Below are 72,089 nucleotides of genomic sequence, written 5' to 3'. Positions count from 1 at the left end.
AAAGGGGATGAGAGGAAGAGGTTGAGAGTGAAGTAAGGAAGAAGATGAGAGAGAGAGAGCAGATGAGAAAAACAGAGAGAAGGAGAGGATCAGGTGATGAGAGAGGGAGCAGAGGAGGGATTAAGAGAGAAGTGAAGATCAAAGGAGCCTCTCAGGTATGCGAGAGATGTGGCAGGTCATGTACTGTTTGACTACTTGCAGATTGAATGTGTGTTTGTGTGTGTGTGTGTGTGTGTGTGTGTGTGTGTGAGCGCATGTATGTGTGAGTGTATAATATGTAACACACTAACCTTTTGCTTGGTGCTGCAGATGTTCTCCAGGTCGGTGACGAGGGCGGTCTTGCGCTGATGCAGCGCCCGCTCCAGCTCCTCAAAGGTTCCTGTGATCTCTGCCACCGCCTCGTTCTTCCTTTCTGTCAGCTGGCGGGAGATCTCCGTCACCAGCTCAATGGCTGCTGTCAGCTGGGGCAGCCTGGGAAATGAAATAGCATGACATTGTTCAATTTGGAGAAAATAATCAAGTAATCAATATTTGAAATGCAACCATCATTCTGCGTGCTGGTAATCATTTTCCTTTGTCCAGAAAACAAATACATAACCAAGGTTATTATCAGAAAGTAAAACTAAGACAAAAAATATAGGTGCTAAAATTAAAATAAAAACAAGACTTTCTCAAAAAACTAAAATCTAACTAAAACTATTGTGTCTATTTATAAAACTTAATAAAAACTAAAATAAACTAACTAAAATAAAATAAAAAAATATGTTACGTTTTTGCTTTTTTGTTTATGTGCCGGGTAAAAAGAATATTAGAATATTATTGTTTGTATCACACAATGTATGTTGAAAAAAAAAAAAAAAAAAACATCTGTAAAAAACTGAAACCAAACTTAAAATAAGCATTAGTAAAAACTAAAAACTAAACAAAGCTACTAAACACACAATAAAAATGAAGTGAAACCAAACTGTAATTGACATAAAAATTGAAAACTACACACAAATATAAACAAATTAAAAATCCAAAAATATAATAACTCTGTGCATAACACTGGTATTCTTAAATAAAAGTGTGTGTGCTTCACTATGCTAAAGACTGTGCTTTTCACGACGTAAGTACAGCATGAGTAATCCACGCCACCCCAGAAACGGCGCCTGCCTTATCTGGGACAAACTTAAGCTTTCAAACACCCGATGTGAAGGAAATAATACTAAAAGCTCAACCCAGGTACGGAGCCCCCCACCTGCCGCGGATGGCGTCCAGCTGTGTCTTCAGGGCCGCTTTGTGCTGCTCCACGACGTCCCGCAGGGGAACGGTCACGTGCTCCCGGTGCTCGCCCTCCGTACAGTCCAGACACATGGCCGTCTCACACGACTCGCAGTAGAACTCCATCACCTGCAGAGGGAGACAAACGGCTCAAAGCTCATTCACTGTGTTTTCAGGTAGGTAAGCAGGTTTCAGTTATTTCTCTAACACTATGAATGCGCTTTAGAAGCCCCACATGTCAAACAAAAAGAAGAAAGTTTGTTTTTATTCCAGAAGCCATAAGACTTGTTAACAGTAAATGTAAAAGAAATGAGGAAGGAAGGTCTTCTCACGCAGCATATACTGTAGACTGATAAATGCACTCGCACATTCCTCTGGACAGAATTGGATAGTAGGCCTATTATGTAGCAGAGGTGGGGACTCGAGTCACATGACTTGGACTTGAGTCAGCCTCAAGTCACAGATTTAATTGCTTGAGACTTCACTTGATGCATGAAGAGAAGACTTGAGACTTGACTTGACTTTGGTTCTGGTGACTTGGGGACTTGACTTTGACTTGTACATGTACTTGGATGACTCCTGTGTTTCTGTAAATTACTTAGATTGAAAGTGATGAGATTTGTTCCACCAGACGACTGAATTTAAATTCTGCTTTCTGAATTTGTATGGAATGATTCAATTTATTGTATCTGATATCCTATTAAAACCATATTGCATTGAAAAGTCCCAGATATTTTTTTTTCTTTAAGATATTAAATTGATACTGGACTCTTGATTTGTTCTGACTTGACTTGGTGTTTTACATTTAGACTTGAGACTTGATATTAATGACATGGACTTGACTTGAGTGACCTAGACATTTTTTTTTTATTTTTTTTATCTTGTTTTCTTTTTGTTTATATGTGTATGAATGATTGTATATTGTGGTCTCATGTTGTTTATGAACTCGCTGCCTTGAATTGCACCTTGAGTGATGAATGAAGTATTTTGGTATTTTGATTGATTGATTGATTAACACTAATCGCTAAAACCAAAGAGTTCAGGCCAGCTTGAGTGAGGCAATAACTAGGTGGAAGCGTCACATAAACAGAAGCAGATAAAAACAAACTATAGTCATGAGGGATTCCCACCTTTCCCTCGTGGTTCGGGCAGCAGAGGGGTTTCCCTGCAGCAGCGGCGCTCACCGACTCCAACACACTGCAGGCTTCTGGCCGCGAGCACTCTGGGTCTCTCTGAAGGACCTGCTCAAACACATGTCATCATACTTTATTCAAAAAAGTATTTAAATGAGCAGGTTTCCAAAGACTTTTCAGATGATAACCTGTGATAACCTGTGTTCAGTGTGATTTGGGGTGTAGCTTCAGATCAGCAGATTAGCTTTTTGTCTACGTTCCTTTCTCTTTGCCCGCTCACACAAATGCGTGCAGATCTGCTCAGGTGCACATGGACGCACACACTATACACACACACACACACACACACACACACACACACACACACTCTGTCCCATTTCTTAGACTTTCAGATGCACTTGTTATTATTATCCCTTGTTTCATTGTCTCTTGTTTTCATCTGTGTTCCTGTCCTTTGTTTTCTGTAAAGCACTTGACGATCCTGTTTGCTAAAAGCCTGTGAATCTGACTTGACTGGAAAAGGTATTAAAGAGTCCAACCTCCATGAGGTTGGTGATGAAGAAGTTGTTCTGTAGAGCAGAAACGCCTTTCTCGGGCAGGATGGACGTCTGCCGACACACTGGACACGAAAGCGTCAGAGACTCTGGGGGAATGTAGTTCTGCAGACAGCTAGAGGGAAGGAGGGAGGGAGTCGGGAAGAGGAGGAGAGAGAGAGAAAGATGTAGAGAACGAAACTAAGTAGCTGTTTTGCATTGTACAGTATGTCATTATTAGTCATATTCTATTCACCGCAACACTCTAGAGAGAGAAGGAGAGTGAGATAGTTGTCACTGTCACGCTAATTGATAGAAAGTGCCTAAACTGTGTTTCTGTCACAACAAGTAGGGAATAAGTGTCGATCCGAGTCAATACACACACAACCCACGGCCCCAGGAGACCGAGCATGCACTTTCTCACTGAGCAAAAGAGTCTCTGGCAAGACGCTCTGTCTAACAGAGATGCAAGAGACACATAATTATGGGAAGGCAGATGTGTGTGTTTATATTTGTGTGAGTGTGTATGTGCATAAGCAGAGTTGGGTACTGGCCTCATCCTGGCAGCAGTCACACTCCTTTCCCACAAGCCCCTGTAGACTGAGGACGGTGTACAGGTTCAATTGCCCTTTGGAGGGAATCTATTTAACATCAGACACCTTCGAGCCAAAACCAAGGCCACAGTCAGCAAAATTTCAGCTGCAGTATGGAGATTACACTGCACTCCTGGCCCACAGCCCAGCTGCCACCCAGCACATGCTGTGTGTTTTTTTCTTCTGTGAACATTCAATGAGTCTTGTGGTTAACACTGCCAAAGGCTGTCCAGCAGTTGTGCTACTTCGGCAGCATGCTATAATGCTTTAATTGACGACACCATACAGTTTTGCCATCAACCTAGCCTCATCTGCTTTTGGTAAACTGCAGTCTTATGTTTTTAAGAACAACCAAGAGCATTAAAAAAAGTCTGAGTCTACCAGCCAGTCTGTCTGTCAACACTACTCTACAACTCTGAAGCCTGGATAATCTACTGTTGCTATATCAGACACATTGATGGCTGCAACATCAGTTAAGATAGTTAAGCATACTGAGGCAGTTCACCTCAGGCTGAAGTTTGTTTGGGCTTAAAAGGTCTGTGATATAGTTTAGTGTCAGAACCATCTGTGTTAAGTAAAATCTTAAAATCACTTCTAAGACTAACAAGTAACCACATGCCACAAACTGTAGCATAGTCTTCTACTGTGGAATCATCATTAGAAACAATAGTAAAACCCATGGCAGGCTCATCCCTAACCAATCAAAGGACACAACATCAGCCTTAAGATGGACGTCCATAAGCAGTAAGCACATAATTAAGTAATTAAGTAAGTTGGTGTGAGTGCCTGTGGTATGGGGTGGATAAATGTGTTGTAAAACACGGTTGATGTAGATAGAAAAAAAATGTTTGAAAGAAATTTTCATGAGAGAGAATCACAAAAATGAGGGAAAAGGGAGCAGAAGAAGAAGTGGAGCAGCGAGAGCGACAACACTACACCAGAGAGAGTGGGCTCAGTGGGGGTTTCCTAACTTCTGTCTGCCACCTCAACCCAACAACTACTACATCTACCCATCCGATATTAGTACATCTGTCTGGCAGCATGTATAGCCCCAAACAAAATCTGTTCACCTCAGCAGGGCTCCGGATAATGTGCCACGCAGTAAAACTGGGGATTAAACTTGCCCTCCGGTGGGCAAATGCCCCCCACACAGCATGGAAAAAGGAATTAATCCAAACCTCTGCGCATGAGTATTCTGAACTACAGCCTTGATGCAGTAAATATTTGTTTGATCATAGGACAAACCAGTTTGAAACACAATCCTGTTTATTCGCTGCACCTAGCAGCAACCCCCCCCCACTCCATTCTCCATCCTCCCACCCTGACCCAGAAGCTTTCCAAAAGCCTCTTCTGCCTGGCTCCTCACGAAAAAGGCCCAGTAAGTGTCGCCTGAGGGGGTGTCGTCTTTCTGACGAACTGTAGATTGAGGAATCGCAATCGCCTCTCTCAACAAAGGACCTCTTTTCAGACTGCGGTCGTTGACAGTCCCTGACGCTGAGGAATGCACTTATCCCAGCGGAGTCAGTGAGGAGGAGTAGTCTGGAGTCTGGACTGTTTAATTGCGGTTAGGGATTTGCAATAGAGGAGGTTCCTCTAATGGCCGGCATGTAAATATGACAAGACTTCTGTGGTTGTGTTTGGGGGTTAAAATGCAGTTTTGTTGCTGTAACACTCATAGAAAAGTTCAGGGAAGCACTGTGGAAACTGTTATTAATTAGGGGCAAAAGACAGAAGGGATATAGGTCAAAAACAATGCTGTACCTCTATAGCCTGTGCAGCCTTGGTTAGTTATAGCCATAGTTATAGAAAAAGTTACATTTGGAAAGTGTGTGAGCAGGCAGGGCAGAGCCTTGGGTTTGTGTCAGGAAAGGCTGGGTAATTAGGAGCTTGGTCAGTTGTAACAGGAGGAGCAAATGTTAGTTACCTCTCACAGAAGGTGTGCAGGCAGGGCAGGACCTTGGGGTTGTGGTAGTGATCCAGACAGATGCTGCAGACCAGAAACTGCTTGTCTATCTGACGCACCACTGGGCTGGTGCTCCCAGTCTCTCGCTTTGCCATGGCAGAAGACATTCAAAGCCACTGACCGCAACTCCAGTTAACCTGCAAAGAGAGAGAGGGAAATAGATAGGTACATCAACGTCTGCCAAATATTTACACCTGGACTCAGCTATGTCTTTAAAGTGTTGTTCATGAAAAAAACAAAAACAAAGCAAGGCCATACTCTCTTTTCTCCCATTGTTATTCCTTCTAACTGACACAACTGCTAATGCTCAGCTCACTATACCCACAGCAGGTACCAGGAACTGAAGTTACCAATGCTGTTTAATACCTTGATTAGCACAAAAACGTGCCTATTGTTACGGCATTATTTCTTGGATAATACCAGACGAACGGCAGCCGAAAGAGAACCGTGTGAAATAAAGGCACATAACCGTATTTTGAGACCCGCAGTAGATGCAGACAAACCAGTATGGCCATGTGCCTGGTTTTTGATTAACAGCTCAGCTAACACCAAAGCTTTCGTACAGGACACTAGAGGCTTTGTAATCAGACAGTAACTCTGGTCTTCTGTTATAGAGGAGCCTTTATGAAAAACCCACAATGATGCATTAAAACCAGCTCTCCTGGCCACACAGGTACACAAAAACTTACTTACTTACCTGCATACACACTAATTCAGTGTTACCTGTACTGACAACTACACCCACACATGCAGTTCAAAGACAGACATCTAAAGCATTTTTTCTCTCGCATGCCAACTGAATGCAGGATGAGCTGACTAGTGTCGATGTCTCCTTCTATTTCTGTCTATCTGTCTGTCTGTCTCTCTCTATATATATACCACAGTCACCAGTCAGGGCTCCCTACTCCCAAACTGTAGTTTGGTTCATACTTTAATCTAGTGCAGTCATAGCCTGCAGATGAAGACATCTGCCTTTGCGTAACCCGCAAAATAGAATAATAGAATAGCTGGCTGTTAAAACACAGCATTTTGTTGGTGTACAATACATTTTTAATTAGCATATGTTCAATTTACAAACATATTTCATGCTAGGGCCGGGCGATATGGTTGAAATCAATATCATGATAATCATAAGGATTTTTCTTGATATCAATATATATCACGATATGGTTCATGTATGCAAAATCACGTTAAATAATCAAATTAATGTTCATCTCATTGAACCGAATGGTAATGTTAGGTGAAACAAAACAGACAAACAAAACAGAAATATTCAAATAATATTCCTACCATACTTCATTTTATGAGAGTTTTTAAGTAAAATTTGCTTGTCATCATCAATTCAGACAGCAGAAATGTGTGTCACGATATCAAAATATCATCATATCATCACAATATGATTCCACTGAAAGACGATAAACGATAATATTGAATTTATCGCCCAGCCCTATGTCATGCTGGTACTAATTCAACCTGCAAATCTACAAATACAAATGCATACATTTTCAATGATACACTTCAAATGAAATGGCAATGCATATGTAACAGAGCCAGTCAGTAAGGAACAGCAAAGAAACACAAAGTGTTTCAAGTAGTCATCTCTCAGCTTCAGAGACTAGGCAGTGTGAGCTGACCGGAGCAGAGTGACAATCTCATCTATTATGAAAATGCAGCTGCAAGGTATGGATTTATTCTGCCTAGCAACACAAGGCAGTGCTGACTGAGTCTCCAGTGTACTACATTTTTGGATTCATCGGTGCTAGTGTACCACAGATGGTAAACTAATTGGTATGTTAAAAATGCTATTGCAGCATTTCCTCATTATTATGCTTGTGGAATGTAGATCATTTATAACAAGCTATGAAAAAAAAGCAAATTGAAATAAGAAAACTTGTGCAATATAGTTAGGTTAGAGGCAGGAACAAAAAACGTTGTAAGAATGAGGCACAGGGTCTGGAAAGGTTAGATTTGGTTAGACTTGAGTAAGACAACAATTGGCTACTGATTATTTGTTGGGCAAAAAAAGCAGCTTGGATTAAATTTAGGGTGAAGATTTAGGGCATAATTACACATTTGTTTGTTTGTTAGAAAATAATTTCTTTTTTTTGTTTGCTTTTGGTCATTGAGGTGTAAATTCTCCTCACATGGAGCTTAAACTTTGATAAATACTGGGTGGAAGCCAATGGTGCCTCTGTGTTGCTATCTGGCTCCAGCAATGCAGTCCTGCCACATATTCTCAGTAGGTCAACACATGTATTATTCATGTTTCAGACACAGACATGCACTCCAACACTCGTACGAATGCAGCGATAGGTGTATAGCATGTGCTCCAAACAAACACAAGCCTATACCCGCACACATTTCTGTTCGCCTGCATACACAGAGAACACACGCACACACACACACTCACACACACACACACACATACACACACCCTGATCCTCCCCACCAGATTCTCCGCTGTCTGCACATCTGTCACTGCTGGCTCTGATATAGCACTAAATCCTCTATGTCCCCTCTCTGCTGTTGTCCTATTGTCAGTTGCTGCCCACTGCCAGCAACAACACACACGCATGCATGCACATAGGTTCACACACACACACACACACACACACACACACACACACACACACACACACACACACACACACACACAAACGTCAGGGTAGACTGAATGAGAGCCAGGCAGTATCTTTCCAGTCTTGTAAAGCGGATCCTATGACAGAGTCTCTGGAGCGGGAGGGTAAAGGTCACTTCTCAAGCTGTCCACCAGGAGAAAGACATGTCACATCCATACTCTGGTAAGGGAGGAGCAGCATGTCTGATGGAATTGATTATGTGATGATACGTGGCTTATGTTTTGTGTAAATATACATTGTCCAATATGCTTAAAACTGGAGAACTTCAAGAATATCTAGTTGTCTTTGGGATTTTAATGAAGCTTGAGGATCAACCAGCAGATGTCCTGACATGGTGATACTGTATGAATGTTCAGTACAGTTCTCACACCTCTCTGCCTCTGTCTCTGTCTTTCTGTACTTGCACACGCTCATACTAATATCGTGATGATGTCTCTATCTAAATTTAGACAGATGTATTAGTGGGTAGGCAAGCAGTGATGAAGCGATGACAGTGAATCTAAAATAAGACCAAGAGGTCTTATAGGACCGCTGGAGAGTGAGGAGGCTGATGTGCATTTGTTTACTGTAAGTTATGTCTACAAGTTTTTGCATGGGGTGAACCATACTTGACTAAATTACTTTTTAAAACTAGGGAGGAATCGATTGATCTCTCTCTGATTGGTGTCAAATTACTGGTGATTTGCCTACAGTCAAATCCAATTTTGTTGAAGTAGAAAATGTGAACTGTTCCTATCATCTGTATCATCTGCCAGCAAGCAGATTGCTGCATTGCCTTCCAACTACTACTTAACTACCATTAGTGCAGAATCGTATTTCATTTATTTAACTTAAGCAGACTGTTAACTGTGTTACAAGTAAGTAAAATAGATCTTTTGATAAATGTAAAGGATTTTCTTTTGCAGAAACAGTTCTGTAACATACTGTATATTAATGAAAATGTATCAGCTCAGTATCTTGTTCAAAACATTGGCAATGCTGTCAGCTCAGTAAATCCCAATTGGAGTGTCCCTGCTCAAAACACTGGGGTGAGAGGAGAGTAGTAGAAATGTGATGAAAAAACCCCAAAACAAAATCATAAATCCAAAAATTAAAGGCAGTTGAACAAAAAACTTGAAAAAAAAAAAAAAAACCTCATCATACCTTCCTGTACAGTATAACCTCAGCTGACAGGCCTGGGACTTCTACAACTTTTTCACACAACAGGATTTGTTTTCCTTCATGACCAAAGCAGCGAGACACCGTACCTATTCAGATATTAGTGTTTTGCAATGTTTATTTATGAATACATAAAAATCAAATACAGTCCATGGTGAGACACGGACACATGCTGACAAGAGGAAGAACAAACTGCTTCAGCAACACTTCCATCCAGCCCACAGTGGCTGATTGAGAATATTAAGTTTTTGTTCATTCCAGTTTTACTATCAAATACGTGTGAACATAACATTCACAGTATATACGGCCTGACACACACACACAACAGCCATACACAAGTGGATACACTTTTAAGTTTACACATGTGCACACAAACACCTTCGAGCCCGGCTGTAACATTTCCTGATGGCTGTGCTTTGACAAGGTCCCAACTTCTCTCATGCCCACTTAAGTTGCTCAGGTTTGATGCTCTTAGCAACCATGACCAAGTAACTGACAGGTAACCAGCTTGGTCACAAATTGAAAAAGTGAGTGAAGAGGTGCAGAATCAGAATTTGGGCTCTGCAGTCATAAGTTAGTGGGGTGGGAAACCTGCCAAGCCCAGCAAGGACTGCAGAGTGCTTCAACAAATGATGTATGAGATGAGAGGACGTGTCCCGCAGTGAGATGTCGACTAATACCACAGAAATAAAACGTCATTACTCTGTTGGCTGCGCCATTATACAAACAGTAACATACAAATACCAGAGCAGTGCTGTTGCTGCTGACCTTAGTCTGACCCAGACCTGACTAATTCCCCAAACTCTCAGAACTACAGTAATCGTATATGTAACTCAGTAAGTGTGTGTGTGTGTGCTGTGTGTATGTGTGTGAGCCTGTGTGTGAGATCAAGATCACATCCATGGCCTTAAACACAATGCATTTATTTACTACAGCCGTTATTGAATAAAAATAACAGTTTTCCGATTGTATCATTCAGCAGCGGAAACTCTGCTCTCGTTGTACAGTATACGAGGATCCTATCTGTATCTCTCAATACACACACACACACACACACACACACACACACACACACACAGAAATACGCACACAAACACTGAAAAAAAAGTGAAGGAACAAAACGAGGTAGGCAAGACAGGAAATTAAACCTCCTCTTCCCAGTTCAACAGGAGGACAACTCGGCTCTCCTGACAGAGGGAGGGGGAAAAGTTAGGAGAGAAAGACAGACTGAGAGAAGAAATAAAGTTTAACAACAACAGGGAATTAAAGTAAAGGTATCCTCCTCTCTGCTTCTGTCACTGCCAAGCACCTGTCCAGCGCCAATGAATATGTGCTGACGGCTTGAACAAACACACAAACCCACATGCTCCTATCTGACGACTGCTGAGTGGTAGACACTGTATACAACACGCATGCATGTACATGAAGACATACACACACGCACACACAGATACTCACACACACAGTTGACAGAAAGACTACCTACTGTCAATAGGAGAGGCTGTAGCGTGTTGAGTAGATCAGTCAAGTAGGATCCATGGCAGATCTGTGGCTTAAGTCAGTCTGGCGTTACAGAGTCCTTTCTGACTATCAGCGCACACCCTGACTCACACGCACACACACACACATACACACACACTCAGCCCGTTCCTCCTCCCTTTTTTCCACTCTGTCCTGCCGAGCCCCTCTTCCTTCCTTCTTCCTTTTCCCTTTCTCGCTTTTCCTTTCCATGCGACGCACACACACAAACACACAACACACGCTGAGAACAGCTAAACAGGGATGACAACAGAGGGTGGGACTGCACTCTGCAAGTCCCTCCCACTGTCAGTATTGTTTACAAGCATGAACTGACCGTGCTCCCTCCTCCTGCCGCGCTCTGATTGGCTGGGGAGCTGAAACTAGCTTGGGAAGAGGGATTGCATCATAGGCCAACAATTCATGCTGGCTGGAGGGAATGAGAGGTAGAGATTCAAACGGACAAGAAGAGCAGAGAAAAGTCCAACTATCATGGCTGGAAAGATAAAAAAGCTTGACTCCAGGAACATACACTGCACTTTATCAGTTGCTAAATCATGTCATTTGTGAAATATGCATGCTTTAAACTAAATGAACATTGTGACACCAGCAGGTTTGGTTCTTGCATGCAGCAATGCTCCAAATAACCAACAGAAACAGCAGCTGAGGGCGAACCATGATCATCAAAACACTTGGATCGTCTGGCCTCCAGTTATAGTTATGAACAAAGACGTCAACACTTAGCCATCCAGTGACACACATGCATGCACACACACACACACACACGCAGATGCACACGCACACACACAGGGCAGCCAAACTAAACTCAGAGCATGCCTAGTTATATAATTCATGATGTCATCTTTTTAAAAAAAAAAAAAAACTTAATCACTTGAAGTGAGACTTTGGAACATATCCCTCATCTTCCAGCATTATAGTATCAAATTACACATATGCTAGGATTAAAAAAAAAAAATGGGTGGAAAATAAAACGGATTATCATTTTGAATTTCAAGTTAAATGTTTAAGAAGATTCTCTTTTTCGCAGGATAATTTTGAATCTTGTCCCTTAAAAAAATCCTGTCCTTCTGAAGTGGTCAGAGTTTAATCCGGATGGGGAGTGGACGATATCAGGTCAAAAAACGTCAGTCTACAGTTAATCTGTGTGGATTGACTCCGGTCATCCCTCCTCCCTCGCTTCCGGCTCTGCTTCCCCCACACCCACACACACCTTTCCAAAATCCCATCATCCTAAACTCCCAGGCCGGATTGCTGTTGGGGGGTGTGACAGGAATGACAGGATGAGCGGCTGAAAATACCACCCAGAAAATAACATATCATCAGCGACACTGTGGCACTGTTTCACATTTTTTTGTATTGCTGCAACCATAACATTCTTTAGGCATGTGTATTGATTAGGTTTTTAAGGTTTTTCTAGCTATGAAATGAAGTCAATAGCCTGTTGGACTTTTAGGAGATCAGTATGGTTCTCTAGGCAGAAAGTCCCCTTACTGCTTTAATAAGGGCAACTTCAGGACTAGTTTCATGGCACAAGGAGCCCATGTGTTCCTGCCTGGTTACCTCAGCACCTTATGCAACGTCTCCAACCAACAGAAACCATTCTGCCCCAGGGGCATCAAGAGGCGTTTCTACTTGGGGAACAATGACAATAATAATAATGATGATCCCCAGAAACTCACACCAAGAAAGGTAACACCCAGTTCAGGCAGTGAACTTGTGAAGAAATCTATAGTCTAGTCCAGTGGTTGTCAAACTTTTTGGCTTGTGACCCCTTAAAATGAAGCAATGCCAACTCACAACCCACAGGCTGCATATGCAGAGTGATGAAGTTCAACCAAATTCAACCAAAGAATGATTTTCCTTTATCAGGACATTTCATTTGATTATCAGAGGAGGCCTAGAGGCTGAAAACTATTAAATATTTCACAAGTAAAAAAGCGAAAAATTAGAAAAAAATACACGATTATAAATTTGTATGGTAGAAATATATTTTTTCCTATCCCATAAATTATCTTGTGACCCTCTCAAAATGATTTCATGACCCCTGGAGAGCCCCAAACCCCAGTTTGAGAACCACTGCTCTAGTCAATACATAACTGAATCACATAACCGCTCAAATTGTATTTGATTTTTTGAAGCCCCCGGTGCTAGGCTGCTCACTCCGTCAAACAAGGAAGTCACACATGGTGACAAATAGGAAAAGATGTTACATGTGACAAGAAAGCTTCTGTGAGACTGAGAATGAGTAAAGAGGATGACTGATGGGGTGGAGGGGGCTGCTGCGCTTGCTTGCGGGCAATAATGTGCCTATATTCAGCACTGCACACCTGATGCCTTGTTATTTTTGCTTATTCTCATGTTTTATCTGCTCTCCCTACAGGATCGAGTAGCCTCCTGCCTCCGCCTGCTGTGCTCTGAATCCTTGTGATTGGTAAGAAAGAACGAGGAAACTCAGAAGAATGAGGAGGAGGAGGGGGAGGAGAAGGAGGATGAGGAAGATGGAGAGGAGGAGGGGGTAAGGACTCGAGAGGAGGATGAGAACAGAAGAAAACGGAATTGAGCGTAATAGAACAGAAGTGATGAGGAGGAGGGAAGGAAGAATCTCAGTGTTTTTTTCCTGTAACACAAACACAACATATAAATACTGTACATACACACACACACATACAATGAGTGAGGAGAAGGTTCTTGTATAACGGAGCGTTGTCCTGAGATCCTGGGGCCACCATGATGTTGTCTTAGTCTGACAACCCCCTCACACACACACACAGTCAGCTGTTTCTATCTGAGTCATACTATAGCCCAGCCCCCCCTTTCCTCCTTAGCTGCTCAGCTAGTATAACACACACACACACACATACACGCCTCTTTTTCTCAGTGAAACAGCTAATAGTCGGTGGGTATGGACAAGCCTTGGCAGTTACGTTCTCCATTCTCTTGCACGGTCTCCTTCTTAAGCCTCCACATACATATTTCTATATATAGAGCCATCAGTTCTCATCCCCCTCACACCACTGGCAGGCACGTGCCCCGAGCAGCACACTCACTGAGAATGTGCCGGGATCCTCAAGTGACCAGCGCAGTAATGACTGGAGAACGCTGGGAGAAGGATCCACATGCTAAACATTTGTAAATATCAGCCTGTCCCTTGTTGACTCGGGAAAAACCTCCAGGACTCTCCAACTCCAACTTATGCAATGCGCTGCCGCTGCACATTTCACATCTTACATTCGCCCATGCACACTCTCGCTCATTCATGGAGACACTGCATACTATAGCGCTAACACTCAGGAGCATCACCGTCACACCCATAATCACAGTAAGGAACGGCCTCAGGGTCATTATGGTTTTGAATGGCTGCCAATGCGTGTGGGTTGTATGCAAAGTTTTTTCCAAAGTAGTACATAAGAATAAAACACTGGGAAAAGCAAGAAAGATTGTTAACTAGCTACTGTATAAAAAAACATATGTAGACACACCATATGTGTAGAGTGTACATATATACACTGGGACAGTGCACACACTATTTTAAGAAAGATGCTTGTTATTGGGAGGTCATATATGCGAATTGGAACTGAAAATTGTTCTTTGGAGTGATACCATAGAAGAACCATTTCTGGTTCCACAAAGAACCTTTCAAGAACCTTTTGATATTAAAGGGTTTTTAATTCTTAGTTATTGGATGGTGGGTGATGGCATGAATGCGGAAAATATCCAAACCACTCCATATTATATATTGTGCAATTGTAAATGAGGCTATACAAGAGCAGATAAATAAAAACACAATGCAGGTGTCTAAGCAAAGGAGTGCATAAATTAAAGAATCTTGGTCTGAACAGAAATGGTTCTTCTATGGCATCACTCTGAAGAACCGTTTTCGGCACCTTTATTTTTCTGTGTGTGCAGGTATACTGAATATGTAACTGACCGACTGATGGATGGATTGAAACAAATTACTGAGGCTTTCTTGCAGCTGCTGTGGCAGCGTTCCAGCTGTCTCCACGCCACAGTTGGCCTCGGGGAAAGCAGGTGTGTGAGTATAAATTGTGCGAAGGTTACGTAGGCCTCTGCCCCATACAAACGCCCTCAGCTTTTCTTGTCACATAAAACAAACCACAAACCACAAACCACAATATGGTCCTGTGATCGCCACAGTCAATCCGCCGTCCCTCCGTCCATTATCCCTCCTCACATTCACTCTATCCCAAACATCATTTAGAGACTCTAGACATTGAATGGCATCAGGAAAGATATCATTACAGCAGCTCAACCCCGCTGAGCCTTGAGAAAGAGACACACGTGGCGCAGCTCTGATAGAAAGACGCAGGCTCTGTCAGCGTCTCGCAGAGTTCATGATGCACAGTCGGTGTGTGTGCATACTCTAATATTGTCAAAGCCCCATCCGGCGGTCGTCCGAGTGCAGAATAAAAGATTATCTCTCTCCTTTCTTCTCTCATCTGAATTGAATGAATATGAAACGAACTCACTTGAAATTGACATTCATTATTCTTGCATGTATTTTACACTGAATATGAGCTGAATTTGCACTGCCACTTTAAAAAAAAAAAAAAAAAAAAAAAAAAAAAACGTAAAACATAAACATAAGAAATAAACACATTCTAATCCAAGTTTTGAAGTTAAAAATATTCAAAGGGAATATTGCATGATGCACAATTTCTTTATCCTCTCTCTTACTATCTCTCCCTCTCCCTCTCCCAGCAGAGGGAATTATTTCAGTGAAAGAGGAGCATGTGCCACAGGGTAGAGGAGCTGATCCAGAAATAATTTGTTTCTTTAAATAACTGAGGGAATAGATGCCCTGAGCTAAACATACATTAACATAAACAGTCAGTTTCGTGTCACGGGGCATAATATAACCAGACCACAACGCCTTTTCAGGTAGGTAAAGGTGGTGGCACATTAAGCCTTCAAAGTCTATGTGTGTGTTTATGTGTGTGTATGTCTGTCTGGGCACATGACGGTGAATATTTTCACCAGTTTTGATGTTAAATAATTGATATTTGTCCTCAATGTGGGTAAACATCATCTGGTTGCCTCTAGAAAAAGATAAGGTTCTTCTTGAAATTCTGTCCAACTGTACAAGTTTATGTAATGGCCAAATATCCAAGGACAGAAGTGCAAGGAAACACACACACACACACACACACACACAATGGAAGGATAGGACTACAGGGCATTTTGCTCACATGCTCCTCATATCAAAAAACACACAGACCAAATTCAAACAGGGTGGAAGATGTCAGAGACTCATCAATTATGCAATATGACCTGGAGATTTTATTTTCCTCTCTCTCCTCTTACACTGCTGTCTCTGGTCCTGTAAGCAGTGGATCAACCTGCCTCAGTGTGAGAACAGGTCAGTTTGCTTTCTCTATAATCACCATCTTCATTCTAAACAGAAACTTGAAATATCATGGAAAACCACCAAGAACTTTGGATGCTCGTTGCGGCTTGCGGATTCCTAACAGGGTGGAAAATCATTTACTTAAGGGGATTAGAAATTCCATCATTTGTTCGTCATGCTGATAGGTCAAAGGATTTAGCAGGACTAAACCAAACCTCTATTCATGGACCAAGAGTGTGGCCTAAACCAGAACATATCTCAGACAAGTCATACTAGGGAAGCCTGTCTGCTGACTAACACATACGAACACAAAAGATGCGTTCATCATGTATAGGAGCTATTCCTCGGGGAATGGATGATGTGGAGGATGACAAACGATGCAGAGCGGCCGGTCGGCTCTCTCCTCTGTCCTCAGCAGGACCGACTGACATATCATGCACAGCTAAAATTATCAGCCAGCCTCATCTGAGCCAAGCTGGGGAGGAATGTGTTATAGGAACCGTCTGTATCAACATATTAGCACATGGCTGACACTCGAGCACGCAAGCATATAACGAACACGCACACTAACACACACGCGTATACACACATTCTAGCTATGCAGGCAGGACATCATAACCAGAAAAGCATGTAAATGAAAAGATTAAAGACACAAACAACAAAAAAAGTAAAGCCCAGTACACATACTTGAAGTATTTATATACTGTAGAGGGTCTCACATACTGATTCTATTGATTTTCTCCCTTGCCCTACTGTGCATATTTTGAAAATACGATCTACCCCAGCATGGTTAGAGGAAGTGTTTTTATTGTTCATTTTTAGCACAATAAAAGCTGATTTCAATTGGTTATACAGCTTCAGTTTGTTTAAAAACGAAACCTTGAGGCCAGAGTGCCATTCGATTTATGAGTGCTGTAAAACATCACAGTTAATCTAAATGACTTTTGTAAACATATGTGGTTTTTTATCATAGCTGGCTTTATAAGTACCAGTTTTTTTTATGAAATTGCTATGCTAAAACTTAAAAATAGAAGCGAGCCACAGTAGTGCCAAGACCTCTTTTGAAGTTGCCTTCAAAATCACTCATACGTAGGAAGTTTCCAGCCTCCCACTCAGAAACGTACCGCTTCACCAGCCACTTATCCAGGAGCTCAAAGTAGGAGAGTTGTGAATTCTGAGCTGCAGTATCCTTGAATTTGACATTTTAAGTTACTTTAATGAAAGCCACAGTGGAATTTGCAGCTCTACTTCTAAAGCACTGTGTGATATTTGCCTTTGTCTGTGTGCAATATAGCTGCAGGGCGAAACGTTTACCACAGAGGTTCAAATTAGCTAGATAATTGCAATTACATATCATTGGCTAAACACTTTGCTAGCACTAGCCATCAGCCAGTCTATTTGTCTTACTGCTATAGATCAGAGCCTCACTCTCTGGTTTCTAGCTTTGGGAGAGAGTTGTTCATGTTCACAGTAATGATTGAATTTCCCAAGATCAATGGGATAACATAATGAATTCTGTTTTACGGTGGATTAACACAGAAACAGACACATTCAGTGCAAATGAACACATCCAAACACAACGAGTAGCCTATATATCCTGGACTACATGTGATGTGTGTGTGCTTCAGGGAGTAATGAACCAACACATGACTGGGCAGCGGTGAGATGAAAGATTACTGTGACCAAGAACATCAACACTGCATGGTTACAGCAGATCAGCCAGCGTAGCTAATCTATAGCCTACAGTTGTATGTATATAGAACAATACACTGACTCCACCGCTGCCACAGTAATATTTCCAGTGAGGACTTACATTAATATACAGATCTAATCTCTACATACACAGGCAGCTTTTACAGCTACAGCTGCTACCAAAAACATTTAAAATTTACAATTAAGAGATTCATACACCAAGATGGATGGATGGATGGATAGATAGATAGATAGATAGATAGATAGATAGATAGATGGAAAAAGCTTTTTACCAAGCATACATGGGTTCCTGAGTTAGTTAATCAGCTAATTAGCCAACCAAATCATACCAACATCATGGCAATAGACTAGTTTAAATTAGTATGTTTTCAGAACAAGTTTCCACTATGGCATTATTCTTGTGTCAACAAATTTAATTAATAATATGCATTCAGTAAATAGATTAGTTGTACTTGCTGACGCTAGCTTGCCGGCAACAAGAAAGCTCTTTTTAGAGTTCATGATGCAGAGTCAGCATGTCCATTCTCTAATATTGTCAAAGCCCCATCTGGACAGCAGGCCGAGTGCAGAATAAAAGATTATCTCTCTCCTTTCTTCGCTCGTCTGAATTGGCCTATGAATATGAAACAAGCTCACTTGACACAGACATTCATTCTTGCATGTATTTTACACTGAATGAGCAGAATTTGCATTGCCACTTAAATAAGATGTAAAACAGAAACATGAGCAATAAACAGATCATAATCCAAGTTTTGATGTATATATTCACCAGTTTTGATGTTATATGTATGTTCAAAGAGAATATTGCACAAAACACAGTTTCTTCATCCCCTCTCTTACTCACTCCATCTGTCTCCCTCTCCCAGCAGAGGGAATCATTTCAGTTTCTAGCTTGCAAGCAACAAGATAGCTGGTTTTACAGCGCACATACACGGGTTCCTGGATTATGAATCTATCTTAGCTTGCTAGCCTGCTAATTAGCCCATATGCCTCATAATAACCAAATCCTAACAAGCTGATAATTGCATTGCACAATTGTAATCTATCATGGCAGTAAACTTAGTATGTTTTCAATAATATTACACCAATTTTCAGCATTGTTTGCTGTTTTTCATGTGTGTGCAATTTATTTCATGGTAAAATAATTGTGATTTCAAACTTTTCATATTCACAACATTATCCATCAGACTGTGTTGACAATGAGATAATGGCATGTGTATTACAACAAAGGTGTGGCCTAAAGCTGAACACTAATTAAATGGGAAACAATATATATGTATAGTGGGTATCCATTATTGGCATAAGAATGGTAGATATGTGTCAACTATTTCTACCATTTAATGGGGGGAGAAAATTGTGAGAAAATTGGGGTTCCTGTCAGCAGTGACTTTTAAAAATGAGGGAACTATTCCCATTGCCCTGCAGGACTACACAATAAAAACTAGACAATACTGTGTCTTTTTGTGATTGGTTGGCTTTGTTAATTATATCATAAAACAATGACACTTTTTATGGTGAATATCTTCTTCTTTGGATCATAGTTTATAATGAAATACAGCTAGAATAAAAAAAAAAAGTCAACTTCAATAAAAAAAAAGGTCAGAATTGCAAACTGAGAGGGAAATGAAAGATAATTGTCTCCCTGGTGAATTTCCTGGTCATTACCTATGAAATGAGAATTGCTCTGAAATATGTGATATTAATTAATGGGAGAAATGAAGTGAAAGAGTACAGCAAGAAAGACAGCTAAAATAAAGGAGAAAATTATGTGTTTGCACATGAAATGATGTAATGTCTTATGTCTGTATAAGAAACTTGTATTTAGCATTTAAGAGTGACTTGCTGTATGTTCTTATCCACTAATGTTTGTCCTTATTGTATATTTTATTATGATTTGTTATGTTTTTAGGTCATGTTTTTATTGTGGTTTTTAATTGTAAACCCCAAATGAAACTTCTCTCATGAAGTTGTTTGTTGAGTTTTATGTCAATATTTCAAGTTTTATGCAGGTTTTTTTTTTTTTTTTGCAATACAGTTGATGATGTCACATAAAATACTCAAGAAACGGCACAATATGGTCCCAGCTATTACTGAACCCCCTGAGGGATCTGTCTAAATATATCCAACATGACATGACTGCATCTCTCAGCTCATCCACTAAGCTTTTACCACATGGCGCTCCCCCAGGAATAGAAAACAAATATGGTTGAATATGTTTTTGGAGAACCACATGCCCTCAGCCAAAGCAAACTCATGCACTCACATGTTTATGCAGCACGTACATACTGTATTTGCATGTACACATGAGCACATACAGACACATGCACACTTGTTTCGTTTCAGACTCATTTTCTCAGGGTCAAGGCCATGGTTTAGCCAGCATACACAGCCACCTGCCCCAATCAAATTAAAGGCAATCTGAGTTTACCAGCCAATAAAGCTATATTATATTATATTAGCCAGTAAAAGCTTTTCCAGCAGAGGGTTAGATTGAATAAACTGGGGGTGATGTAAACGCAACGTTCTGGGTTTGAATCTGGTCCAGAACCTTTGTCGCATGTCATTCCTCTCTCTCTCTTTCTCTCTCTCTCTCTCTCAATCTTGTCTCTCTCCACTTACAACTGTCTAATAAAGGCAAAATGCCCAAAAAGTGCTCTTTAAAAAAAACCCAAATGAATGAATATCCTGTCATTACAGCGTTCCCAGCTGAAGCTGTTACACATCTCTCACAGGAACTACACTAGTTTTTGACTTTACCCAAAGACTTTACGAAGACTAACTTGGAATCAATGGGTATTGTAACCGAACTGTACGGGTTTGTTACTGCGCAAAACTCCAAGTTTGGCATGAAGACCTGAACCTCTCTGATGGCTTATTATCAAAACGCTGATTTGCACAAACATCGCCTGACCATGTAGAGTGGAGGAGAGACATTCTGTTGCTGTTACCCATGGCAACACAATCACCTTTAGAGCTGATCAAGTCTGCATGGAGGATGGAGAGAGCACACCTTCACGCACACCTTCACACACACACACACACACACACACACACACACACACACACACACAGGTTGGGAACAGTCACAACTAACAGCGTTAGTGCTGGTGTCATGTCGTTGGTCACAGTGCTAAATGCCACTGTGAGGTCTGAAGGGCAGAGTAGATAAGCAGTTACATCACTCATTCATAAATGGAGAGATGCAGTGTGTGTGTGTGTGTGTGTGTGACAGAGAGATAGTGTGCATGTGTGTGTGTTCCCGTGCTATCTTTGTGAGAACCAATGTGAGTTTTAAACCTTCAGAGCGAGGACATTTTGGCCCGTCATCACTTCTTCAAGAGGCTATTTTACAATTAGGACTTGGTTTTAGGGTTAAGGTTAGAATTAGGATTAAGATTAGGGTTAGGGTAAGGGTTAAGGTTAGGCATGTAGTGGTGAGGTTTGTTAAGGTTAGAGAATAGGGAATGGGTGTAGTCAATGGATGGCCCTCATGAGGATAGAAGTACAAGGATGTGTGAGACTGTGTGTGAGAGAGATTGTATCAGGACAATTCAAGCATCCCAACAGCCTGCTAACAACGATAACATCCCCACATAAACAGAAACAAGTCAGAGAGTTCGCTGTGACAGATACGAGACGAAAAGTGGAAGGTCACCCAGTGCCAGTAATAAGTAGTGACAACACTGGAAACTAGTCAATCATTCTGTGTGTTTCCAAGGTTAAGTTTATATCACTCCTCCCTCCCCTCTCTCACCCCTCTCTCACCCCTCCCTCACTCCGGTGACATTCCACCCATGCCAACTGGACATTCCAGTCTTCACATACCACATCCCCCACCGCGACCAGAGGTTTCTCTCTCTCTCTCTCTCTCTCTCTCTCTCTCTCTCTCTCTCTCTCAACCTTTTTCAACTTCTCACACTTTCTGCTCTTTGACAAGCAACACACACACCTGGAAACACACACACATACAAGTAGAAGGAGACACACTTCATCTGTAGTCACCTGATCTACTGACAGTTCTCCCTCAAAGTCTTATCTGATTGGAGTTGTATTTAAAGCTTATGTCTGAGGATCTATTCTCAGTCATCCTTAATTGTCAAACTGTAAATTGTAGCATCAGACCAAAGAGTGGAACTGGTGAGGAGCTGAGATGTAGTGGAGGGTAAACCTACCTAAACTAAATTTACCCACCTTTTATTTGGTGGAATAGAGTTGAAACATGTTTTTAGGGGCCGACATAAATCTTTAAGACATAAATTCATAGTATACGCTGTAGTGAGTAGTATCAAATTGATGCTATATGTTATATGAGGATAGGATAGGAGTCTTTCAAGCGGGGAAAAAAAAACATATTGATTTTTTGATTTATTTATATCATGGATGGTTGCCTTACGATGAGCTCATAGTTTGCCCACCTTTTTATTTACCACTACATCAGTGCTGCGGAAAAATAGGGTTTACTTCAGAAATGTACAGCGTGAAGAAGCCAAAATATAAAAAAAAGAGTTTATTTCATTTCTCTGAAATGACACATTGCTTTCTTGAGAGACAGAGCAAGAACACACTGTGTCATGGCATATATTCTTATTATAATGAGAGTGCCCACCAGTCTCCAGTCCTGTCTGAATATTAAACCACACCACCTATCCATCACAGATAACTACACCCCATCTCTCCATCATCCATTTGTCAAACACAGGCATGTTCGCCTCAGACAAGCAGGTGTCTGACATACGCCCAGGAGATGGAGAACAATTTTCAGGTTACATTGCACAGCAAACCAATCACAGGCCAGCAAATGGCCTGCAGCAACATTATGCATACAGACAACATAGGCTGTGTGCGTTCACCAGTGGGAAGGGAGGGGAAACAGGAGAGAGGAGAGGAGAGGAAAGGAAAGGCTTGTGTGAGGGGTGTGGGACGGATATGGGGGAGGATGAAGGAATGATGCACAGTGGGGATAGCGTGAAAGAGCAAAGGATGAGAGGAAGTGTCGGAGAAAGAGAGATTTACTTACGTGAGGTTTGTGACAGACGAAACAGAGGTACAGGGAAGTTTTCAGCGAGTTCTCCTCCAGAGGGAGAGATATCCATCCTCAAAACCCGGCATTGCAAAAGCGAGAGAGCAAACACCCCACACAGGGAGGCAGAGGGAGGCAGGCAGCAATAGGGCGTGTGTGTGTGTGTGTGTGTGCTTGTGTGTGTGTGTGATCGTGATCTGGATTGAACGCATGTATGTGTGTGAGAGCGGGAGAGAGAGAGAGAGGCTCTTAGCGAGCAAGAGACACAGAGAGATTGTACAAGCTCACTGGCTGTGCGGAAAATGGGAGGGGGCTGGACTGTCCAATAGCGTAAGAGATGAGCAGTGTGAAGGGGAGATGGCAACAAAGAGGCTGAGAGTTTTTTTTTTATTATTATTCCATTATTCCTGCCCTCACTCTCCCTTACCACCTCTCTCTCTCTCTCTCTCTCTCTCTCTCGCTCTCTCTCTCTCTCTCTCTCCCTCCCTCTCTCTCTCTCTCTCTCTCTCTCTCTCTCTCGCTCTCTCTCTCTAGTTGGGTGTGTAAGGAGAAAGAGAAAAGCCCAAACTATCAGACGAAGAATTAGTGATGCTTCTTATGAGACAATCAATTACTACTGTGTGATAAAAAGAAAAGGCAACCAGTCTCTCTCTCTCTCTCTCTGTCTCTCTCTCTCTCTCTCTCTCTCTCTCTCTCTCTCACTCACACACATACACACACACACAGGTGCAGGGTGACTGATGGGAGGAACCAGAGAGATAAATGAAGGAATCCTGCAGGGAATTCTAATATTTGATGGCGGGAGTGACAAATATGGAGCTCATTTGAAAGGGAGGTGCGAGAGCTGATGGAGTGGTATGAAAAGAGAGAGAGAGAGAGGGAGAGACAGAGAGAAAGAGAGAAAGAGAGAGAGAATGACAGAGTGAGAGACTGGCAAAGAATGATGACAGATGATACAACATCTGATGATACAACAGTAAATAGGGAGGGAAGGACATTAAAAGATGCAGTGAACTAGGCAGCGGTATGGTCATGAGGTGTGTGTGTGTGTGTATGTGTGTGTGTGTGTGTGTGTGCGTGTGGACAAGGATGAGTACTCTTCTCTTTGCCTCCTCCTTGCAGGCTTGATAAGCTCTTAGGTGATTGTGTTGTCTGTGTTTTAGGTGTGTGTGTGTGTGTGTGAGTGTGTGTGTGTGTGTGTGTGTTATAGGCAAGTGTGTGTCGAGTGCCTGTGTGCATGCGCATGGGGGTGGGGACCAGACCGTCTTCCCAGGATTTTGCTGCGGGAGCACCATGTTGCCATGGAGACTGCATCCAGTGCAGCAGAACACACAGATGGCTGCTCGCTCTCTCTCTCTCTCTCTCTCTCTCTCTCTCTCTCTCTCTCTCTCTCTCTCTCTCTCTCTCTCTCAAACAGTCCAGTTAGCTTCTCAGCAGCAGCAACACTCATCCCTGACCTGCGGATCATGCTAGCTGGTTTCTGTGTAGGTTTACAACACCCTGCAGGTATATAGACAAGCTTGTGACTCAGCATTCTCACAAACTATTTTTTGACAGAATATTCCTGTTCCATATTTTCAAGAAACAGTAAGAGAAACACTGTAAGAGGATAAATCAGCAAAAAGCATCAGCTAATGCATTTATTATGAGGAGTTTCAGTAGATTTGGGAAAAAGTAATTCTCTCTGAAATCTCTAAAAAATAATAAAGAGGATCCAGTCTGTAAAAGTGTTATCATTTCAATGACTTAATTTACCTTCTGTCCTTTAAAAAATGAGTGAGTAAGTATGTTTTGATGTTGTGCCATCTATCATTTTGTCAGAGTAGGCGTCACTCTTTTCAAATGGTCGATGTGTCATTTTGGAATGAAACTCTTCATGTCTCTTTCATGTCTACCATTCTGTTCAACTATAGTAGAGGTAACAGTATGCTCCCTGTGACTTACTCATGAAAGCTGCATTTCAACTTAGTGGTAGATCATGTCTTAGATGGGTTTCCAAATCAAGCTAAACTCCTGTGAATGCGGTCAAATGGGTATTAGTTGGGTGAGAGAAGCCTGAGTATTATGCAGTAGGGGAGTTTTGCCTGCTGCAGCAGAAAGGTGTATGCAGGGGCGAAAGGCTCTCTAAGCTGGATATATTAGACTTCTTATTCTGTTTCAAGAGAGCAAGAACAGGAATTATGACTCATTTAAAACTTGAGCCTTTCTTGCGTTGTAGGACAAAGTCCAATAACACTCAAATGACACACACACTCACACAGGCACACACACACATCTTGTCTAGTGAGAACCTGACAGACCAGCTTCTATAAACTTAACCAAACGACTAAACCGAGCCAAGCACAGACAATCGACATCACATCCTCCTCTCTCTCTCTCTCACTCCTTTCTCTTTCTGTTCCTTTCACACTCCTGTACTGCTCCGTAATCCAAACAAATTGTTAGATTGTTCCTCATTGGTCAGAGATTGTCTCCATAGCCAGAAGGTCACAAGTTTCATTCCCTGTGACACAAACAGTATCCATCTCTGTCAACATGTCCTTGAGCAAAAAACTGAACTATTTCAGGGAGTGCGACCTCTCTGAACCCACTGAGGTGAGTTCATGCATGTGTGTCTAAGGGAGACAATAAAATTAAATCAAATTTTCTAATCAGTTGCTACAAAATCCAAACAGAACTCCTGGCTTCTCTCTCTCTGTCTCTGTCCACATACCCAGATTATTTGTCAAACATTTTGATTGAGAAAAAGGAAATCCGGCTTTGGTGAAATGAAAGCTCTGAAATGAAAACAATTGGATGAGAAAGACAGCAATATTGACAGCATCGCTATCATACATCCACCGTGTCGGGGTTATCCAACTAATCAATGTGTTCGGTGCTCCTCTCTGAGGTTTATCCCGTCTCAAAAACAGCAGACAGACAACAGTGTGCATCCTGATCAGAGGTGCTGCTGAACCCTTGTCAACTTGTTGTCCCTTGTCATTTTTGTCTTTAACATAGCTGAAATAGATATCATGATTGAAATGACTGTGTTTTATATTTCACTGAAAACAAAGCAGGTTAAATTATCAGCTGAAAGTGTAAATGGGGGCGAGTTTTTACTGAAGAAAGTTATTACAATAATGGAATTTTTCCTATATGACCATATGGTGATATAACATTTTTTTAAACGGTTAAACAAAATATTTTCTTATATTTTTACTCATGAAGGCCTCAGGAAGTATTACGTTCACACAAAGAACATGTGCATATACCTCTCTCTCTCTCATACACACACACACACACACTTACCCATCCATTTTGCGTGGAGAGCGGGGTGGTCACTAATGAAGGTAAGTGTCCTAGATTCTCCAGATGCCCCTCTGGTCTCCTAACCAGAAAACAGCTGGGATTAACATGCTAGACCTGCCGAATCTGGAGCAATCATTTGAATAACAAACACTAACAACACAGGTAAGGACACACAAGGATACTGGCTATGATGGTGTATTTGTTTTGGCAGTTTCTCTTCCAGCATATTACCACATATTAAGTTCAATACCTCACAAATAGTGTAGGCTATTGGCAGAAAAAAAATCCAGTCTGTTTAGATCAAAGGAGGCAAAGGATAAAGATGTAACAAGGGAGAGCTGTATCCCAAAATAGGTGATTAAGTGATAGGTGATAGCTAGTTATGTCAAACTCATTTGTCTATAAGTTGCATTACTTTAGACCAAATAGACTATCTTTTCACTTATCAGCCTTTGGACAGCCATATATAATTTTGTGGAGGGCCTTGGTGGCTCTGGTGTGGACGTAAAAGCAGGAAGTGAGTTAAATAGGATGGCAGTGGTGAATCAGAAAGCAACCAACCACTGCTCTATTGCACCATCTTGTGACTGACGGAGGACAATAACACCTAATGAACCTTAATAGATACAAAAAGTGATTAATATAGAGGAATTCATGTAGACTTTTGTTATACAGTATAATGCAGGCAAGATCTTATAGGAGCACTGTGATCTCAGGTTCATTCTTGTGTCGAACAAAATAAGAACTAGGTTATTATACTTTATCAGTGATAGGCCCACAACTTAAAATCCAAAAACAGAGGACTGCTGCTATCTTTCCAAACCTTTTCGCGCACATTGAAAACAAAGTGCGCACTTCGTCGCCGGGGTGAAAGCAGTAACGTCTCTAGGCATTTATGATGTCTTTACATTGTATCTGAGCGGTGCAGCAGCGCAGTCTTTTGTCGTATTTGTTTGATAAAGAAAGGCTTAATGGTGTGTAAATGTTAACGAGGGAGCACACAAAGTTTCCCACAAAAATCCAAATTGAGGGCAGGGATCAGGGGCGCTGTTATTATGGGGTTATAATGAATGAGGTAACCTAGGTAATAGCGTCAAGACTGAGAAAGAGTGAGAGTGAACACAGTGAAGACCCACTAAATATCCCATGAAATAAACAGTAGCATGTGTCCCTAGTATGATGTTTTATTTATGTCTTCTTACGGGACAGACGACCTCGTGGCGCAACGGTAGCGCGTCTGACTCCAGATCAGAAGGTTGCGTGTTCAAATCACGTCGGGGTCAATCCTTTCTTTATGTGTGTCGTGGTCAAGTTAGGTCATCACTAAGTTCATGTGTAGGCTAGTCAGAAATCCTCATGGCTGGAGTCCCAGTTGTAGTGTAAGTAATTAGAAACAATTAAAATGCACACAGGCTATAATTACATCGGTCACATTAATAGGTAGTTTATAAGAGAGAATGCTGACTCTGAAGTGGTGGGTTTCGACAGCAGTCGGGCTGCAGACCTGTGGATTTAAGTACATTTTTTTTTTTTTTGTTTTTAAGTTTTGAAATACATGAGGACCACATTGGAAATAAGTGTTCTGTGCCATCCTCTGGGTTCAATGTAACATGCCAAGTCATTTAACATGTTTGATTATTTTTTTACCCATAATAAATTAAATCACTGAATCATTCAATAGTTCTCATGCTCATCCACCACACGTTCACCAATATGTTACATCATCCTATCAGTAGTTGTTTTGTAAGATCAACTTTCACAGCCTATATGTAGGCCTATTGTTAACCAACCAGGTGATCAGGTACAAATTTTTCATATGTAGCCTGTGGCTAAGGTGATTGAGTCCCAAATTAAAGGTCAAGTCCTCAGTGTGCAAGTCTGAGTCCATCAATATTGAATCACGAGTCATCAAAACTGGGACTCAAGTCAGACTACTATAACACTGGTGTGTAGTAATCTGTTAAAGGGAGGGCTTGATTTGTGAAGTCCTGCAGTCCCTCTACCATTTGTGTCAGTATGTGCACATACTATGTTAAAATATAAGCTGTTTCTGCATGAAGACCATCAGAACCAGTTGTTATGCATTAGGGTGGAAGAGCGGCTGAGATTGCCAAATAACCGATTGGGCACAGGTTTGATCCCTGCAACAGCCAATGTGCCCCTTGTCGAAGTGTGGGTACTTGAGAAAACCGGCTCACTCTTTTTAAGCCGTTCTGGATAAATGTGTCGGCTAAACACCTAAAATGTGATTTGAAATGCAAAAAAATGCATCTCACTGCATCACAAGAGTGGATTCTTCACGGTGTTCCCTTTTAACCTCAAATCTAATTACAACACTTGTAAACAGACTAATGCCTATTGCTGTTACGGTGGATTAAGTTAACAGCACAAACATCCACCATAGTTGCCAAACAGTGTGATCTTCTGTCTGTCTGCTAAAGAGCAGGGAATTGAATTTCAGAGTGGCTTTGTCCAATTTGCTCCCATGCTTAAGCTTTATGCTTCCGATGCCAAATATAGTAAATCATAGTAAACATGGAAATATTTTCTACTTAGTGATGTTTTTATTTGTGATTGACAAATAACATTTTATAGGTGATTTATATTCATGCACTCATGAAATTATGTTTAATATTAGTACCTTTTCGATCCTGTTGCCAGTTCCCACGTTAATATCCAGGATTATCACCATCCAGTCTTAAATGTGTTGCTTCTCTGCTCCTTTTCAGTCCTCTTGTCCTCAGTCCTTCTTCTTCATATACACTCGCCTTTGTATTTTCTCAGTATCATTGATAAGATATTGGCTTCCCCTCCCTCTCTCCCTCTCTCTCTCTCTCACAGGCTCTTCTCTGGTTAAATGCTTGCTCACAATACAACTTTACTTCTCCCTTTCTCTCACTCAGTCCAAGTTTCCCCCACCCTCTCTACCTCCTTCCTTTTCTCTATTCAAGCTTGTTTCTCATCTTTCACTGGGACAGACACACACACACACACTCTGAACATGGTTGATTAGCATAGCCTTGGTGAGAGTAAGACTCAGTGGGGACTGCAGGTCACCTCCAGTCCTCAGGAGTTGACTCACATGAGATGGCACTCAGCAGCACTCAACATACCGTCACAATGGCCTGATTGTACTGCGCCGCTCTCATTTTACATCAAACGGGTCAGTCGCCGCTGACATAACACTCTGTTCCAAGCACCAGACTATTATCTCTCTGCTTGTGTACAAGGCCTTGCTTTGGGCTTTTGTATCGGCAACATAAATCTCAAAGTATGAAGGAAATGGTCACAGCTAGACGAGAGAATCAGCACTGGCCATATTGCCATTTCATGATCTGCTTCTGCCACTGCAGGAAAGCTCAGTTCCTTCATGAAAACTCTCCATTCCCAAATTCCTCCTTTCACTCTATTCATTTTGCCCCATCATTTGAAATGCAGACGTCAGCCAAAGTCCCCATTGAGCGGCTGCCAGCGGGAGGGATGGATGGGGGAGCAGGACAGAGCAGCAAGAAAGGAGTCTGTGTGGAGCAGTTTCTTCCAGAGAGTATTATTACACTGTGAGAGCGGCCAAATGGAATGGTTGTAAACAAACATTGTTGCCCTGGTAACGCAGCTCGGTCCCAAATCTCATCCTACTGCTGAATATAGACACAGCAGGGGGTCATAGCGGTTAGAGAGATCATCCTGAAAGCAAAAGGTGAAAGGCAGCCAGTGTGTGTCCGTCAACAGCCATGTGTCCGGTTGAAATGTTCTTAAGCAAGAAACTGAACCCCTACCTGCTTACTCATCAAGTGTCTTTCTGGATTAGAGCATCAGCTAACAGTTTTAAATGTAAATTGGTAGATATGTGGTCTAAAACAAATTCCTTGTCTCCGTTTTGACAGGACAGTACAAAAGGTGCTTGCCAGGTGCTTCCTTCTCTGCGCATATATTTAAAACATTTTAGAAATACCTCCTAAGGTAAAGCCTAACCTCTCTGTTACCTGTGCGATGGCCTTCCAGCCAGACTGACAGGAGAAGAAATAATAGATGAAGTGGAAAGCAAGCAGGGGAAACTGAGCAGCGTCACTAAGGAGACATCAATACCAGTCAGACTTCAGAGGATTTCATAAAGGGTAAAAACAGGGGACCCTTGCTGAGGCTCAGCTACAGAGCTAAATATTTCAAGTTGAAAATTAGTGGATAATATTTAAAAATTAAATACACAGTCCATATAAAAGAAAAATGATAAAAGTAGAAAGATATCCTTTATTGTTCACACAAAACAAGAAACATGCTTTAAGATTTAAGATTTTTGAATGTGGTTTGACCCCCAAAAATCAAAACCTTCACAGTTCAAAGCAAGTCCTCATTTGCCTTGGTTCCACTGAACGGTAAAACATGAGAAAAGCACAATAAATTTTCACAATCTAAAACAAAAAAAAAAAAAAAAAAAAAAGACAAAAAATTGTCTTTTATTAAGTGTTGGATCCTCTGAAGTTCTGTTCTTCCACATCAGCAGCTCTACTCCTGCCTCCGATGCGTTTGAAGAAGGACATGAACCCAGAGGAGCTTACCTGCCTCTCAAAGTGCTTCCCCGCCTTTATTCGCGCACCTGAACAAACTCCACCTCCTCCTTCTGTCACCGTTTCTGTCCTAGACCCCGAGGAGTACGACCTCGTCCTCTGAGATATGCTTCTCTGGAACAAGTCCCCCAGCCAGAAGCCAGATGCTGGAGATCGTCCGGTTTCATCTAAGGAGACCGACCTGAGGAGCGGCCCCTGGGACGGAGCTCTCTGACTGGGGCAATCAGGAAGGGACGCGGACCCCCCAGATGTCGACGCCGGACTGTCTGGGCAAGGGGTATGAGGTAGATGATCGCCTCCTCCTCCATCGTTCTCTTGCAGGACCATGCGGGGACATGCGGTGGCAGGGTAAGATGTAGTGGCAGTGGTGGGACTGGAGTGGGACGGTGTGGAGGACAGCTGCCAGACTTCATCATCAGGGTCATCTCCACTGGATATGGAGGAGAGTCTGCGATTGGAGGGGTGTCTGTTTCGTGGGGGGCAGTTCCCACGGGGGCAGGTGAGAGGGCTGAGGATAGTCCATGGGGAGCCCAGATTCCCATTGCTGCCAAAGAAGATGAAGTCCCTGGTTCTAGGGCGAGGGGTGCTTGGGGTAGTAGGCGTGGCCTCAGCTCTCTCTGGCCGCCGAGGGGTTCCTGAGACTTTGTCCCCACCGAGGCTGCCTTGGCTGCTCTGGTAGCGAAGCACCTTCCGAGTCACCTCACGCATCTTCTCAGCTTCCTCCTTCTTTTCCAGCGCCGCCATCTGCTCTTCCCCTTTCTGCAGCTTGGGTTGCTTCTTCTCTGGGCTTCTCCCCTGTCTGCTCCCTGAGCCAACATCTGGTTCTTCTACCGATCGGTCCGTCCGGGGACTGCGCTCAGTGGGGGATCCTTCGATTGGGGGCAGCACACTCCGCCTGCACCTGGCAACACCCTCTGGAACTGTGGACAGAAAGCTGTGTAGGGCTGACTCCAAGCTAGAGGTCTCCTTATCAGGCTTAGGGTCCAGGCTGGACCATGTGGAGTGGCGTTTGGCCGAAAGACGTAAGCTCTCCTTCCGCTTGCGCCTCAGCTCTGCTGCCTCTCGCTCTCGGTTTTCCTGTAGCAGGAGAAAGAGAGGAAGTAAGATACAATATAGTGGAGGTAAGTGACTCAAAAAAGTTGAGGACAGGGCTTTTTAAGATGCAGGACGAATTTCTTCAAATTGGAGAGGATCATCTCCCTGATCCTCTATGGACCAGCCTCCCCACCAACAGATTCTCTCTGATGTAGTTTCTTCTGTACACTATACTATTTATGCCTTTGGAAATATACTGTCTCTAATCTCACCTTTATTGCTATGTCAAACTTCTTGCAAAAAGAATGGAAGATGGAGCAGCACTCATCCAGTTTGAAGGAAGCTGGATCTTCACAGAAATACTCGGCCACAGCATGGCTCAGAGAGCGTAGCTCCTGGACAGACGACTCTACATCAGCCAGCTTGGCGTCAGCCCTCTGGGAGATCAAAACATACAGCGTATGACATTTCAGCAAAGTAGAGGGACATAAAAATGCAAAAAAGTGCACAAAGTAATCTCAAGTTCAGTTGGTGCTTTTGCTATGCAGTGGAATAACATACTTTAACAACCTACAGAAAATCATTAAAAACAGAAAAGTTGCTCGAACGCTCAACCTAAACTCATAAGATCGGTCCAATCTCTTTCAGACCCAACTTGAGAAATCCTCACCATGAGAAAGGTCTCCATCTGTTGCAGTAAGCCAGGTTGTCTGCTGGCATACAATTTCACTTCCTTGATCTTCTTGACTTCTCTTTCAAACTCTGTCATGACCTCCTCTTTGCAAATTCTAAGAGGTAACCAACAACATTCATATATTGACACAACATAGTCCAAAACAACACAAAATTGTTCATTGTATTAATCCGATTCAATTTCAAATAGATGGCAACATTTGAAGCTAGTGTGAATTAATATAAAATAGCCACCTAGATGCCATCCCAATGTGTTTGAGCTGGCTGGGAAACGTCAGCAGCTCAGTACCAATGTCCTCAGCTTGCTGTGGGTGGAAGACAAAGGAGGGAGAGCAATGGTGAGTTAATGAGATGGAGAGAGGGAATAAAATCAATTACGTCATTGTCAAGAGACATAGCGGGATAGTTAGCAGGGCTTTCTGTGATTTCACAAATCTTTTCTGTCCTTCCCATGGCTCCTCCTCACCTTGGCGACATAGTGCATGAGGTTCATGCCAGGCTTGTTGGCCTTGGTGTCTGCCAACTTGAGCAGAGAGGTCATCCTGAAGCCAATGGCATTGCCACTGTACCCTCCCTGAATAATAAATATTTCAACAATCGATTTATCAGTATAAGAAACGCAGAGTCAAAAGGCTCTTGGAGCATAGCGGGCAGCTTCAAAGCATAAGAAATAATGCATTAGCATAGTTAATAAAACCATATAGTTCTGAGGGAAAAATACCAACAGCGTTCATGTAGTTCCCGGCTTTCAATACCAGCAGAATGATTGAGTGCAGGTCGTCACAGTCCAGCAGCTCTGAGGGAGAGAAGAAAGAGAGAAAGAAACAAGACAAAATGAGAAGTGAGGGGAAAAAGGCAGATCAAAGGAGGGGTTGTGAGCAGTTCTGTGTGGTGTGTGTGTGTGTGTGTGTGTGTGTTACCATTAGCTGCTTTGGTCATCACAGCAACAGAGTTCTTCACCTCCTCCATAAGAGGAAAGAATTCCTCCCTCAGCACCATAGTCTTCAGGCATTCCTCGTAGCTAAAGTCAAGACACATTGACACACCTGCCGATTACTACATTAGCTGTCGTCAATCGTTTCAACTCTTTTACTATCCATTATAAAAGGACTTATTGGGCACTTTGTAATAGTTTCCCACCAGGACTATTTTAGCCCACAGAAATCAATTTTAGCATTCCTTTCGCTGACAACACTGTAGCAACTAAAGGTTTTTTATTGCAAATACTTGCTTGCTCAATATATGTAAAATTCAGATGATTCAGTCCTCAAAATTATTACTCTTTTGCCAGTAAATGTCTTGAGATTTCAAAGAACTTTAATAATAGTCCTTGAGTTTTACTTACATGTGGGCAATCATTTCATAACATTATGAGTCATAAACGACAACTAAAACAGTGTACATTTTGTTTTGGAAAACCTCTTCAGACTCACCCTGGCACTTTGACCAGCTGCACCATGAACCGATCAGCCTCAGGTAACAGGGAGAGGTTCCCACTGAATGACAGCAGCTGCTTCACCTGTACAGTGGCAACAGTTTGATTCAACAAACATGAGGTTTTTCTGTAATCAGTCCCTCTCATAGATATTGCAAGATTAGATTGGATAAAAAAGGGTCCAGAGAATAGGAGTACTCTAGGATCACTGGTCAGGGAGCATGAACATGTTTTCCTCTAAAATGAGATATGAAACATTCAAAAAATACTCTTCCTGAATGAATGCAAACAACAAGAATGATTGTGTAACATATTATGGAAATATAGATTAAATTTTGAATCTAAACCATCTTAAAGACCTTTACCTGTAAAATACAATCTATGATGCATTTTTGAATGCTTTCTTTGAAATAGATGCATAGTATTTTTGAATTAAATCCCTTAATATAAATTCAGGAGGGAAACTGGCCTTAAAGTAGAGCTCTTATTCCAAGACATTCAATACTCATGATGCACATTTTCTGCACATGGGGCCCACTCTCCCATGAAGAGGACAGATGAGAACAAAAGAGTTGTCGTTACCTCACTGTCTTCTGGCAGCAGTTTACACAGCTCTTTGAGTTTGCCCGTTCCAAATCGGAGCCAATTCCCCTGACGAACGTCCTCCACCATTTCTGCCACTGGCCTGCAGAGGGAGACAAAAGACAACACTAACCAAGAGGCACGTCAGCTGCCTTATGTCCCGCCATCATCACCATGATATATTAAACATCAACAGTTATGTCAATGAGGTCATTAATTAAGCTAATTAATACATTACTTAGCAAATATTTCTATGTCAACATACTTGTCTTCACATAACACATGGGTGGTATTAATATGAACTGGTTAATATGAACTGGAAAATCTGTTTTTCCTCGTTAATATGTAAATTTATGCAGCAAGGTGCTCCAAAAACCTGTGGAGTAAGTATGAGGTTTCTATCATGTATTGTTCTTGAGTTATTGTGTTCACAAAACAGACAGCTAGACACAGACAGATGTCACCATGACAACATAATGTTGTACATACCATGTACCATGGTGGCAAGACAGCAATCAATATTCTAAATGTCTGTTGAGATATTCAGTCCACACACAGTACTTTATAAGACAAGTTTAACCTCAAAATATTTTCCCTTGTTTTGTCTTTTGATGTTCTGCTCCTGACAAAATGCCTTCAATCAGTATTCTTACAGCATCCCACCAATAACAAACTGGCTTCATATGGCATTATAAAGCTCACTTTAATCAACTGACACACAGATGCTCACTCTATTTGAATTTGACTGAAAGGCATTTATGCTGACAACCAGACGTCATTAAAGCGCTTAGCTGTTGACGCACACTGACAAGTGCATTTGATATTCAAAGTACGAGGTGAATGAACCTTGAACTGAAAGTGACATCATCTAGATAAGGTTCAGGAGCAGAAACTGGCTCCGGTGCCGAGGAGGCTACCTACCTACCTACCTGCATACTATAAAACACTTACAAGTACACAGGATCTAATGTAACTATCCGTTGTGGCTCTATTATGGCTTGGATGTTAGAGGAAAAGGGGAAGAGTAAGAGCACAGATGTTTTACTCAATTAGGCCCAGGACAGTACTGAATTATAGCATCTGAAATCAGCCCCTTATATACAGTACCCACTCTGAGCATTAATCACACCTAAACTCCCCTATTCAACTCAGCTACATTTACCTTTAAGTATTTTCCACACACTATTTTCTTCTCAACAACAATAGGCAAATGGGACAGCTGACCCTTGTGGCTTGAAACAGTTTGGACAGCAGTTCAGAAACCAAATAGTATAAAAAAAAAAAAAACGTGGAGGAAAGAGAAGTTTTAGCCCCGATCTGAAATTCTGAAAGTAGAAGTAAAAGTACTGGTGTAAAAATCTACTTATGTAGCTCATTTAAAATGGACTCAGAGTAAAAGTAACTTTTTAGAAAAGAGAACATTGATAGATGTGATCTTACCCATGTGATTCTAAAAGGATGAGAGGACAGAGTGCAAAAGTGGAAAATTTGGAAACTACAAAATAAAGTGCACAAACAAAGTAAAGCCAGATTACTCTTCTCTTCTTTGCTGACTGACCGTTCACTGTGAACGGCTCCACAATTTGTCAATTTATGATTATCCAGTTTCTGCTGCTAATGGAGAGCCACAAAATGAGTAATCTGTAATGGATGTAATTTAAAATGTACCATTAAAAAAGTACAATACTTCAGTAAAAAACAACTTAAGCACAAGTAAAATTACTGAGTAAATGTAATTAGTTACTTCCACCCTTGACAAAAAAAATCACAGGCTCAAAGGACCTCTGAACCTTCTGGTTTTGGCACCAAACATGCTGCACCCAACTTCCACAGGGTGTTTCCTTTCTTTCCATCCTCACTGTTCAGCCTCACTGACTAGTTCAGCATGGCTATAATGTCTTCCTATCGTTTAAGTATTAATGAAGTGACTCAGGATTATTTCTTTTTTTTAAACAAAAGGTGTTGTTTCCCATCTTGTGACTAAACACTCTTGAGTGCCATTTTAAAGAAAGGCATTTTCATTTATTTGAATATGGTCCCTTGAGATAAAGGGCATGTTGGATTAGTGATGAATGACACAGTGGAAGTAGATAGAGCTTTGACATCCGGATTTCTGACTGACTCAGTGTTTGACATGGAAGTACGCTGCTCTCACTGCCACACACTGCAATTTTTCCACTCACAGTGCCTTTAGTTTTTAGCACTGTGATGCTCCTTCATGGTCCAACAATCTTATTTATCTCTTACCATGTTTTTCTCCCCTCATCTCCTGTTATGCATTTTTCTTTCACTCGATCATACACTCCTTTTCTCTTTAAACATTCTCACCAACACCTCTCTCTTTTTTTTGCAGATTTTACCTCAGCTGTTTCCTCACCTCTTGAATTGTTTCAGGAAGATCCCAATATTCATGCTCTTTTTGGAGTCGAGGATTGAGACCTAAAGAGAAAGGAACTACTGATCATGGATACCGATCAAAAACAATGCAATTCCACCCATGTTCAGCCCTGTTCAAATAAGAACAACGAAACAAGTCCACCCACTGAGCACTAGATGTCATTTCAACGTTACATCTACGCTTTAGCTCTCATATACTGTAGCCCAGGATCTTTTTGGCTATGTATAGCCCAGTTTTAGACCAAGCAGTAAATATATTATTACATATTAAAACAATGCATAAACAGCTGTAAATATAAAAAACTATGCACCAGATAAATACAAGATAATGCTTTAGTTTTGTCATATAGAAGATGTAGTCTAAGATGCAGACCTCTACTAAACTTTCACATATAAAGTCTATGTAGCCTCATTTTAGCCTTGACGTCTACAACCATTTAGACATCTTTTAAAATGGCTAATCAGCATAAAATTGCTCAGTGGCCATGCTGAACGTAATATTTTCCACCACCTTTGAGGAAGCAAACATGATACCAACTATTGTTTTCATGATACACTTCCTCAGTGATGCACAAAATTCTATGGGAACCATAGACCAATCAGTTCCCGTTTGTGGGCCATTTGTGAGGCGATTAGGCTACTTCCCTGGCCGTTTGAGGTTACATGCCCATAAAAGTTCAGTAAGGTCTCTTACTGCATGTCACCCATTGCTGTCTAACCAAAGTTTAAAACATGGCACACATGGAAGCCAAGCTTGTTACCTGCGGCTCCTGGGGAAAGGGGGCCGTGCCTTCGAACCCCTTCGAACCCACAGCCCAACTCCTGCGTTGAGAGGCTCGCGTGTCGACGTGGCTGAACAGCTCCTCCATGCTCCGGATGTCCAGCACCAGGTCCTTCTGCTGCCGCTGAGCCGTCCAGACGTTCCACTTCCCCAGGACGCACTGGCTGGGGATGGCGTCCCAGTTCACCTTTTTCATGGAGCGCCGCTGGACGTTGCGAGAGGCAAAAGGAGGCGGCGGGGGAGGAGGGGGAGCGGGAGGAGGAGGAGGCGGCGGTGGAGGAGCGGGGGGTTGAGGAGGTGCACCGATGGTGGGAGGCGCAGGAGAAGAAGCTTGGTGGTCTGAAACCTCAGCCTGGGCATTTGGAGGAGGAGAAGGGTCCCGAGGAGGAGTGGGAGGGAGAGCAGGCGTTAAAACCAACGTGCCCTCCATTGGCATCTCTATAATCCAATGTCTATAGGAGGAACTAGCCTGCTGTTGGCCACTCAGATCTGAGGAGACATCAGAAACAAAGTGTTATTAACTTATATCATCTGTCAGATTAAACACAAATCAATCATTTGTCAGATATACGTTGATTCTGCACATTCAAATACAGAGATCACATTCTCAACTTGAAAGTACCTCAGAGAGACCCCAAGAAACAAACCACTGAATTTTCATTCAAAACAGACACTGACACTCCTGTCTGTCTGCTTATGGCTGTCATAAGAAGTTGGCCTGCATCACTCATTAACATACAAGCTCAAGGAAGTAAAAAAACAAAACAAAACAATGGAATGCAGCCAATAAATTGCTTCTAAACAGCAGAAATCTAATGAGATACTCATTAAGTCTGATTCACCTTTTATTTGTTGTCATTTTGCCAGATCCAGAATGTATGTCCAACATCCTGCTGTTAGTAAAGTGGGACCAATGTTTTAGCTGCACAATGTCTCATTTGTCATTTTAATGCAAGTCTACTCCTGTATAAAATATAATGCTTTCTCAATATCTTATATTTCCAGATTAAAGTATATCCAATTAAGCATATGTCATCAAGGAAAAACAGACTAATCAATTTCTAAATGCCAACATCCCATGCAAATACCAGCATACACACCACACAAGGAACAGCCTGGTATCAGCAAAATGGCACATTTACATGAGGGCTGATCTGCTTCACAGTGCTCTCACACAGGCTTTATGCTGTAGCACAGGTAAGAGCAGCCTACAGCTGTATTGCCTGCAGTTGAAGTCTAACTCATGGAGAGTACAATTAGTAATATTAATAAGTAGGATTTGAGCAAAGCAGGCCTATCAATTTTGCAAAAAGAAAACCCCTTAAGGTTCCCATTCAACATCTTTAAAATATATAAACTAAAAGTTTTAAAGTATCCCAATCTGTTTTGTTTTGTACTTTATTTTTTCAGAGTAGGTAACACTTTTCACGTTTTTGAACGACCTATGGAATGGCATTAAACTGCTTTTGAATTGTCGCAGATATTGAGGTAGCCTATGCAGTTATACATTGTGCAATCAAACATCACTCAGCTGCACAGAAAGTGATTTGGACATGCTAGCCTATACACTGTCAATGGCTGTCACTGTTTAAATTCTGCTAACCTCACACACAAACATGATGTTCTCTCCTATGGATAAACTAATACACGAAACTCCGTTCAATTATCTGCCTACTTGATACTCTCTTGTTTATCAGCTAAGCTTAATACCTCAAACAACATAACTAAAGACCTTCACTGAATTATTAGGAGGCACTGGTATATTCGGCATACAAACAATGCACCAAGCAGCACTTTAATTCAATAGACGCTCAACTTTTACACTTTGTTCACACTGCTCTGCCGCCGTACACTGCATATTTTCGTGGAAGAAGCCTGTGGGATTAACAGGCGAACCAATTGCACAAAATTGAGATTATATTGTAATAAGTGCTGCTTGCTGGACCACCTGCATGCCGAATTAAAGGGTGGACCTACCAATACAGAAGATGTATTCAATCATGTTCCAGTAGGTAAATTCGCTTACCGATAAGCAATATAGCATACATTGATAGATTTCTCAATACGGTTTGGCGTCCAGAAAGAACAGCGCAGATCGGGGATAAAGATGCTCTAAACGAAGCGAACCACTCAACATGCACATCAAAGTGTACAGCGGAGTTTTAATTTACACCAAAGCTCCGCTAGAGATTAATTTTACTCACCGTATGCTTTTTAAAGTTCACTTGTCAAATCAACTTGTCTCTCCGGTCAAACCTCGTGTTCGTGTCGTTGTCTGTGGAGCGGAGAGCAGTCACCGGTGCAGGTCGCGCCCCCTCCAATCAAATACAGGTCAACTTCCAGGTATGGGAACGCCCTCTGGTAAATAAAAAGGTAAATAAAAAGATGGGTAAACTATGACCTCCAGGGTGATATTCCAGAAAGCAGTTGGTGATCAACAAACAACCACCAATATAAACAAAACACAATTACATTTTCAGAAACTTACATACTATTTAGCCTACTATAATGTACCATAACTTTACCTTACAAAGGTTGAAGTCATTTTAAAAAGGTAAGCTCTAGGCTATTCCAGAAATCCCCCCCCCTAAATCCCTGCTCCCTAACACGAGACTACTAGACATGACTATTGAAAAGAGGCTGTGATACTTTTGTGGATATACACATCTCATTCACAACCTGTCTCTGTATTCTGGAAAAACCCTAAACGTGTACAAAAGTAACTTACAGACACATTACCGGTAGGTGTTTCCCTTCAGGGTTGGTGAAAAATCTTGTCTACAAGAGAAACAGTAGTTCCTGATTGGTGTGTGAAATTGTTCGAACAAGTAGTACTTAACATCAATGGAGCCTCATTAATAATGGAGGGGCAATTCAGACAGCGCATGTGAAATGTCAACTGGAGTCCTTTTATGAGGGTCACAGTTACCGTGATAATGGAACTAGAGACTTTTATGATTATATGACAGAAATCTTATCAGTGATAACGGCCGATTAAGCTGACTTCATCCACTGTTGACAATTTCAAATGACTTTACAGTTTGATGTAGGTGAATCTATGCTGGATGGTTGCCTGTCCGTCTACGTGACATGGAAGCACATGAAGCTAGTGTGCAGGAGAGGAAGAAGAAAAAAAAAGACAATAAAGCCACAGCATTTGAAAACGTGTTCTTTTTAATTTTGTTCCCTTGGGGTTGGGTGGGAGGGTTCAGGTCTGAGTGAGGAATGAAGGCAAAATATCACATCAATCCATGACACACGACTTTCATCTTTTATCATCTTAAATACCATTATGTACAATCATCCATACAGTACAATACACCAGCTCAGCCTAGAAAATATTGATTGTACACAAATAAAATCTCATTTTATAAATCTCTGTTCTGTCAGGAACAATCTAAAAAGAGTGACATTAAATTCTTGCCACACTTTTTTCCCCCCACTAGGCTAATCAATGTTGTAGGTTTCACAAATTAATTACAGAAGTAATTCCCATAGCCGTTCATTTGGGGCAGTTTGTTGTGGTGTTGGGGGTTGGGATTTTAGAGAGGGGCAGGTTTGGAAGAGCAGGGTCACATTTTGTTAATATTGCTGTGTGGAGGTCAAACGGACCTGGAGCTGGGTGAGGAAATTGCAATTTTAGCTTCTGAACAGGCCAAACAAATGCCAGAATATAATATGCCTATTTGACACATTGGGATTCAGAAAATTGCATACAACAGAAGTGGAACAAATCTTAGAATCCATTTTTGATATTGGCTTTCTTTCAAAAAACTTCAACAACTCCACCTCCCCAAACAACTGCTATTAAGAGTGCGGTGTTAACAGTAAAGCCCAAGTTGTGGATTCTGCTCCAGCCAGGCTCAAGTTTAAATCAGTAACTGAAAGCATGGCGTTATGCCAGTCCATGCGAGCTGGCGAAAACAGAAGGCCAAGAAGAGTACAGTACAGCATCTCTGCATTCACAATATACCGACACCCATACTTTGGATCACTGCCCGCCATGCAAATACACAGGAGACAAGCCGCTGGAGGACGAACCCACTAAGTGATCTCATGGAGCGCTCCCTCGTATTACTGGAGGCTCTCATGAGTTAAATGCAGCATGGTAGAGGATGACATTCCTTACACTGGATATCAGCATACTCTTCATTTGACTTCACAGAGCTTTGTCGCCGGGCAAAAAAACAAAACCTCTGCTTCGTAAAGTGTACAGAAACAACTCAAGGATCCGCCTCGAGTCGGAAGCAGGTATTAATTTATTGAACTCATACTCGTTAAAGAATATCCTTCTGTCTGTTTGTTTACAAATTAAACATTTTTTGATAATATATCGACCACAGATATGGTTTACCCAAAGCATTTTTTTTCCCAGGAGATGATTTCATATCAAATGTCTTTATAATTGTACCCATGTTATTGTGTTATTATAGCCATGAATCCTGTAATATTGCGCAAACCAGAATTTGAAGTGTACTGCACAACATGTTGATTCCAACAGATTAACATGACAAACCTAATAAATATATAGTGATGTATTAAAAAAAATACAATTTTACATACATTGTACCATGCCGTTATCTTGTGGTAATACCTCATCTTCATTGTCAACCATAGGTGATTGTAGGCTATACTGTGGTTATACTGGGACAATGTTTCTGTTTAAGTAGATAAACAAGTGATAAATCATTAGTGTTATCCCAATCTCCAACTCCTGTGAGTTACAAGCTTATGTTAAGAAGATATTGGGATTAGTCATATTAGATAGCTAATCTTCAGTGTGAAGAAAGGTAACCATAGGCATATATATTTTGCTTAAGAACTGACTGAAATGATGAGATCCTAGATGTCAATTAAAGGGACCTGGAGTTGTGAACTTAGAGCAGACACAGACAGATTGAAAACAAAGACATGTATCTCACTGTGAAAAAACAAGTTTCCTTCTAAAACAAAACAAATCAAATGTAATGTATTCCTTCTCAATAGGTAGATAGTCCTTTAAACAGTTTAAAATTTGGAGTGAATCCATTCAAGTTTGTTGCAGCATGACAGACCGACTCATTCAACTTTCTCAGGTGAACTGTCTCTTCCTCAAAGCCTCGTCAGTCGTCTACAGACAGACCGACCACTGATGTTGCTTGGTCACCTTAAAAAACAGCCCATGCAAACTTATAGCAAGGGCCATCATCAATTAAACACATATTTATCAAGTCTCTTTGGGTGAATAAAATAAAATAAAATAAAAATAAAAAAGACCCAAACCAGTATAGCTTTGGGAAGCTGTGGCAGTGTTTTGTAAATGGTCATTGCATATACCAGTCAAACTCAAAAACTTCGGTTACAATTTCAAATCTGCGGCATTTCTTATAACAGACAAAGTACTACAGTACTTACATCCCAAAACACCAGCGCGCATCGCCCATTCATTTTCCTCTGCTCTATAGCAGAAGATACAGCTGTCTAGAATTGATTTGATTAACTTAGCAAATATAAAGATGACATTCAAATTAAACAAAAACTAGGCTAAACACAACGTTTTGTGTTCCAGACTACAAACAATCATATGATATTTATTTCAAGGTGAAACAGTACTGAATTTGAAATGTACATTGATTTGAAATGTCTGGACATTCCGTTTCCAGTGTACTGTACGAACCGCCTTCTTCATGTCTAGAGTTGGAAATCATAGCGCTTTTTTTTTTTTTTTTTTTAACTAATCTTTCTTCCTCCAGGCCACGAGTTCATTCAATACATTAGCACATATAAGGAGGCACACTAGGAGAATGATAAGGTTTGGAAGAGTTTTGATGTGGTGGTTGGTCATGTTTGAGAGTCTTTTATAGTCGTAAAGGTTTTTACCGTTTTGCCCGTTCTCATCTTTCTCTCTGTTGAGATGCTGCGGGGTAGAAATTAATCTCAGAGCACTTGGGAGCACTTGAGGAGTACAGTAATGGCTGTTAAAGTGACTAACACAAACTCACAGAGCAAAGTAGTGTTGAGGAAAGAAAGGGGAGAAGTCAAACAGTTTAGTATGGGAGGGAGAGAGATGAGCAGTTACTCGAGGAACAAAGGACAAGGAGAGGACTCGAGTGAAAAGAGGGGGGGCAGAGGGGGGAAGAGAGGCACTAGAAGCCCCCTGACTGTTCATGATCCTGGCCACTTGGTCTCCTGCTGCCTTTAGCCCACTCATCAATATATCCTGCCACCCATCCCGTCCAAACCATACGCTCATCTCATATCTTCATCCACCCAGTTATCTGTATGCTTTTCCCTCTGTAGTGGTCCTCTGTAAGGTGGGGGGTTTTCGACAGGTAACAGGTGGAGGTGGAGGAGGAGGAGACTGGGGTCCGGCAGGCCCTCCCTCACTGCTCCTCTAACCAGGAGGGCTTGTCGGCCCCCGGAGGCCTCAGCTTTATGTTGAACTGCTTCAGCGTCTGCTCCAGCTGCTGCTGGTTGCCAGCGAAGTACGCCGAGATGGCGTTGTGGAAGAGGAGGAGCTGCTTATGCATCACCTTCACCTGAGGGAGAGAGACGGGGGAGCTTAGGAAGTTGGTTTGTGTGTATTAAGAGTGAGGAAGAAAGCAAGGTCTTTCTACGAGTGTCATTTAACGGTGCGTTCACACCCAGCATGTTCGGAGCAGTTGCTTTGTTCTCTGAAACCACCTGAAAATGTATTTATTTATTTTTTGTTACTCATGCTTGCAGAGCCTAGCATAACAAAATGAACCAAGGGCAAACTGCAATCTTGCCTGGTCATACTCAGCTGTTTCTTACCTGGTATGAAGAGCAGAGAAGGTAAATTACAGCAAAGAATGCAGACAAGTCCACCATACTTAGATAAAGTTGCATGGACTGGAATCAGATTTGTTTTGACTCCCCCTCGCCATCAAAATCTCTAACCTCACGGGATTACAGGCTACCAAACCACTGCCAAATAAACAAGCTACTTTGAGTCCATGTGACTTTTGTTTACAAGCCCTGGTTCGCTTGCAATTGAGCAGTGTGAACCTAAATGAACCAAATACAAAAAGGCAACATTGTAAACTTTTCAACTATGGACTGTAGGTGTGATCACAGCCTTAGACATCAACTGGATCTGGATAGTAGAAATGTATTATTAACAAGCAAATAGTAACATGTTGTCCCCCACCAGTGATGTAGTTCCACCCTTGGGTCAGTCAGTGATTGCTGAGTGTACTTGAAATATGAGTGAAATTGTATAAGCATTTTCGTATGGGACAATGAAAGGACAGATTGACCATATATTTCTGTTGCCTACTCTCCTCAGAATTAGGCTTACAAGTTATATCTTGAAATGTAGTCACTGTAATTTCCTGTTTTTACTCAATACAGTACAAAATATAAGAACTACAGTACGCAATAAATACAATCCGTACATTACACAATGTACACTACAATACAATTTATAATACAATATACAATATAACATACAACCCCAGGAGCGTGAGTGTTATGAATAATATAAATGCTAAATGATAAGTGATCTATGGTATTGCACAGCAGGTAAGTGGTAATATGATATAAGTAGTCAACACTGACGGCACAGTGGCAGTGCAGTGATGAGTGCAATAACAGTATAACAGCCCAACAACTGTACAATAACTACAGTGTCTTGTGGTTAGAGGTTTGCCCAAAAAATTCTCTATTGACTCTCACTTCAACACAACAACCCAGTCTGATGTCTCCAAGTGTGTAGCGTGTGTAGACTGTTATGTTACCTATGATAACTTTAACTGTATTGCTTTACCTCCCCCATTCATTGTTCCCCACATTGTAGGATAACTTAAACTGTATGACCTGCTTTACCACTGAGTCTCCATTCATTGTCAATGCTGCCCCCTAGCGGCACAAAGTCATCGTTACAGTGTGACTAACAAACTAACGAACGAACGAACGAACAAACTAACAGACGGAGACCGATCCATAGTCCTCCCTTTGGTGGGGGACAAAAAACACAGCAGGATGAAGGTGCAGGTCTACTCCTCCTACTAACCTTATTCTCCTCCAGGAACTTGAGTTTAATGATGACGTCTGAGCGGAGGCGTTCATACTTCTCCTTATGGACCTGGTACTGTTGCTGGGCGGCGTCTATACGGGCCATGGCTACTGCGTCCCTCGGACCCAGACTCAACTCCTCCAGGTCTGACCGGTAGGCATCAAACTCCAGTCTGTTGAGAACAGGAGGGATGGAAAAAAAAAGATGAATTTCAAAGACCCAGAGAGATCCATTAATATATGCAGCATCGAAGGATTCAATGTTAACACCAATTGCCCATTGTCGCATTGTAGAGATGGATTCAAACCTTTTGTTCATGTTTTACAGTAATGAACTATGAAGTCTGAATATAAAATTCCCCTTAACTAGCCAAGAGCAACAAACACAATTTTATCTATATCCTAGGCCAAAGTAATGCCTATTGTCTTTACATCTTTACATCTGCTTTATGGATTAGGATTTTTGTGACGTCATTTAATTTGATGGTGTTTTGTGCACGGTGACAGCAGTATTTCTGTGTAAAAGTTTTGTCTGTATCCCTTTGTTAATCCTCCTGTAAACAGGTATCCAGCCAATGTGTTGGATGAAAAGAGAGAATAACCAATGTCCACACCTTGCGTTCTCATACATCTTGATCGTCATCAGGGTGTCCTCCATGGTCTTGTTGACCAGTGTGTTGATGCTGGACACAAAGAAGTTAATGGCACCAAGGAGAGTCTCCCCGTTCTTACACAGCAACTTCTGAGTCTCTGCATTGTAGCCAAACTCATCCTGTAAATGCAAGCGAGGCATTCATGCACATTGTAATGAGAGGGTTTTGGGTTACAGTCAATGCAACAGAGCTGGCATTTCAAATTCTTCTATATATAGTGTATATAAAATGAATCCACCCTAATCACCTTTCGATACTCTGATGTCGGGCTTTAGATCGATGATTAAGGGTTAACACAAAGGTAAAGCTAAGGAAACAGATTTTGAGGCCTTACCCGCAACTCTGGAGACTTCTGACTGAGGTCAGCGAAGGTGTCGCCCAGCGCGTGCTGTGTCTGCACCATGCTGTAGAAGTGGTTGGTCAGCGCTCTGGCCAATCGCAGCACGTTCTCATACTTCCTCTTCGTGTCCCTCAGCACCTCGATCTGGGCCTCCAGCTCCAGGTCCACCGTCCGAGAGCCACGACCGAAACGCTCTGAGATCATCTGCTTCGTACACTGGCAGCAGAGAGGAGAGATCCGAAGTCACAGGAGGAAAGCACACCGAGAAAATCAGTCGCACAGTGCAAGTCCTGTCTGCGACTTGATCATACACCATATGAGCACATGATTATATTTTAAGGAGTGTGGGCAGAATATTTTTTTTTCAGCTTTTAGTAGGAAGGCAGAGGGGGAGATGCAAGAGAGGAGGTTTTGTGTGGGAAGCATGATGATTCCAGAGGCAGAGACATAAACCACCGTAACATCTCTAGGCGCTGGTGGCACTTACCAAAACAGAATTGCCAAATAACTCTTTAACTCATCTAATCCCTCCTTTGCAGCTTATCCAAGGTACACAAGATAACCTCAGGTACCTTGTAGGTGTTGAGACCCCATTTCTTCATGAATTCGAGTTTTTCCACGGCCACGCCTCGGTTGGCTTCGTCTGCCGTCATTGACGAGCTGCTGCTGCTGTGGTGCATGTTGGAACCTGAGAGGGAGGACATGGATGTAGCAACACATGAGCATGGTAACCAAGAAACACAAGACAAGCAAACAAATACTTCTACAGACATACAACAGAAATAAGACCAGCAAAGATGTCTAAACTACTTTGAAATGTATTCAAAATGAGTCAGATTTCATAAAGACAAAACTAAGGATGGTTTCTGAAACTTATCTTCCATCTTCTAACCCATCTCCATCACCACTAGCCTTGAAACCACTGTGATAACATGCAGAGGAGTGAGTGTGAGATAATGAGTGAGTAAATGACAGAAAAATGCAGAGAATGAAATGAAAGAAATATGGGAAATACCCAGAAAAACATCCCTAGTGTCGCAGATAGCAGGGTCTTTTTAAGGTGGCCTTAGGATCAGTCCCAAATACCAATCCTGTGAGTCTTGGACTAATCTACAACCCACTGATCTTGGGATGATTTTGGATCAGTGTTTCAGCGTTCAACTTCAGCCTCTTTCCCTCCCCAGTACCTTGGTATTCATGTGATTGGCTTGCTATGTGGCGGGTGGCAGAGCTGCTGGGGGGAACACTACCTCGCCTGGCCTTCATACGCAGGTCTGTGGCAGAGGCCGGGCGGGCGGGAGGGCGGGTGTGGGTAAGGATTTAGGGTGGGTATGAGTTAGGGCAGGGTGCGGGAGCGGCATTCACATTGGGGTTTGGTCAAATAGTGGCATACATTTGTTAGGATCAGGATTTAAAATGATGGTTGTTTATTTAGGGTGCAAAATATCGGCCATTGAGGCAAAACACAGTCATGTATTAATGAAGAAATCAGAGGTGTATTTGCCAAAATGTACGCCAAAAATGGAATGATAATATAGGAGGGGGGAGTAGGAGGAAGATTGGGGAGAAGAGCAGGGAGATGCAAGAAAGATGGAAAAGGGAGATGACAAAATGAGAGAGAGGAGGATGGAGGACAAAAGGAAGCCTTCAAGAATGGGTAGGAGGGAGTGATGAAAGGGAGGTGGAGGACAAAGATAGACATGTAAAAAGATGAAAAGACAATGTTTAGCGCATGACAATCAGTGAACAATGCAGACAAATGGGTAAAGACAAACAAGGGCGCAGTCTGAATTGCTGCACTCCATACTAAATGCTGTGATTTTTAATCAAAACCTATCAGCCTTTTGTTGAATCAATGGAATGAATAAAAATGAGAAATGAAAATGATTAACAGACAGAAATGTCCTCTGAAGAATCTAAAGTCTGCAGAGATCCTCCCAGTAAGCTCTCTACGTAGTCAATAAACAACGTCTTGATTTGAATACACACATTGCGACAAACATGAAGACAACGTTTTCTGTTTGCACCAGTTCACAGATTATTTTAGCAAGTCATTCTGGCAGAAAACAAGAAAGGTGGAGACCAATTAAAAGGAGCAGCTCCAAATCCCAAGAGAAGCCAACCTGTGAGCAGAGGAATAATATTGAAAACAAACGCAAAGATAGACAAAGAAAAAAAAAGTACGTCCAAAGAAAAAGACCAAGCAGGCAAAAATAAGCGTACTGCCCTTCTCTCCCCTCAAAAAAAGAAAGTTTGATGAGGAAAAAAGGGACAGAGAAGCTGGCAAGCTAAATCTCTAAAGACAGGGAGGGAAAAGAGGATAAAGACTGACAGAATATATGAAGAGCGTCTTTCCAAAATGAGATATCCACCACTTGAGAGACATACATTGTTTTTTTAAGATTAAATAAATAAATACTAATGGTACTTTTTAAAGGATTGCAGGTAACATAAAAAGGTCCTTGATTAACCAAATGATAACAATATTTACAGACTGGATCCACTAGATTTTAACAAAACTTTGGGTAATGATCCTCCATTCCTCCTCCCCACCACAGCACCCCCAAAATGGCTATATCACATTTTGGAAATCAACTCTCCATATTGAGCTGTAACAATCATGAGAAAGGTCGAAGGAGCCACCTATTCCTGTAACTGGGATCCTTTTGTTAAACTCAGAGTTGTAGCGCACAGCCGGGCCTGACAGAGAAAGAGATAAAGATTCAAAAGTATTGTTAAAAATTGGCAGCTGCTCTTCCTTTGCACGGCAAGTTCCTGAACAATTAAACTGTCTCCATGCATATAAAAAAGACAAGCAAGTATAAACCTGTTTTTAGTTTAAGCATCATTATTTCCCTCTAATTGGCGAGAATAGATACATCGATGAAGCCAATGCACTGAACTAGAAAATTATGCTAATCCTTCAGTGGATCTATCCCAAAGAAACCATTGACACCAGACACAATGTAGCTTATGTGTTTGACACATGGGACCTATGCAATTCTAGCCATTACCGGAGTTAAAACGTCAGAATATTGCTTGATATTTTTGAATACTGACATATCTGGCACTTTGTCCTGCAGTACGGTTAAAGTATATTTGAACTAGGGCTGGGCAATATATCAATATTATATCGATATTGTGATATGAGACTAGATATCGTCTTAGGATCATCTTTGGATATCGTAATATCGTGATATGGCATAAGTGTTGTCTTTTCCTGGTTTTAAAGGCTGCATTACAGTAAAGTGATGTAATTTTCTGAACTTACCAGACTGTTCTAGCTGTTCTATAATTTTCCTTTACCCACTTAGTCATTATATCCACATTACTGATGATTATTTATCAAAAATCTCATTGTGTAAATATTTTGTGAAAGCACCAATAGTCATCCCTACAATATTGTCGCAATATCGATATCGAGGTATTTGGTCAAAAATATTGTGATATTTGATTTTGTCCATATCGCCCAGCCCTAATTACAACTGAACATTTAGCCCACTTCGTAGAAAATACCGAGATATATATCGTGTATCGCCATTCAGCCTAAAAATACAGAGATATGATTTTTGGTCGATATTGCCCAGCCCTAATTTGAACCACTCTATGGTTGATGAAAATGCAGAGCTCGTCTCTGATTTTTGTGAGGAGTTTCTACATTGCCTGACAACAGCCTCTAAGAACAGACACCTTTTCCTCCTCTTATATTGGGGTGCAACGTTTCCCCAAGTGCCATTTCAAAAAGTTAAGCATGACATTTCAGTCAAATTTGGTGATTATTGTGGGTTTTCGCGTGTTTAAAGTTGTTGCATTTTCAAAAAGCTATCCTTTTTTACTAACTCAATCATTCAATACATCAAAACCCCTCACCTCATTCAGCACAGTGTTAACAGATGGAGTTTTTAAAGTCAACGCAGTTTCACTCACTCCAATCACGCACACCCCCACCCTCCGTCCACACAGCTAGAAAGGGCTAATGCACTTGTTCTTACCCTGAGCCGTAGTATATTTGAACATAAAAATCATGAAAAATGGACCACTAAAGCACTTTTTGCACACAATGGAGGCCAACGCTAGTGATGAATCAGCACAAAATGACGACCTGCAATCTCAAATGGATGGCCTGCAGGATAAACTAAAGACATGAGGCTCCACAAATCAAACAACACTTCATTGCCCTCTAAGGAAATTGATTAAATGACCCCTGGGATAGGGACATGGCACACAGTCAACAGAAAGAGTCAAAACGGGAGAGCGACAGTGTGGCTGAGAAATCAGGGAAGAGACTTCAGACAGGAGTGAGTGAGTGAGTGAGAGAAAGAGTGAGAGGAGACTCTACCTTTCATAGAGCTGGTAGGGATTATGCCCTCTGCTGTTCCTCCGTAGCCTCCAGATACGATGCTAGTCTCGTTGAGATTTGGACCCGATACCATCACCTGCTGTAGGTCCTGGAGAGTGTGAATGAAGAAAAAAAGAGAAAGAAAAGAAACAGGGAAAAAGGGGAAGGATGGAGGAATGGGGGTGGGAAGGGGGGGTATGTAGACAGAAGATTATGACTGAGAGGGTTAGGTTAAGTGAACAGCACCTGCTGGTTTTCCCAAAGAGACATAGGTAATGTAGGTTAAAGGCTTATTCACTAGAGGGGAACAAACGCTACTATGTTAGGAAGGTTAGTCGCTACACACATCTGTCTCCAGGCTGCTTAATCCCAGCCCCTTATCTGGAGCTCACTTGCTGAACAGAGAAAACTATACAGAGTGTGAAAGATGGAAAACCCACCGCTAACCTGCCCGGGCAATGATTAACCAAGCTGATGACTTACACCGAGGCTCTTTCCACGCTGCTGCTGGAAGCAAGCAAGCAGATAGCACAGCTCCGATAGACCTGCAGCCTAATTAAAAGGTTCCCAAGCAAGGATTTCACTGATCTATGCGGCAGGAAAATGCACAGGCAAACTATTTTCTCCCTCTGATATAATTTTCCTCACAGGCTATATCTTGTGTAGATATGGATCGTCACTGGAACGCTATATTATGGGGCCCAGGATCCATCTTGTGTGTGTGTGTGTGTGTGTGTGTGTGTGTGTGTGTGTTTAATTAACAAAGCATAAAAAGTGTGCACCGCAGTAATCAGGTCTTTTTCACTTTCTGCTCATTAATCAGTTAGTGAGGGATTGATGGAAAAAAAAATCTGGTCCGGGATAGACTTCTTTCTTGGCCTTTAGCGTGTACGCAGCACTTGTTCCTAAAACACACACGTTTAAATGTCACTCACAAATCTGTACTGTAAGGAAACTGCTTGTTTTGTTTGTTGTTAATACTATGACACAATTTAACAACGGTTAAAGACCCATATCACCTACAGTAAAATGTAAAAAAAGGAGTACAGAATGTAGGATTGGTCCTGAGGTGAAACTCTGGGCTCAAGACTCTACAGTAAGCTTGTGTTGAGGAAACGACACAAGAATGAGGGCGAGGGAGGTCCCCATTTCCTCTTTATAAACAAACACAAGGAGTGTGTCTGATGCTACCTTCTTACCATGAAGGAAAAGTTTTGTGCTGAAGAAAAAGCTTTGTGCTATTGGGCGGTCAAACGGCGGTCACTGGAGAGAAGAGCGTGGAGCAAATTTGTCCCCTTTTTTTTTATAACTGAACCGAGACATAAAAAGGGGGCTAGAATCGACTGAGAGCTTTATCTGAATGCTGAGATGCTTCTGCTGGTCAGGGTCAGACCTCTTTCTCCACAGAACACAACTGCATAGCTCGTTACGGTTGAAATGTCAACTGGGTTGGACAGAATGAGATATGCAAGATAATTCACACGGACATTACAGAATTAGTCATTAGTATGCCACCATGTTTTGTCATCCAACACCAACTAAAAGTAAGGAATTACACTCACACAACCTCACCCAGGTGAACACACACATACTCAGAATCTAGACTATATTAGCTCAGATTTTGATGTTCAGACCTAAGTGTTAGCTGTTGGCTATTTTGTTAGCACTAGTAATTGTGTAGAATGTCTCTCAAAACAAGTCATGTTCCATAACAGGCGGCATCACATGAAGAAGAGGAAATGCTGTGCCATGAAATGTGTTTGAGAGACTTCTTCCACCTATAGCTACAGTTAGTAAGGGCCAAGTTAACAGGGAGCACAATTCAGCTTGCACAGCGGTTTGCCATAAAAATTAAATTGATTTGTATCGATTCAAGGCAATTTAATGTCATGTGAAGTCAAACCACTGAGCAATACACTGCACACCAACATAAACACACGCACTCGCACGGCCTGCTCACCCTGGTGCCTCTGGAGCTCCCTACCTTCTCATCTAAGCTCCACTGGAGCTTTGCAGCCTGTACAGAGATGGAGGAATGACAAACAAAACAGAAAACAAATAGAAAAGGAGAAGAAAGAAAAAAATCCATAACTGAAATCCACCACACAAGACAGAAGGATGTAAAAGAAATCCGAGAAAATCAGCCTTGGATGTCCACAGAGAGCAGCGATGTGGGATGGAGAGCAGTGATGCCGGATATCATAACAGTTCAGGATTTTAAATTTCACTTCTCAGTCCACTGGATAACTAGTGTTTTGTTTTGTATGTTGTAACTCATTATTCTCCCATCATAATGTGCCACCACAACCTTGCTATGATATCACTCCATCACTGTCCGGACAAAAAAAACAAAACATACTGATTACAATACAGTTACTGTAATAAAATGTTGACATTTTACAAGACATTTACAGACATTAAAAATGACATTAACGTTAAGAGCAAATCAAGAGGGAAATGAACTGTATCATTCATACACACACACACACACACACACACAAACACAAACACACACATCCATGGCGTTCATCTCTGCAGCCTGTACTGACAAGTTCTCAACATTCAGCCTCCTGTATCGACCAATACTTTATTTTAACCGAGCCTAAAGGTCCCTTCAGACCCCAATAGAAAAACTCTAACTAGAAGGACAAGGCCTATAACTACATTAGGTCCTTTATTCAGTTCTTGTATCGCTCCCTCTCAGAGATTTGCCTCATGCTGTGGCATCTGCTTGAAGTGGGAGAGAGCTGGCACAGATACTGGACCCACCCTGGGCACAGTGGATCATTTGTTCCCTACGATGATGCAAACCACCATAAGGGTCTATGACAGCTTCAAGCAGGCATGAAATAATCTGGTTCTCATATACTGACAGTAAGGTTTGGTATAGGCTGAGGGAAGCATCTTGTTTGTTTATGCACAGATGTTGTTCCACAAACAGAATGCTAGGGTATGATATTTCTGGGCTGGATAGCAGAGGCCAGCAATTTGTCCTGAAATGCCACATGGCAGTATTTCCCAAAACAACTGAGGGGTTGTGCAATCACAACAACAATACAGTGAGAATATCCCCAAATTGATAGCCCGAGTAATCCCTCATGAGAAACTGTGTATAGCCGTATAATCATCTCAAAATGCTGTCGATTCTCTGTGTAGATTCCGGCGAGCCACAGTGATGCATTTGATGCTTTTGCCAGGCTTTTGTTTACAGTGACCTGTTATCCAAGTCACTGTCGAGACAGCGTCCTGTCACCAAAACTGTTCTGACATGAGCACAATGCTGACATCTCAATCTGTTCTGTAGCTCTTTTTTTAACCTGCCAATCTTCATCTCTCTGTGCATGAGCAACACAGACTGCTGTAGTTTTAAACATTACTACCGCAAAATCCTATCAAAATAATCACAATACGGGAAAACGCTATAGCAAGTCTTTAATTGAACGCTTTGTGTGAGAAATCAAACTGGATGCTGTTCCATAAGCTTGTGTGTGAATAGGCAGTGGATATCAGTCTGATTCGAGGGCTTTTGCCCAAGGACGAAGCGCAGCCAGTTTCAGATTAATTGCAGAGTTGCTATGACAACTGGTTAATATCCAGCACTAAACAGTGCAGCTAAACACTTCTCATCCATCATGATGAATACATTAAAACTGAGGTAATCGCACCAAACGGCTGATAAAATGTTGGAAACTTACTTTACCACGTGGCTTGGTGGGAAGATTCTACTACTTGAGTGTAGCGCATAGTTTGGTTAGCAAATAAAATGATTAACTGCCAGTCGTTCCTCCAGGATCTTAAGTAACCTGAGCACTGTTTGTCCAACAAGGCGTGACTTGGGGAATGGGAAAAAGCACAACCTGTTCCACCAAACTTACTCTAGCAGCTACAACTTTGCTGTGAACTGTCCCCACCGAGAGCAACCAGTACATCTGAGAGTGTACCGTTTCCAACTCAACACCTCCTATTAACCAAATACACAAGAGATGTTTCTCTAACCCCGACCTATAGGCCACATCAGCTGTTCCTGGAGCCAGCGGTTCCCAGGGAGACAGTCGGACTCCAACAGCTGATATCCCAGTAGGCCATCTTCCCTCGGACGTAGCTAGGCAAGTTAGACCTCACAACAAGAACTTCTGTCGATGTCTGAGAAGCCATGAACCCATGGCTTACCCTGGGTGCTTTTTCATGACAGCAGCCTTCACTGTGGTTGTACTTTGTGCAACAACAGACTAAATAGTAACAATTCACACAGCAGTTTTTCCAATCAAGGGTAAAATTTATGTTTATGTTTTCTAGTTGAGAATTGCGGATGGATTTATGGAATCTGGGTTTAAAGATAGAGTAGTCCATGTTCATTCAGACATAAACATGGAATAACAGAAATAAATAGTAAACTGGTTTGCACTTGAGAAATTGGTAAAATTCATAATACAAATTTTGATACAACTATAAACTGGGGGAGCAGGACTAGATGTAGGAAGCTGTGTTTGTGGAGGGTGTGTACATATTTGAATGTGTGTGGGTGTGTGCGTGTGTGTGTGAATGTATGCACCTAGAGTTGTCTGCTGGACATTTGCCTTTTAAGTGCTGAATCTTGCTTCTTTTTGTACTTTTGATGCCTGAAACATTTTGGCTTTTTAGACTGAGATGGACAGAATTTCAGCTTTCTATACATGCATACAACATTTTCAGCCTGACATTTGCTCTTATTCCAATGGGCTGAAAGATGCAACTTTTTTTTGTGGGATTCAGTTGCCTATATAAGACCAAGATAAAAAATAAATAAGCATATTATCACTGCTCACAGATATTTGTAACACTTGCCAAAACAAAAAAAATTCAAATACTATGATGTGTTATACCTAATGTAGGAACAGATACATTGATTTAGAGTATAAAATATGTGATAGCAGATGTATTTGAGTATTAATCACTTTATAAAAAGTTAGAAAAAGTAAATCCACTGAATCATAAGTAGGCCTAACACTACAACATATGAAAATGGAATAATTGCTTTTGGAAAAAATATAAACAGTCTCCATACGGTCCTGAGTGATTAAACAGCCGCAGTAGCCCAACAGTGAACCATAGCAAAGTGTGAGAGTAAGGAATTAACGGGTAGTTTCAACATGAGCATGGACCTTGCTCTTATTTTAGTGTATGCCAAATAAATAAATTAATAAGTGAATAAACAACTAGGCTATGCATTCTTGGTATTTTTTCAATTTGCTGTTTGTGTGCGGAACATCTTCTGTCACCTTTGGATCCCAGATGTATAAATACAAACTGTTTGCATATTTCCTTCCATGTCTAATGGCTTTTAAGAAGGTAAGTGAAGGAAATACAGGGTGGTCTCCGAGTGTGACACACAATAAAACTGAAAACCCATCTGTTAGCTGAGACCCACCTGTTCCAGGCTGTCGTCCTCCGGTAGAGTCCCTGTGTCTCCATTACTGTTGATAGGAATCTCCATAGTGGCGGCTTTACTCATGATGCTGTCTGTCATAATGCACTATGTCTGGAAGAAACAGAAAGACAGAAAGAGCAAGAAAGAGAGAAAGAGAGAGAGGGTGAGATGGAGAAGGTGGATTCAACAGATAGCATAAATAAAAATAGAGAAAGAGCGAAAGAGGCAGATGCGTGCAGAGAGAGAGGGAAAAAACAGTGAGGCCTAAATGCAGTTATGAAGAGGGAAGACCAAAGAGCATAATCAAAACAGCCAGATCATTAGGCAGATTGGAGTATAATTGCCACACACAAGAGAATAGGTGGGTTTTCAAAGAGCAAGGCTAGCACTCAGCATAAGCACAACACCTATGAAAGCCCTGCACACCCAGGAGCCGCCACTACAATGAGCTGTCTTGTTCAAGTGGCCACTCCATTTCACAGCTCAATTACAGTACAGTATGTCAGCAGAGCCCACTCCCTATCATCCCCGACTGGAGGGGTGTCAGCAAAATGTTACGGTTATAACACTGTCTAGTCATTCTACTAGCTTGCACAAACCTGGCCTACTACACACACTCTTGTACACGTACAGATGCATCATCACATTTACAAAAATCGCTGTACAAGCAGTAATATAGGTCCTATTTTTAGCTCCGATAGGAATAATGAATTCACTCCTACGAATTGTTAATGAGGGGTTTGTGTGTTTGTGAGGGGGCCACAGATGAGAGAGCAACAGCGAGGCTAATTGGAGGGCCCACGGATGAGAGAGAGGCTTATCAGGGTTTTCACATTGTGGAGCAGGGTGTGGGTTAAATAGGTAAACGTTACACCTGGATAAACTCCAGCATGTAGGTTTACACAAAGGGAGACAAACCCATAACAGGTGCTTCAATGTGGACTCTTGGGTGTTCTGTGGGACTCTTTATTCCTTCTTGAGACTCATACAGTTTGCAGTTAATAGATCTCCATAAGCGCTTTAGGTCTGTAGAACAGGCTTAACACCAGCCACCAGCCAAACACTGGCACATTTTGGTTGGCGCTGTAAGTATGTCTATTCTTCCAGATTCAATGGCAGGAAAACAACCAGTCTCGACTCTAAAAAGCTATTTTGCTGGTTAAATAATGCAAGCGGCAGTTGAATTTTGGAATCTACTGTCTACACTGACTATTAAAGAAAGTTAGTTTCCTGATCTGCTGTAGATTTTTTAGGCTCTAAGTGCTCCTTTTATTTAAAAAGAAAAAAGGTTGCGCTGACATTGACGAGTTGTGTAAAGAGCCTCTGCTCTCCGTTCACTCCACTGCTGAAGGGAAATTCTAGCCTAAAGCAAAAATCAAACTATTGGCTCTATCTAACCTCCTAAATTATGAGTCAATTTATAGTTTAGGAAGGCAACGCCAAGAGAAGACAAATCCCCCCTTTGCCGACTGGGCTCACTCAGCTTTCACAGTTGTAGGGCAGCAGCATCATGCCTTGCATCATGCTGGGACAGAGATCCATGTTCTACATTAGCCTGTTCATGGACTGGAGCATGGCTGTATGAACATGATTGAGGAGCAAACCAGTTTGCATTGATGGGCTGTGGCTACACAGATTAAATCAGTCAACTCTAACTGTACCATTAGGCTATTCCAACTGACCTTAAAGTGCAACCACTATAGTTAAAGTGCAACTTCACCTCTGTGATGCTTATCAACAAAATAGACTGGTGAGGATTGAGACGGTGCTTTTCAAATCAACACACCAAACAGTGCCAGGATGAAGTTGGTTCTTTATTTGCAGCCTCGTATTGCTCAATACTTTAAAGTTAGGAGACGACTTAATGGAGTTTCTAGTGTGCCAACCTCATTATTGTAGACTAGCTCAGTGAATAATTATTACTGATTTTTAGCACAAAATTTCATGTTGCAATCTCTTGTTACATCCCTATTAAGGGATGTAACAAGCTTTAAGCTATGGATACATTTCTGATAATAGATAATAAGTAGGCTAAGCGTTATTACATTATGCCCCCAAACCTAGGCTATTTGACATGCAATTATGTAATCTTACACCTGCTTCTGAATTATTTTATAATTCATTCATATCATGCCATGGTGAAAAGCAGGAAACTTGGCAGGATTTGCGGCATTTAACTTACTGAAAAAGTGTTGTGCTATGGACTGCAAGCTTATGGCATTTTTCAAGGGTTAGATCACTTTAGGGCACCAGTTTTACAGCTGATGTTTGAAGGGAGGCTCATGCACTGCTCGTTTACATTGGCTCTTACCTAGCCTAAGGAGTTTTTCCACCTTAAATGTACACTGGAGCAGGCCCAAGTCTATTTCCTCAGGAATTACACATCTCCGTTGACTCTAGGCGTTATAGCCTAAGTTGTTTCTCTTGCCCAACTCCTCTGAAACAGCTCACTGGACCTATTTCTAACACAGTTTTGGAATTGAAAACCCTCTAAAGCCAGGCTGAAGGCAAATAAATGTATGCAATGTATGCACTTTTTTACATTGTGTCTGGAACTTTTGACCTCACTACAGGAGTCTATAGTCATAAATTAGGCTAGATGATGTGTAAGTGGCCAAAGATATTAAGGAAAAAAACAATAATCCTTACATAGCAGGTGTGGAAAATAAGTAAGACTGCAGTAACTGCACATCAAATAGTTGTTGGGTCATTATACAATTAAGGTGAGGCTGAATGATGATCCATAATTAATATAACAGTCAGGACTTAAACTATAACTGCCGAACTTAATAGTGAGATTACAGTGACATTATTGTATATTATGTTATTTGTTTTATCCACTTTGGCATCACTATAATGTTCCTATGATATTCCTAGTGATTTATTTGTATACGATCATTGAACGATTTATTGCAGGACATCTTCATCGTAAGTTATGTTATTTACGTGATACAGTGGGGAATGTGTTACTTTTGCTGTCTGAGACTGGCAAATGTTTAGCTTATGCTCTTTGCACAGTGCTTTGCCATTAACACCATCGATACCAAAAAAAATAAATGTAGTAGATTAACAGGAACAAACAACCTTCTGCATACCATCTGGCGCAAGAGTGCTCAGATCGACTCCTGGTGGTGTACACATTTGACATAAAAAAAAAAAAGAAAAGAAACAATAATCTAACACATGAGAAACAGGCCAAGTATTTTCTCATCACAACTTCCCATGCCATCCTGTTAGGAGCCTAACAGGTGCAGCGCAGGTGTATTCAGTCTCCAGCAGTCAGTGTTAGCTAGCAGGCCTCCCGTGGGTCCAATCTGTCCAACACAGTGGGGTTTTCTCTGGCTTCTACATTTAACAGGCTGTTATCACTACTTTATGCAAATGTGCGATGGATGTGAGTCGTTTTCTCGGGCTGAAAATGAATGTGGATTATAGCTAGACTGCCTGCAAAAAAGGCCTGCCTGCCTTCACACATGCAACTGACTGGAAGCCACTTGGTTAAAATTGGTCAACAACCAGTTCTTTCACAGTGCAAAGCTGAGCCGTGCATTGTGAAAATGTACAGTAAAATCGCCAACGCAGACAGGAGACATTACAGCGGTTTACAAATGGTTTCTCTTACCGGTGTGCTTGGTCCCGTCGTAAAAACAGAGCTACTCGGCAAGCTAGCAGGCTAATAACAGGCTACAGTCAGTGCATCCCAGTTCATGCGCGGCTTGGAGCGGACTGGTGTGTCTTTGGTCAGTCCAACAAAATCAACCAGTGAGTAATAATGCAATAGTCTTGTTCAATAATATTTTGATGGCATAACCGGATAAAGTCTGCTGCTGGCTGTGTTTATCTTCGGACCCCTAGTAATCCTCTATCTTTTTTTTAAGCGAGGGACGCTTTACGGAACTGACGACATTGTGGCATTTTGCGGACAAAGAACGTCTATGTGTAAGAAGATGAATCACTCGCTATCCAATCTTTCGCTTGTTCTGAGAGGGGTGACTACGACCGCCCAAAGCGTGGCCAACCGCAAGGAAGACAGTATCACACTGTGAATTATTTTCACCATGTGAATAGGAAGACTCTCCACTTTTGTGCTCAAGGTTACATAAAATGAATTTGTGGTCAGCAAAACAATTTGGTACTCAGTTGGATACTGCACATAGATATTTATTGAGAGATCTTGGTTAGGCATGTGTAACCCCTTTTTGAAAGTGTCTCACTTTCTCTTTTGTCTTTCAACCATTGACAGCAATGATAATGTAATGGCTTTAATGATGGAATTTGGTGTAGTCCATTTCTCTGTCTCTCGCTCATAAAATAAGACAACAAATGGAAGGAAGTGGAGATCCATCGGGCTCCACTTCCTTCCAGTACTAAAATCCGTTATTACAGAAACTCAGAAGCCATCGAGAAGAAAAACAGGACCTGCTCATACAGAGATGGCATAAGCATAGCAAACATAGCCTAGTAGGCTATTTCACCATATAGCAACCAATCTGATACAGACCTGAAGCAAAGTAGCCTACTAGTTTTTCTCAAGGACTAGGCCTACTCGTCAGAAAGTAACTCTGAATGGTAACAATACTGTCAGCTTAGGCGTAATAGGCCTACAGTCTAAATGAACCTTTTAATGAAAGCTATCGGCAAAACAAGGTCATATCTTTCTATTAACGCCAATTCATTGAAAGCAGACACTGGTAAGCATTGTTTTCCCCGTCACACTTCAGGATGACGTTTGTGGTACCCGGAAATATGAACTGAGTGAGAGCTCTTTATTTTTCCCCCTCTCAGCTCCAGCTCACCTGTCAAAGCGTGGCGCCCTGCAGGTGACTGTGTGGTACAGATGTGCAGCTGTCGCCGAGCTGCTGCTGACTGCCCGCGGGCGGGGCCGAGGCGGGCGGGCCGCCCAATATATTCTGCTTTTTAATTTCCCCCTCTTTGATGAATTCCAAGGCACATGACCATGTCTTTGAATCTGAGAAACAGCGCCCCATGTGGCTCTAACTGTAAATTCAGGTAGGGTACAACTTGTGATTTGGCCAGTATTACCTACCCTTATCTGGGGTCATGATATATTTTAGACAATAAATATTTTAGATTGGAAATCAGTTTTATTATTTGTGGTATGAATAATTTTGGGCAACAGTTCATGCGGGGAAGGAAAGAAAAGCTGTGTGAAGAACACCACAGTGTTCTTCTGACAAGCATACATTTCAATGTATGCTGCAACTACTGCAATGTCCAGCAGGGAACTTTTAATTTAGAATCAGACAGTTTTGGCTTGTTAATAATGTGTTAATATTTCAATGATCATTTCTACATGTTGTAACAGTGAAGGTTTACACTGCCTCCTCAGGAGGTCTATCTGTTGTGTAAAACAAAGAATAGATGGCATTGTAGGGAACAAACAGGTACACACCCCATCTCACCTCAAGCCATCAACCAATCATTAGCAAACAATAGGTTGATACAATAGGACAATCATCAGTGTGGTGACTGTGGGTAAATAGTCATACATGCAAAGAGTGCAGCTATTATCATAAAATAACTTTTGGGAAAAAGAAAGCGAGGCCCCTGTCAAATGTATTTGGATTACAGGAAAAACACACATACACAGGGAAAACATTAATTTTCATCTTGCAGGATTCAAGGTCTTTATGAGACGTCAGGCATGTGCTCGACCTCAGAGAGTAAGTTAAAAGAGACTACTTGTCAGGTTGGACAGACATCTACTGGTTAAAATAGCATGCTAGTGCACCTGCAATCTGCTGTTGGCTGTTCCATGAGAAACCATGACAGAACAGGTAACTTAAATCAGAGGTGACCAAGACCCACCCATAGCAGATTTCAATAGCATGCTTTTAACCAGTAGATGTCAGTACAACCTGTGAAGTAGTCTTTGTGTTTGGTTTCCCTTTAAGTTGGTGACAGATCATATTTATGCATGTGAACTGTAAACTCTCTGAGGTCGAACACATGCTGTCATCTCATAAAGACTTTGAATCCTGCAAGATGAAAATGAATTTCAATTATAAGGCCGCGTCACACAATGAATTACAGTGAAGTTATCATGTTTCAGTGAAATAATGGTGAGGGCTTCTACATACATAAACCCAGGGGCGCGCTGACCTTTGACTTGGTCCCAGCCACAGTACGGGTCCCATGTACACACACACACACACACACACACACACACGCACACAGTCCATGCAGGAGAGAAGTGACTACAATCAATACACTGTCTGATCCAGCCTTTCCATCAAGGCAAAGGGTAAAATATAAGATAGTTTTGGGGGCTTTTTTTAACACTTTTTTGGTCACTGCATGATTCCATTTGTGTTATTTCATAGTTTTGATGTCTTTACTATTATTCTAAAATGTGGGGAATAGTAAAAATATAGAAAAATGTGGTGTGTCCAAACTTTTGACTGGGAGTGTACATAGTCCTACCACTCAAGAAAACAACAAATGCACAGCCATCTGACTGAACCACAACATGAACATCCTCACAGTGCCAGAGGAGAGCCTGTGAACGCTGACAGGCTGAGGAGTCTGGGACAGCTGAAGCGCCTCAGTGATGCAGCCGTCTCCCCCATCAAACTCCACTGCCCTCTGCAGCCAAACAGAGTCTGAGAAACAGCGTGGAAGAGTGAGAGGGAGGGAAAGAAGGAAAAGAGGGAACATTTTTATTAATGAGCGGATGGAAGGTGGGATGGGTGAAGTATAGGTCCAAAAGAAACTCTCATGGTATTTTTTGGATGGCTGTGACATGAGAACTTTTTCCTGATGGAGCGGTGCTTGAGTGCGGTATGAGTTTTGCAGCTGCCGGCGTGTGTCTCTGTGCCAGTTTGTCTACCTGAATGTGCCAATGAACATAACATGGTGTTTTGCACCGTTTCTTGCGGGTTTCTATGCATCCTAAATAATAATTTTAAAACAAAACAGTTTTACAACTTGCAGACATGTGAACAACATAATCACATACAACATAATTAGCTACAGCTGCTGCTACTGCAGATGTGTGTGTGTGTGTGTGTGTATATGCAGTGCTATATAACCGTCTCTATAGAACCGTCCAAATCTAAATAGGCCTTCACTCATCGCTTACTTCAAATTATGATCAGTCAGTGTAGTGAATCTTGATTTATCTACACTTCTTCAAGCTATGACTTCATTAGTTCCACGTGCTTTTCATGGGGAACAGAGTAGAAAATATTTGGGAGAGAAGCAAGAATCTGTCATTTTAAATACAACAATATGTATAATAATGATATTCGATTCCTTAGCAAAAGGAGAGGCACTTGTGCTCTGTTCTGAGGGACACCCGATGAAATAAGCAATCAATTCACCAGATTTTAAGATACCTATAACACAATATAGGCTGCAAATTCTGTAAAAAAAATCTGAAAAACATGTTTTTTTCCTAACTCTACAGTCACTAATCTCTATGACAGGATGGTGGGGAACAAACAAGGAGCCGTGCCATGAAAACAGCTGCGTCTTCCTCTTCTTACACTATCAAATCACACCAATTACTACATGCTGTAAAGGCGACTTGCTTCTACTGAGCTTTCGGCTTAAAAAGACTCTTCACAGCCTTAACTTCAAATCAAGGAACATAGTTAATTGCAGCTACTCTTCAGTTTCTGTGCTCAATCTTATGTGCTAGAAGCTTTTATGTTCAACTGGAGGGATTATATATATTCCTGTATCAGATCTAGGTAGAATAAACAAGCCAAACAAATTGACATTGTAACCACATGGTGTAAAATCACAGGAAATTGCCCAGCGGAGAGTGTATACATGTTTTGAAGAACACTATACATAGTAACACATTTGCCAAAACATTCAGGATTTGCATGAATATATTGATAGGAACCACATGCACACACGAACACACACACACACACTCAAAGAACAACTGTGTGTGATCACTCACGGCTGGTGTGGAAAGTGCAGAGTTAACAGTATGAGGCATGGAGGATGTATTTTTTCTGTTAAGTGCCACGGTTGTAGAAAGTGACTGAGAAGGCTTTGACCCTTGAATTAGTCAGAAACCGCAGGATCTGTGAGCTTGGCAGTAGACAGGCTGGTTATCGGAATAAGGGATGTTATTCTCCCTACTTAACGATTAGTGTGCAGACTCACCTACTGACTCACACACACACTCGTGCAAATGTAGGCAAATTCACACGCACACACATTCGCCAACGACTGCTTATTCAGCAATATCCCTGCCTAGCCCTGATCAAAACCAGAGTATAACATATTAAACAAATCAAAGCATTTTCACATGTTTACTATCTTACAGGTGAGCGTTTTTGAAGTTTATATTATGGCACAGCAGACACTTGCTCTACGGCTTGTCTTCATCACTAGATACTGTAAAGGCAACCTGTGTTAGCTGATTGGTACATTCTATGCCTGATATGCCCTCATGATGGCACCAAACCCCAAATTTAAATACCCCTAAATGAGGTCCATGTTTTGGGACTCATGCCCATGTACATACACTAAAGAGCAGGCTTCACGTAAGCCACTGCAGACTAACTACATGTATTAAGCTGTCATCATCAAATAAGCAAGGCAAAATTCAGTTAAACAGCTGAGGAAGGATTTTTAACATCAATTTGGACATCATCCTAATCCTGTGAGGAAAAATGATGTGGCTGCAGTGATGATGACTGCAGCAGCTTTTCATAAGGCAGCCATGATCTGTACTGGATGACTAACAGCACTTGCAGAGCTCACATGAACTCATTTACTGAGTGAAACAAAGTGGACTTCTTAGCTTACGTTAAACAACATCCATACAGGACACTTATGGACTCTTAGGACACTTATCACCACCGAGACCTGAGTGAACGACATTGACGTATTTTCTCCATTAGAAGAAGAGACCGCCAGCCTCGGTCGCCTTTGTACACCAGTGGAGATAATCAGTCCCACTGTTAATAGACTGATGTGTTTACATAGTGGAGAGACGCTCCTCCCTCTTCTCAAACAATGAGTGTCTGAGCTCACAATGGTTGTTAAACACTGACGCTGTGTATATAGTCAGTTTTTTATTATGAGCTACTCTATTAATGTACACAAATTCCTGAGAAGCACGCACATACACTCACAAACACACACTCATGTGCATATGTATATGTAATTTTCAGGTTTTTCAGGTTCAGATATTTTGATTGACTCTGACTCTATGAAGGGCATCCCAATCTTTAACAATAAAAGTCGTCCTCTTCTGTAGTGCAACAGTAGCAACAACAACATATATGCCTGCTTTGGCCTGTGTGTGATGTGAGTGAGCCTTTCAGTAGAGTTATAGCAGGTAAATATTACAGGCCGTTGGAAATGACCCTTTAAAGTGTTATTCTTTTTCCTTGCAGCGTGCCACACTGCTGTTATTGGAGTGTGTGACTGCGTTTTCATTCTGACAAATAATAGCTCTTTCAAAGAAAATGTTAACATGGAGGTGACAGCCAACATTTTCAGCAGCATTACCTTGAACATTTCCCTATTTATATTCAGTTCAAAGTTTGGCTAACACTTTAGAATACTAAATACTGCAGTACTGAAGATAATAAGACTTCAACATCACGGATGTTTCCTTTTTATTCAAACCTTTTGGGTAATTTGGCCTCCAGCTCTGCTCATCTCTCAATGATATCCACAGATAATTTCGGTGTATATTTTACATTTTGTTTTTGTCTAAAGCACCGTTGAGTTTGCCTCTGTTTCCATCTGCTTGGCTGTCTTCCACATACGGTTTCCCACCCCAAGTATGATGTAAATCAAATATGGCTGCCATGTGAACAAAGTCAATTGCTGTCGCTGCATTGTAGCTTTTATCTTTCTTTCATCTTGATGACAACATATGGCTTACTAACCATTATAAATGTTTATCGACTTATTCGCTGCAGCTTTAGAATATGGGCTGCATATAGTTTTATGAATGAATGGAGCTGATATATAATATAGAGAAAAACACAAAGCTGTAATGCTGTAGTGTGTTTTTCTCCCACTGAGCTCAGGGAGGAACTGGTAACTCATACGGCGGCTTTCGCGGTGTTGGAAGCCTTCAGTACTGTTGTCTATGCCAGAGATATTATTAATGCTTCCTGAGTTTATTTTGTTTTTCAAATCAGCTACCTGTACTTGGCAGGACACACCGTGGCCTGTTAAAAGCCATACAAATGAACAATGTCCACTCGCATAATGAGACACACACACACACACACACACACACACACGCACACACACAGATGTGGCCAAATGAGCAAGCTGTGATCGGACGTGTTTCCCTTAGTTGCCAAGATTGGCGTTTTACAGCTGTATTTGTTCCTGAAGCTGCTGGTTTATGGTGCACTCTGGGTCATGCACTAGATCTAAACATTGCCAGAGTAAAATGGGGCTCGCACGTACCCCCTCACCTCAAGCCTGCCACACACACAGGCGGACGAGAGACCTGCCCACACACACACTCACCAGCGCACAACCCACATCAAAGCAAACACACTAATCCCGCCAAGAAACTAGCGATCTATAGGCCTAATCATGAAAGGAAGAAAAACGTATGCATGTGAAAATAAAAATAAATAAGAACTGTCTCCCGCACACACGTGCCAGCTGCAGCTACTCAGTGGTTCATGCAGTCAAGATCTTTTAAACTTTATTTTTTCTGAAGTAAAATTTGGATAAACTTTTAAGGTGTCTTCAAATAACCTTCTGAGGCTCTGAGAAGAATTTTCCTTCAAAAAGGCTCTTCCAAGAAACGCCCCCATGGGATTACTTAAATAAATTTTTAAGCGCTCATGTTAGAATTATTTCTGCTAATGATACTATTGTAAAAAAATAGAGGATATCATTATGCAGACACATGCTTTTTAGACTTTTAGTGTCAAAGCAAGTACTGCTACTCCTCATGACAGTAAAGCCTGTTGTCTAACAACATTAATGTAACATAAACTCTCTATACAAATAGACTACTACAACAACTGTAGGCATTTAAAATAATGAATATCCAGTTGTGATTATGGGAAATGAACCCCCAATATTCATCTTAACATGAACAAAGCACACATGCCAAAATTGGTTTCTGAAAATGTAACGTGTACATTTTTGTACGTGTGTACATAAATGAACATGTACATTCATGAATTTTCACGAATGTCCATATATAACAATTGATGACATTTCATCAGTATAATTTTAAAACCTGAATTCTAAGGTTCCTTAAAGCCCTGTAATATAATGTTTGGGAGCTTCGTGGAACTCTAAGACACAAGGTATATTTTGAGAAATCCTTTTTCAAATTAAGGAGCTTAGAGGCACCTCTTTGATCTTTGGGGCACCCCAAGGGTTTTAGAAACATCTCTGAAGAACCCATAATTTTGGCAGCGAGCTCAGAAGCCCCTACCTAACCTCAGCCCTTCAGGAGGTTTAAACACTGCAGGACCACAGCAGGCCGGTTCGCTGAGCGGAGCCGAGCGGCCACCTGGTGGGGCTGTGGGAGAGGGGAATGGACTGTAATCAAACATTATAATGCCTAACCACAGAAACACTAGATGTGCACTGGGTTTATGAAGCCTTCATATCCAGTCAACCACTAACAATGAAAGAGGAAACACCTTTTTCACACACACGTCCCGCACACACTCTGTCTTCAAAATAAAATGTATTTTTACTGGGTGCCCTGTTATGAAACTACTATAAACTTTTAGTATCAGTTTTGTTTCTCTGACATAAAGTGGTGAAACTACATTTACAGTTCCTGGAAATGATTGAACTGAATTGTTTTTTTGGTGGTGGAGGGATCAGAAAAGTGCATGTGTGTGTGTGTGTGTCTGTGTGTGTGTGTGTGTTGGGGAAACAGGTTGGGGTGGGCTAGCGGGGCCACACAGCTCGTCCCTCAGTACACGATAAACCCTGTTTTTTTGCAACTTCTTCCTTTATAGCTGTCCTCCATGATGAATTATACACCATCCGCCATTTGTGAACACAGTAACAGCCAGCTCTGCAATAACAGAACGGAATCCTTTTACACACACACACACACACACACACACACACACACATACACACACACAGGTCTTCTTGATGTCTCTGGTCTTTGCTCATCGATGATGGCAGACATTTACATTATTCAGTCGTTAGACAGCCCCATTAGGCTGACTGCACTGCGTGTTCGGTCCAGTCTGGTTTGGAGCTTTCCATTACGCTGGTCAAGATTCAGCTGGAACTTCAGGACTTGGGGAGAAGACTGTGGGAAAAAGAGGAGTATGAGAAAAAAAAACCAAGGATGAAGAAAGGCAGAAACAGGACAGAGGAGTAAGGGATTTTGAGTTTCGGGTGATTATTTCTGAATATTTGGAGGCATCCCAACACCTCTTGGAAGACGTACAGATTGTATTACCTAGAACAGTAGCGGCAAAATCTGAAACTACATCACCAATATGAATAATTAAAACTGTGTGAAACTCTTTGGGTAAGACAAAGAGTGGGAAATGGACTTAAAGTTAACATTTATAGTTTAAAGCTTGAAAGCAACTAAAAAATATATTCAGTTGTACACTATAACCACATTTCATGTCAAATCCAAAGCTGCATTAAGTAATGAACCCAAAATGCCAAGAATGTGTCTGTTTACTGGGCAACGGCATAATATTGACAGTCTTAGTGGAGCACTTGTCTTCACTGGTAATATCCAAACTTATGTCAAGCAGACCCCAGGCAGGCCCAATGAGATTATAGCTACTACAACTGTTAGCAAGCCAACTACAGTACAACTTCATAGAACTTGATCTCAACATTGAATAGCAGTATAAATGACGACCGGGAACCCTACTCGTCTTCAGATGAACCATATATTCCATACTACTTACTCTTCACAGATTTATTGTTATTATTTATATATGTTTTAGGAAAGAGAAAGAAAAACACAAGCCACAGAAAAGCTTTGAGACCCTAGGTTTCAGTACACTGCAAAAAAAAGTCCATCTTAACTTAAGTCATTTAGTCTCATATTCAGCCTTCAAAATCTTATTTTTCTTAAACCAAGAGAAAAATTCTGCCAGTGAGGTGAGATAACTCCAATGCAGTTTCACTTGTTTCAGGAATTCTCTAGAAATGAGTGCCAGTATCATGAAACAAGTCAGAATAAGGCAAAATCACTGCACTACTATCAAGAAAATGACACTTGATTCTACAAAATTCTTGAAACAAGTTGATTTGCATTGGAAATGAGTGAAATTATCTAACCCCATTGGCAGATTCTTTTCACTTATTTAAAAAAAAAAAAAAATTTTAGGACTCAATAATAGCCTAAATGTCTTGTTAGACTTTTTACAGTGTCAGACCTCCTCTCTTGCCCCCACAATGCACCATTATTACCCCGCTCACCTCCCTCACCCCTCTTCACCTCCAGCCATAACAGCATTCCAGTGGGCCAGATGTGCGGGACAAGGAGGTGCAGAAAGATCCTGTCCAGCCCCCCCAGAGATTCCCGGGTCCTCATGTTTCAGAGCGAGCCGTCAGCCTGAGTGCCAGGCTCCACTGGCAGGCTACTGTCACTGGTCACGCTCAGTGGCGGCTCGCATATATGATGTAGAGGGTGATTTGTAGGCATGTGTGTGTGTGTGTGTGTGTGTGTCATGCAAAGTTATGAGTTATGAGTCATCTCTTTTGGTATTTCTATCTCCTTCTGTCTCTTTATCTGTCTCTGTCTCTATATAAAGCTCTCTCTCTCTCTCTCTCTCTCTCACACACACACACACACACACAGCACATAGTTTGGATAATATTTGTCTTGCTCTAGAGACGTGCCTGTATTTCTAGCTGTGAATTTATAAATATGTACTGTATTCATCCACACACACATACACACAAGATCAAAAGGGATGGGTGTAAATGGGTGAAGGTATGGCACACACACACGCGTGCATACACACACACGCACACACACACACACACACACAAACTAGCTATATGGTACGATGCAGTAAATACACTCAAAATCTGCTAATGTGTGACATACAGTGCGATGAAAAGGGTTTCTGTATACAGAATGGAAAATTTATAATATATAATAATAATATAATATTTCCAGAGATTGACCCTCCTGAGTACGGAATAGGTTTTGTGTTTTGTTAAACTGTTGAGTTTTATCAAAACACAAAACCCCACCAGTGAACTTCTGATGAGTGCATTAATAATTCTGGAGAGTGATTTCATGGGATATTAATAATATGGGCTGCCTCCCTACTTTATGTCAGAGTAATGGAAGTTCCAGTGTGATATTTACGTTCATAATGGTATTTTTCCATGTGTCTTTTGGGGCAAATCTGTGGAGTTGCGCAAACAGTCACAGGCAGGACCGGTCCATCCCTCCTGGGCTTCCCCCCCTGAAATGCGCGGAGAGAAAGATAGATGGTTCCACCCTTTCTAAGCCATTAAGAGGGTGAGCAAACACTCCCTCGAAACCCTTTAAAATGACAAGACCATCTCTCCTTGCAAAAAAACAAACAACCCCTCCATTCGTTCTTCCTCACTTTCCTCCTTCTTCCTCTGTCCCCCCAACTGCCTTTCCTCCTCTGCTGTTCCTCCGACCTGCTTTCATCCGGAACATCTTGGAGATGATAAATACATGAAGTAAAAGCCAGTTGCTGACCTCTGCCTTCTAGCTGCTGTGGAAGTGACTGCAAACACAGAGGCATTGTTGACGTCCATCTCCAGATGCAGAGAGGATGCTGTATCTACAGTTTCAAAATCTCCCAGTTGTGAAAATCAACTGAATTTAACCCCTTTTACTCTGAGTTTCTCCTTAAATTTCCACTTAAGTAGCTTCAGTGAGAAGAAAAAAAAAGAAATTCAAACTGTACGACAATGTGACATATATATTCTCTATCTGCTTGTTCCAACGCTTCATTGAAGCTATAGCACGCTTATATTGAGTGAAATATTCAAACCCAAAATGCCATTTTTTTTATGGCTGAACCATTACAACAAATGGAAAAAAAAAACATCTAGATGTTTGTGCACCATTTTATACACATGACCCTGTAATTAAGCATGACATGTTTGGTATTTTTGGAAACCTTAGGATCTTTACTAGAATTTAGAAATAAAGTTATGTGGGTTTGAACAAAGCTTGGCCATGAAACATGTGTTTTTAATGATGGTTCCGCATGAGGGACCTTAGGGCAAAAGGAACAAAATCAGAATCACTTTACTGGCCAAATACAACAAATACACAGGGCTTGAACTTGGAGGCATTTAAAGACCTACTGAGTTTCTTAGTACATGGCAGAGGGGCAGCAGGACCTCACATACATTGCAAAGAGACAGTGGAAGACATACGGCCTCATCTGGAAGCAAATTCCTCAACAGGGGTTACTTTATGGAGAGCTTATAGGGATTTGGGTCAAAATGTGAAAGTGGCTGTCTATGCAGGAGGCCACAGTATAAAGGCACAGCCACCCAAATCGCCACATCCTAATCCCCTCCCCCGTGGATAACGATACTCATCAAAATGAACTTACCTGTAGAGTCTATTAAAATAGAACAGGATGCAGTGTATACTTCTTTATATATCAGGGAGTGTATACTCCCTGATATATGAGACAGGAGGCAAGTAATGGGTCT

General features: G+C 41.6%; 3 protein-coding genes and 1 non-coding gene across 6 annotated transcripts in view; 1 reads left to right on the top strand and 3 right to left on the bottom strand.

Annotated features, from left to right (window-relative positions):
* LOC139645324 (tripartite motif-containing protein 3-like) overlaps window positions 1-10,869 on the bottom strand; it is a 17,293-nt gene extending 6,424 nt beyond the window's left edge. Inside the window, exons 1-6 of the mRNA XM_071521018.1 lie at window positions 10,769-10,869; window positions 5,447-5,622; window positions 2,936-3,065; window positions 2,394-2,504; window positions 1,241-1,392; window positions 291-471 (exon numbers count right to left, since the gene is read on the bottom strand). Coding sequence (XP_071377119.1) covers window positions 291-471; window positions 1,241-1,392; window positions 2,394-2,504; window positions 2,936-3,065; window positions 5,447-5,592 — 720 coding nt within the window. The 5' untranslated portion in view covers window positions 5,593-5,622; window positions 10,769-10,869. The remainder of the gene's footprint in view (window positions 1-290; window positions 472-1,240; window positions 1,393-2,393; window positions 2,505-2,935; window positions 3,066-5,446; window positions 5,623-10,768) is intronic.
* Window positions 10,870-27,421: 16,552 nt separating this feature from the next.
* trnaw-cca (transfer RNA tryptophan (anticodon CCA)) lies at window positions 27,422-27,493 on the top strand. The gene has a single exon. It is a non-coding gene; the product is annotated as a tRNA-Trp (tRNA).
* Window positions 27,494-30,460: 2,967 nt separating this feature from the next.
* LOC139645325 (FH2 domain-containing protein 1-like) lies at window positions 30,461-38,134 on the bottom strand. Its single transcript, XM_071521019.1, has 11 exons — window positions 37,679-38,134; window positions 36,898-36,959; window positions 34,521-34,623; window positions 33,937-34,022; window positions 33,424-33,524; window positions 33,229-33,299; window positions 32,970-33,077; window positions 32,738-32,808; window positions 32,481-32,598; window positions 32,083-32,247; window positions 30,461-31,852 (listed from the first exon to the last, which is right to left on the bottom strand). Exons 1-11 carry the CDS (start codon window positions 38,132-38,134, stop codon window positions 30,668-30,670), a joined length of 2,526 nt encoding a protein of 841 aa, XP_071377120.1. The 3' UTR covers window positions 30,461-30,667.
* A 2,733-nt stretch (window positions 38,135-40,867) lies between these two features.
* LOC139645323 (arfaptin-2-like) lies at window positions 40,868-60,320 on the bottom strand. 3 transcript variants are annotated; one of them, XM_071521015.1, is made up of 10 exons: window positions 60,076-60,320; window positions 56,454-56,564; window positions 53,007-53,063; window positions 51,047-51,155; window positions 49,351-49,407; window positions 47,280-47,395; window positions 46,702-46,923; window positions 46,329-46,486; window positions 45,713-45,887; window positions 40,868-44,216 (listed from the first exon to the last, which is right to left on the bottom strand). In XM_071521015.1, exons 2-10 carry the CDS (start codon window positions 56,550-56,552, stop codon window positions 44,061-44,063), a joined length of 1,149 nt encoding a protein of 382 aa, XP_071377116.1. In that variant the 5' UTR covers window positions 56,553-56,564; window positions 60,076-60,320; the 3' UTR covers window positions 40,868-44,060. The 3 variants fall into 3 exon arrangements, with proteins under 3 accessions (XP_071377116.1, XP_071377117.1, XP_071377118.1); XM_071521016.1 differs by lacking the exon at window positions 49,351-49,407; XM_071521017.1 differs by lacking the exons at window positions 56,454-56,564; window positions 60,076-60,320 and adding an exon at window positions 54,742-54,788.
* Between the last annotated feature and the right edge of the window lie 11,769 nt (window positions 60,321-72,089).

This window comes from Centroberyx affinis, unplaced genomic scaffold, assembly GCF_046629955.1.
Source record: "Centroberyx affinis isolate AG114_WGS23_722 - 3 ecotype Tasmania unplaced genomic scaffold, CSIRO-AGI_Caff_v1 ptg000844l_1, whole genome shotgun sequence".
In the NCBI taxonomy this organism is placed as follows: Eukaryota; Metazoa; Chordata; class Actinopteri; order Beryciformes; family Berycidae; genus Centroberyx; species Centroberyx affinis.
The sequence above is the reverse complement of the archived record's forward strand: the minus strand, read 5'-3'. Positions and strand labels throughout refer to the sequence as shown.

Bases quoted from the DNA above. Each gene is read 5' to 3' on its own strand.
- LOC139645323 (XM_071521015.1), bottom strand. From the start codon at position 56,552: ATGACAGACAGCATCATGAGTAAAGCCGCCACTATGGAGATTCCTATC. The intron at 45,888-46,328 runs GTGTGGACATTG...TGTTCTCAACAG, and splicing joins AAGATGTATGAGAACGCAAG to ACTGGAGTTTGATGCCTACC. The intron at 44,217-45,712 runs GTTAGTAGGAGG...TCTCTCCCTCAG, and splicing joins AGTTCCTGGAGGAGAATAAG to GTGAAGGTGATGCATAAGCA.
- LOC139645325 (XM_071521019.1), bottom strand. From the start codon at position 38,134: ATGCCAATGGAGGGCACGTTGGTTTTAACGCCTGCTCTCCCTCCCACT. The intron at 32,809-32,969 runs GTGAGGAGGAGC...TTCCACCCACAG, and splicing joins TCATGCACTATGTCGCCAAG to CAAGCTGAGGACATTGGTAC. The intron at 31,853-32,082 runs GTGAGATTAGAG...CTCCTGCTACAG, and splicing joins AGTTTGACATAGCAATAAAG to GAAAACCGAGAGCGAGAGGC.